Here is a 54,307-nt window from a genome sequence, read left to right as displayed (position 1 = left end):
AAATATTTTTCCAAGGAAAACATTTTACTTCCAACCAAACAGACCCTAAGATGAAGCACTTTATTGGTGGCTACCCCGCCGGAGTTGATTAATGATCTCCAATATTTAATAGGTTTATGGGGCAAGAGAAAAAAAACAGAAACAGTTCATTCTCTTTCTCTCTCTCTGGCTATTTCTTTCCTCTCTAGTCTCTATAAGCCGTGTATTATGTATTCCAATGTCAAGCAACGTGATGGTCAAAGTGATATTCTAATTAAATAATAAATTATGATATGACTTTACTAATTGATTTTATTTTTTTTTTTCCGAAACGGAATAAGACACACACACACACACAATAATACAAACAGACACGCATGAGTTAGCAGCTAACTGACCCGAAGGTAATCTAAGTGAGACCCACAAGACACATCCATCCAGCGAATTGGTGACAGGAGGAGGCGTCCATGGAACTTTACTAATTGATACTTTGGGTGTAATAATATTCTCAAAGATTGTGATGATGACATTGGAAAGTAAGGGCCAAACATAAATAATCAGAAATTAAGAAAGGTTGACTTTTCTTCAATGTCAAAGACTTTTTGTTTCTCTCTATTCTTCTCTTCTTCCTCTTATTTTTTTTCTTTTCAGTAAAGAATGTGAATATAGATTTTGAATTACCAATATAAAACACAAGGAAAAAGACTAAAAAATTCAGGGCCAGCTTTCACTGCCGAATAAGAGTCAAACTCTACGAACGCTCCCCAAATCGAATTTGAATTAGTCTCCCTAAATGTAGAGATACCAGGTGCTCAAAGCAAAAAAAGGAAAAAGACTAAAAAAATGATTAATTTGTAAAGAATGTGAAAGAGAGTTTGAATTACCAAAACAAAAACAAGGGGAAAAGACTGAAAAATGGATTAAGCTGCATGCAAAGTGGAATTAGACGAACCAAATCCCATTATATCTAGATTAACAGTAGCTAATTATGAAAGTCTAGCAAAGCAAATCGTTGAGCTATCATTTTATCTTGCTTCTTGCAGCAAAATCATATCAATCACAGGATTACCATCATTACCTGATTTCTCGTTTGACTGCAGCTTCTCTTTCTTGCAAGTATTTCCTTTTCCTATAATTTCCTCTTTTTCTTCCTATTTGTACCAAAGCCGCAATCAGTATATTATCACTCCCCAAGGAAAAGCATAATTCACCAGCATTCTATCAGCATCTTACATGGGATGGATTTAACACTTTTTTTTTCCACCTATTTGAAGGAGTGGCTTTCAAACCTTCTCATCTATGCCTAAAAACAATCTAGTGTTATATATAACCATCTTCATATTTGTACACATGATATATTAAGATCTATGCCATACTGCCCTGTACCATAGCAGATGGTACATAATAGCAAATTTGAAAATTCAACAACCTCCAGAGAGTTCGACATTGTTTCTAAACCTTCAACTATCTAAATTGACCTAAAATTTTCAATATTTTAACGTTCTCCTGAAAAGGGGAAGCTACTATACCACTGTAGCATAGCATAATACATCTGTGACGATTTCTTTGAAATAACACCAAGCTATTGCGAAAATACTAAGGGCAAAAAGTGGTCAAAAATCTAAATTGGGATTAAATTTTACTAACTTATTTTGCAAGCGAAGTAATATTTTCAAAAGTGAAAGATGGAAAATTTCGTTTGACGAAACATAATGGATGTTTTGAACGATTTTTCCTTTTTTTCATTAATTGTATTGCATTTTTTCTGTGTTTATGAAAAAAGTATTGACAATTCACTTTTTTCTTTGAATGACATTTCTTTTATGCAGTTTCGAGGAAAAGTGCAAAGGAAATTAGGTACCACTAACGAAAAATAAAGTGCCAATGACGACGCTCGTATTGGAACGAAATGTTTTGCCTTGTGAGATTCCTTCTGCTTGAATTATTGTGGTAACAAATTTGAATGGTTAAAATAAAGAAAAATAAATCATTTTCTCGTCCAAATCTCTTTAATTACTACTGCCTCGGACCCTATTTTACATCAATTCCTAAGTTTTTTTCCTAAAAATTTTTGTCAAAAACTTTTCAATTTACCTATTTAAGAAAACTACCCACTTCCCAGTTCCCTCTGCTTATACTTAAGCTAGTTTTCAGTAAAAAAAAAAAAAAAAAAAATTCAATATATAATTCTTAGATACTAGCTGTATTTGTCTTGAACATGTGAATCACAACAATTTCATTCACTACTCGACTAATTGTTATTCAGCAAAGCCAAATGAATGGCCATCCACATGAACCAAATAAGCATAGAAGAAACATTTTCTTGCAATATCAAGCCATTTACCATGTAATTTGGCCTAGGTGTCTAGAGCATATCTTACGTGATTCAGATGCTCATTTATTTTTAATCATATTTAGCCATGAATTAACAAAACGTCTATTCTCCACGTCGATGAGACCTTTATCTAATGTTTAACGTTGAAATTTCAAGACTTCTAACTGTCAATGCTCTTTTTCCCTTCCTGTTTCTTAAATCCCACCTCTCTATTGCTATGGGGAAAGGAAACAAAAAAATTGGTCTGTACTCCACTTCAAAGCTTGAGATAAAAACATCTATAGATTTAACTGACATTCACCATGTAACTTGGCTTAGGTGTGGCTGAATCTTCTCTTTACGTCATTTCGATCAGATGCTCAATTGAGCTGATCATAATGAGCCATGAGATTACTGACTTTGTCATCCAGCTAAGTTTCTCTCTTCATCCTCAAAGCTTGAGATAAAAACGTTTACAGATTCAAATTGTTTCGAAATTTTCTTTCTAACAGAAAATGCTTCCGCCTTTGAAGAAAATCGAAGCTGTTGCAGCAGCACATGAATTACATCCCCATCTTCCATTTCAAGCTGTGGAAAGTACAATGGAAACATAAAAATACATGGTCTGAACTGCATAAAACCTAAAAAGATGATTGAAAAATACGTTGATAATATAAACAAATAAATTTTGGTGAATAATGCACTATCCAAACAAGATCGAGAAGGATTTTATGCCATAGTAAACTATTCAACAAAGCAGACTCTTATTATGATCAAACTCCTGAAGAGGTTCCATTTCTCCCTTTGACATAATTTGTGTACACATATTCAATTACTAGTAATATACCACAATGGTCTTGTGCGTTCAGTAATGTACCATTAGACACACAAATTTCCCAGTGTTAAACCTAGTAATGACACTTGACTGAGGCAAGAACCGAGACTAGACCTTCTTTTCCTTGGCAAAATATCACAATTTGTGTTCACGGAAAACGTAAAAATTTTTTGGCAGAAAATCACAATCCAAACACGGTACTGTTCACAAATTGTAGTTGTTTCTTCAGTTTCTCTCGCAGAGCATACAAGTCCACATCTGAGTTAAACTTGGGGTTGATGCAGATGAGCACATATTTGATCCATGTAGGGGGGCCAATCCGCACGCAACACGTGTCAGCTCGGCTAAAACCGCCCCCGAGCTCGGACAGAGATATCCGACAGCTCGGAAACATCAGCTCGGGATTTGGAGAGGGCCAGCTCGGCCATAACCTCCGCCACTCCACAAAGTGGGCCTTGTGGGCCGCCGCCTCCGAACTATTAGGGGCCGTCATATGAAACCCTAGAACAACTCCGAACCCTAAGGGGTCTCTGACTCCTATATGGAAACTACTACTACCACCAAGCCTATAAATCTGGCACCCCGCGACGACATAAGGTACGCTATCTACAATGTTCTCTATACTGTTACCCCCATTCTAAGTTCTACTAACTTGATCGTCGGAGCTACACCGGGGACCTCAGCCCCACCGTTGTTCCTTCTCTGCAGGATCACCTCCTCGATTCCCCCCACTCAGCTCGGCTCACCCATGCAGCCTGGCTCGTAGCAGCTCAGCTCGGACCGTGTTTTTGGCCGTCGCATCAATCCCCATCATTCATTTGGAGCCGTAGAACATAAGATTCAAATATCAAAGATTTGCACAACCAGAAGAGATTGACAGAATTTTGTATGTAGGAGATATGGAACCTGATGAGGAGTTTTGATCCCCATCATACAAGAATGCATACCCCAGAGCTGCTGGATGAACACCAGAACATGCATTAAACCGATTTGAATCGCCAAATTGAAAATTTGGCGATTTTTTCGAAAGATTTCCAACCTTGCTGCCTAGTATAGGTTATCAAACCTATGACAATTGCTGAGGGACCCAATTCACTCAATGACAAAACATACAGAATGATTTTCCATGTATTCGAATCTATAATGGTCGAACAAAATAAAAAATGACCACATGAATGCTGTGGACTATATTGGGCTGATTTGATCATTTGAATCGTCAAATTCAAATTTTGATAACTTTTTTTGAAAGATTTTCAATCTTGCTGCCTAATTTAGGTCACCCAATTCACTCTATGATATATCACACAGAATCATTGACACGAACATAAGATCCGTAGTTCATGATCAAGTCATACAAGGGGTTGATTTATTAATGGTCATTGAAGATCTTATGTTCGCATCAATTATATTTTCCGTGTATGCAAATGTATAAAGGTCGAACACCATCTAAAACGACCCCAAAAATGCCTCGGTCTGTATTGGGGAACCACCAATATTATCTGCATGTCCATAGAAAATCACTCAGACTTCACTAATAAAATTACATGGAAGAGCCGACTAATTAGTAGCTGGCTTTAACACCAAAAAAGTATGATATATTAGTCACCGAATGGTAAGGAAAAAAAAAATCAATTCAGAGAACCAACCAAATGACCAATGCTAAGGAAGATGAATTATGATTAGCAGAGATATATATATAATACGAGAATACTTGCTACATTTACATGGATCTACAATACTTTATAAATACCATTTGGGGTTCAAATCAATTTTAACTCAGTCCTTAACCTAGAACATGTGTGTCAAAGGTTGTCAAGGACAAGAAAACGGATGTTCTAGCATAACAAATGAAAACACTTGTAGAATAAAGTCGGATAACATGGATTTTCTAGATATTAAAATCTAGTAATAAAAGAAAATGGAGTAAAACCATGAATTTGAAACAAATGTACAAGAAGATACTGAGCTGAAATGATAACCTTGTTTGGCAGACAAGTTTTTTGCCAAATTTGTCTGCTATAAGTTTTTTCAAAATTTTAGCTCCAGTAACCTCAAAAAAATTTTCAAAATTTTTAAACTATACACTTCAAAATATTTAAAAAAAAAACACATTTCAAAAAATTTTTTAAAAACTTCTATAGTAAGTTACAGTAAAATTTTAGACAAATACTTAAAAAACTCACTTGTCAAATGGGGCTGATGGTTGAAACCGAAACCAGCCCCTGACTTTAAGGAGGATGGTTTCATCTGAGGGGTTTCTGTCTTCTATATATATATATATATAAACCCAGAGCTAAAAAGTTGTTCTATCCCTTAAGTAACGTAGATTTATGTACATTGTTTACGAGAAAAAACCTAATTAGATTGAGATTTGGTCCAAGGAATGCTCAGAAACTGCGCGGTATATTCAATAGCAACAATAGACCTTTATAGTTTGTAATTATCTAAGAGTAGCAATGACTGAGATGAAAAAATTAACATGCCTAGAGTTTTGTTATTTTGCCAAATTTGGTAATGACAGAATCAATTTTATCACTTATCACATGAGTACTCATTATTAAAAGATATAGACTTACCTTTAAAGAATTCGTCTGATATTTGCACATTTGAGTATTCATTTCTTGACGTTTGACACTATAAATAGTATCATGCTTAATACTTGAGAATTTGCCTTGCATATATACCATATACAAGCTAAAAAGAAATTTGTAGGCTGCACTTAAGTGCTATTTGCCAAAAAAAAAAAATAGAAATTCTTCTTGTGAATGTTGTTGTACATATAAAATACTCACATTCACCTACTCTAGTTTATTTACTTTTAATTTTTAATATTGGAAAAATAATTTGTAAGAATATTTGTTCTAAACTAGGAATAATAGATGATGGTATCCTCAAAAATATTTCTTTCCAAATCCTAGTCTGCTTATTTAAATTTTTTTTATCAAACCCTATCAAATAACCCTACATGTTTTGATTCTCATTACTGAACCCTCTTACTTGCAAATTTAAATTACCTATCGAGTACCCTCTACCCTATATGAATAATTCAATAAAAGAAAATTAACTTTTATCAAATTAAAATCAACACATATATCATGTTAAATTAACACGTTACGTTGAGTCTTAAACTTGGATAGAGTCATAAAACTTGCATGAGAAAAATCTAACATTTTATGAAGGGTTAAATCAACATTTCTTATATTTTTAATCATAATTGTCTCCATTTTCGGCTTTTAGTTAATTATGTCTTTGGCCGTTAGCAATTTCAGCAAACATCCAAGAAAAGATTCAGATAAATACTCTCACACTTCCTTAAGAATATATATATATATCTATATGGATTAATATTTTATATACTTACATTGTATACACTATCAATTTTGGATGAATAATAATATATAAAATTTATATTTGAAATTTAACTTTTACACACACATAATATATATATATATGTATACATATACATATACATATATATATTTAGGACTTTTAAGATCCTCTTATCTAGTTGCCCATCGATAACACTCCATCAATACCAACCCTAACGGATAATCTATGAGTCGTCTAATCGGATTAATCATAGAATTGGATAATGAGAATATCGGATTTTACCCTATTTATTGTCATCCTCAATCTAAACACCTCTAGTAACTATTCAAATTGGTATTTGAATTATTTTTTTATACCACATCCCAGATATGGATCAGCGTTATTCTTCATATTTGGACGTTGCTTTTTATCTTCTTTATTGGACTATATATTTCGCAAGCCAATCAATGTTTTAGTTGATAGTGCAGGAAAGAGACAGAAAAATGTGAGGAATTGCTCTGCTCGTGTGAGTCTTGAATCCTCAAAAAAAAAAAAAAAAAGCCAAAGATAAATATGTAGCAATTTTTTAGTTTTTTACCCAGAACCATCACATTCAAAATGACTGCTGTTAGCGGTAATAAAAGAAATTACTGGGGTAAATTGATTTTGATGAATAGTAATTTCCTTTAAAATAAAAAATTTCTTCAAGAATGTATATCAAAATCTACGTGGCATATTCATATTGGGCAAGATAACGTAATTCCGACTCCAACTCTCGAAATCTACGTGTACATCAATTCCCTGAACACTCCTCTCTCTTCTTCTTCTTCTTCTTCTTCTTCTTCTCTTCTTTAAAACATCAACAAAACCTCTTCTAAACTCTCACTTCAGAATTTTTTTTTTTTCCATTTCCTCTTCTTTTTTCTTTTATTTTTCAATTTTATTCTTATTTTTTAATTTATAATCTCAAATATTTTTTCTGATTCAATTAAAATGCCGCTGAAATCCTCCCAACGGAAATTATCTTTCAGTACCCTGACCACCCTCGAAGCCCAATCCGACGACGTCACTTCCATTCCCCGCTTCATTTCCGATCCCTCCGCCTCCTCCTCTACCGTCGGAGACGGCGCCGTATTGGACCACAAGAAAAGGAAGAAGAGAAAGAAGATTAAAAAATCGGGAAATGATAAAGTAGCCGACCGGGATGGAGAAGCAATTGATCGGGGGCCTGGGTTTCTCCTTGATAAATATAGTTGCACCGTGGTTGAAACTTATCCGAAGGTGGTGCCGGCGGCGGAGGAGCCGGAGAGAAGAGGAAGGGATTGTTCGGTGCGGACGGTTCATCACAGTCCGCATTTGAGGCAGAGGAACGTGAGTTTTGTAGCGGAGGAGGTGACGTCCGGGGTGACGTCATTGGGGAGTGAGGTGGAGGGTAATTGTAATGGTGATAAACATAATGGAGGTGAGATTGAGAGCAAGAGTTTTAAGGAAGATGAAGCAGAATCGAAGCTGCAGGAACAGCAGCACCAGAAACCGACGGTTGAGATGAACGGAAGGAAGTTGGAGAAAGAGGAGTCATTGGATTGGAAGAAATTGATGGCTGAAGATCCCAATCGTAAGTCAAGTTTTGTTATTTTTTTTTAATGTTAATTTTAGGGGTATAAACATCTCTAAACAAATTCAAAGAGTGGAAATTTAATGAGGTTGAAATTATATTCTAGGTTTACTTGATTATTAAAATCAAGGCCGAACTTGAGCTCTACTCGAATGAGCTTTGGTTGTTGTTTCAATCAAACAAGCTCAGACTCAAGATCAGTTACATGCTAAACTGTGTCTGCTAGCATTATATTGTTTGTTTGTCGGTTCTGTACTGTGTTTCATAGCTACCATTGACTGTTAATGGCTAATCGGAAGTGAAATTTAATTGTAGAGAATGAGGGCGTGAAAAAAAGATTCAATTGTGAATTTATTCCTACTGGATAACAATTCAATTTATGTAATTGTGAATTTATACTTGCCTTTTATAGCCAAAAAATGTTTTTTTTTTAAAATTGTTTGTGGGAAGTTTACTTTGAAGAGATACATGCTGGCTCATTATTGAGACCAGAAAGTACAAAGTGACATGATCTTTCAGGTAGATTTCTGTGTTTTAAATAGTGACATGATCTTGTTCATTGATCATGACACATTTAGGAGGCTACCTTTAAGAAGCTATCATAGTTTTGTAACATAACAAAAGAAGCTCTTTTTGTTAGAACTCTGTACTACAAGGTCTGCTTGAGAGACATTAGGCGTTCAGAGATTCTTAAGAACTGGTGAATTGTAGATTAAGGACAGCTTGATATTTCAATGCCATGCTAGTATTTAGAAAGTTATATTAGGAATTTTCTGCTTCATGTTATCCTGCTTTTGAGGATTGGATGTTTGGGTTGAACTGGAATTATGGTGATCTGCTAGATCTCCAGTTAGGAATTTTAGTCTTAGGAGCTGATCACAAAGATCACAAAGTACATGTTTTTGGGAATTGTTCTAAATGTGGGAAAGTTGGATTTAAAAGATTGAAAGTCTTGGGATCTTGGGGAATATTCTTCTCTAGGAAAAGTTTGGATGAAGTTTCAATGTCATGGGTTAAGATTTAAACTTAATGAGGCGGGAAGTAAGTGCAGCAGGAAGGAATGAGAGTTCTTTTTCTATTAAGTTCGTCCAATTGACATTATATGCGCACTTGTAATTAGGAAAGAAGAAAAGTTACAGTGACAGCTAGTTTGTCAGTTGTGTAGAGCACTAAGTATGAATTGTATCATTAAGTTGGAAAATTGTTTTTGTTGTGAAAATCTTGTAAATCCTGTCTGACCTTGGTAGCAATGAAGATTTATTTCACACTCATGCAACTTGCCATTAAAATACATGCGAAAAAGGGGCTTCTTGAACTCACTATATACGAAGTCTGACCTTAATCTATATTGATGCTGGTTTTTGCATAGTAGTATTTGTAAACTGCACATCAGCATATGCAATAGAGAATATTATATACAGAAGAAAAAGCACTTACACTCACGCTATTAGGTGCATGTGAGTAATGTAGATATGTCTCCTATATTGTTTAAATTCACATAAGTTGATAGAACGTTTCTTCTTTCAGTACTTTGAGCTTCAGTTTTGGGCACTAAATAACAAAATTAGTATATAATTTCTGGTTAAAATTTATCCTTTCAGCAAAACTTTTTTTCTGTGGGTCAACTGAAATCATTTCAGTGTTTCAGATATTATCAGATTGCTCTCTGTAGCTTGGAAGTAACTTTTTGCAAGTCAAATTTTCATATTCTATGACAGCCAGCTTCTCCAAGGGCACTCAGTGTGATCTGATTGAGCAAGATCTTTGGAGTTGTAGCCTTCAACATCAGTACTGAGTCTTGGACTCTGATTATTATTTAAAAATCATAGTACAAGCTGATATTTCTGCTGGCTTTACATTGTTCGGTTGTCTAATAGTCCCTTTATGATGATAAAGAAGTTGAACTTTAGTGTTCATAGCCTGTTCTGACTCATGACAACATTTCATAATTAACATGATTAACAAGTGTCTACTTCATCATTAAGTATCGTGAAATATGATCCTAACTAAGGCCCTATTTGATAACTCAACTTAATGCTGAAAATAAATCCATTTAAGAGATTTTTTAAGTTCAGCATGTTTGATAACATGAATGCCTTACCACTTAATACATTAAGCGCGACTTAATTTGTGTTCAAAATTTTCAGTGCAAACTTTTCAGTGAATTTGCTGAATTGACAACGGGTAGAAGGACCAATTTTTTCATTCCTCTTTCACTCACTCTTTTTTTCTCTCTTTTCTAATCAAACATAAATACATATTCTCTCTCATACACTCTTTCTTTCACATACAAGCACACACCATTTTTCTTTTACCACACTCTCTCGTTTGTGCTCTCTCTCTCTCACACACACACACACTAGCACTGACATATTATCTCACATGCACAAAAAAATTGTTATCAAACAGATATAACTTTATTAAGTCAGCAACTTAACGTTTTCAGTCCTTAAATTTCAGAATTCAGACTTTGGACTTTAGTGTTTCAGAATTCGGACTTCGGACTTTAGTGTTGTCAAACAGGGCTAGTTAAACCAAAAAAATTGAGGGTTCCAAGGAAGATTGAATTCTGTATCTAAATGATGCATTTTATCAAAATTTTAGCATATATGCATGCTCATTTCTTGATAGCCTACTCATGTTGTTCTTAAACATCAGACTACAAGAATTTGAAATATCAGAAATTATCAGCTTGGGAGATCCAAGTAAAGTGACCCACAATGATTTTCCATTTACTCTATACATTTCCTCAGGATACAAGTTTATGTTCCCATGTACTAGTTCAGATGCTGCCTTTGAAAAATTCTAGGCATACATTAGGCACGCAGTTTATTTATGCTACTCCTGCATGCTCATAGTTGTTTTGTACCTATAAGAAGTGCAGTGTCGGTCTATAGGTTGTCAGTTATGTAATTGCTGAAAGTCCTACACAAAAAGAGAATTAATTAACACTTGTCCGAGTAGGCTTTTTTGTTCTGTAATTTTTAGTTGAATTGCCAAACTCAATAACTGATTTTCTAATTCACTGTGCTGAACATGTTTCCATTTTAGAGGCGTACCCTCTGGAGAAGTCACCTATGAAATACTTTTTGGAAGAAATGTATGCTGGAAATTCATTAAGGAGCACAATCACTCCTGGTAATGAGAAAGATCGAGAAAGAGTATATGATACCATATTCCGCTTGCCATGGAGATGTGAACTGGTGAAGTTTCTCATTTTTTCTACTCTTAAGCTAAGAGAGCAGTGAATGTCCATGATACTTTTATCTGATTTCATGCTTTCTACCAACAATTAATCAATAAGTACAGGCTCTTTGTGGATGCTATAATTTTATCCTTCTGAAGAGTCTGCTTTGGTACGGTAGCCATCTTAAGTTGCTAATTGCATATGGGATTTAATCTCTTTGTCTAGTTCTGTCTCCCTTACCCTTTTGCGTCAGACAACTGGAGAATTCCTCATGTGTAGAAAGTGGCATCTAGGTTATAAAGACTTGTTGTATAATATCAAATTCTTGTAATGCTATAGGATAGTATTAGGATAGTATTAAAAGTGTTCTATGCAAAATGAATTAGAAAGCATAACCTATGTGATGTGTTTATTTTCTACTTTGCACTGGATGCTTGAATTACATACCTATTAAATGCAATATTTGAAAATTTTTGGAGAAGAAATAAAACTACTATGAACAGAAAAAGCTATATTTCCTTGTAATAATGGTTAAGAGATCAACAAATGCAGCCTTTGGCATGTCCAGCTATTTTTTGACCTTGGGTTTGTAACTGATACTCTGTTCTCATACAGGACTTATATACTGATACCATAAAGGAAGAATTTAATGCCATAGAACAGTCATTCTGAATCAATTGCACTTCTTTCTTGGACATTATCTGGGATGGACTATAACGATGTCAATGTGTTGCAGCTCATCGATGTTGGCTTCTTTGTCTGCTTTGATTCATTTCTATCACTGTTAACTATCATGCCAGCACGGATAACTATGATGTTATATAGACTTCTGAAAACAAGGTTAGTTGTTTCACGTTCTTAGATATGCTCTTGATTTATCAGTAGGTTGAGGAATTATATTTGTTTCTCTTTAAAGAGCCATTGGGTTTTCCAGAGTTAAGATGAGTATTCTAAATGCACAAGATTCATGTCAGTTTACAACACCATGCTAACAAGTGATGAGATGATATCAGTAATCCAGCAAATGAAAAAAGCTCAAACATTTCCATTTTAGATTGTACGAACTATATTCTAGACATGCATTTTAGTTTCCATTTTTGAAAGTAAAAACTATTATCCTTGACTTCTCTGGATGGATAGATTTTTTTTTGACAATTCTTAAATTAGGGCCAGCCTCATAATATGGGATCTCTTCTATATATATATATATATATATATATATATATTGGCCATGAGGGGAGGGAGGGCAGCTGGGGTTGATGTGGTTGTGGGGGTGGGGAAGGGGGTGGCGAGAATGAGAATGTTACATTTAACTTAAAGGTATCTGGAAAGTTAGACATCTGATATTCTTGTGTTTCTCTAAAGCTTTTTGTAGAGTCTAAAATTTAGGTCCAGAGTGTCTGCATTCTAAAGTTAGGACACCATATTGCAGGATTATGAATTCCTTACGCAATACAGAAAGGGGAAAAAAATCGCTACAGGAACGTCAAAGGAATGAGAAGACACAACATTGTATCTTCCATTTCCGTAGCTTTAATTTGCATTCTTGACCCATATATTAATTTTTCACCTTGGAATGGATAAGGGACTGTAATCTTGTTTTCCTCATACCCTTTTACTGCTTTTTCTTATGTGTTGTCCTTGTCCTATCGATGTGTTAGTTGACTGCTAGTTATTGTTTGACAGAAGCTCTGTAGGTTGTGAAGGAACTAGCTTGAGGCATTATCTTTCACGGTTGATTGACATTTGAATGATTTTTTTAACACTTCGTAGGAATGGAAGCTACAGATTTCTTTTAAGTTGGGTTTGTTTATCAAATGTATCAAGCTAGTCATTAGTTAATGTTGCCATGTTTTTGTGGAGTTTGTGCAAGTGCAGATTGATTTAAGTTATGATGTTCAAATTTAAAATTCCTCACTGAAGTCAAATTTCGTAAATTCTGATTTCTTGTAAATTCATATTCCTTCTCAAAATCTTGCCTTTTACCGCTGTCAGGATAATAAAGTAATGAATTGTTTAAGGGGAGGATATTTGTCTCCAAATTCAAGGAACTTGACTGTTGTGTCCTTCGTCATTTTGATATTGCTTTCTGATTGTTTGGTTGTAGCTCAATGGTATGTAGGTTTTTTAATTATTACTTAACCATATCAATGGCAGGCAGTTCAAGAGACTCTCAGCAGCTGAACTATCTGATATTGGCTGTTTTATTGTCTTGGCTATTGGAGTCTCCCTATTACAACTAGCAGGTTCACCCTTTATAACCTCTATAACCTTTAGTTCTTTCTTCCACCTTTTTTCTGCTCATGCACATTTAATTGGTTATTTTTGCCTGCTATGTTTATTGTTTTACTAGAACCTTCTCCCTCATAGGTGATACTGACCTTTTTTTTTGCTATCCTTGATTTGCTATTTCAGATATTAGCTGGATATATCACATGATTCGTGGTCAAGGGACAATTAAACTTTATGTTGTCTACAATGTTTTGGAGGTAAGTAATTGCAGTTGGGTTTATATTAAGATGTCTATTTGCTTGCAAAGCTACATTTCAATGATTGTACATTTGGTATTGTTCATTAAAACTTGACTCCTAAGGAAATATAGGATTCAAAATGTTGGTGATATCTTTGATATCAATGCACCCCGGAATCATTCATGATGCTGCTCCATAAATTTCGTTAGGAATTATTTTGAAAGAGATAGAAAAATGTCCTTGAACTTTCCTTCTTTTGTATTTTTCCAACTGTTGCAAATTTTACTTTCTGGACCAGAAGACCTAGTTTGGTTTTACGCTTGGTGTATGTGTATAAATGCACTTAGTTTTAGTGCATGCATAATGATACACATGTGTATGTGTTACATAAATTCATATTTATGGTTATTTACATGTAAATTTATTTATGTACTTGTATATGTATGCCGAAAGACCAATATATGGATTGAGTTTTACGTTGAGTTATTTTGCCTTTTATCTTGGTATTTCTGATTATATACCATATCTAAAAAATCTGTTTTGAGCTAAGTGACATCTTTGGTAGTATTTAGTGCTTGCTTTGCTACTATTGTGGCTAATCATGGCTGACTAACTTAATTCCAGCATTATACTTTCATCTTATTCAAGTGCTATTATGTAATGTAGACCCAATTTTTTCTCCTCATTTTGGTGGTTGACTAATATTGTTGTCCATCCTACATATATTGCTGTGATTACTCTTGTGATTAATCAAATGTCCAGACTATCCTTTTTAGTACATCTCTCATATTTTTTGAGGGTGGTGATTCTAAAGGTCATAATCTTCGTTTTATGACTTGGCTGTTGGCTGAGTGCAGAAAGGCAATGCTATAATCTATTCTTTGATCTTTTATTGTACTTATTGTTCGAAATGTATGTTTCTTAATCTACTGTTACTTTCAATTATCTATTTCAATTTATTGTAGAGGCTGAAAGGTCTATAACAACTGGTGCTTGCCCAGATATTTGATAGACTATGCCAAAGTTTTGGGGGAGATGTCATGCAGACGTTGTTTAATACAGCAGATGGACTTGCAAATTGTTCAGTGGAAAGCATGCAAGAATGGCAGTGGAGATTCATTAAGGATGAGGCATTGGCTGTCAGTGCATCCAATATCCTTGTCTCTAGAGCAGCTTATGAAAATTTTTTTGTTGTTTTGCCATGTGACCTTTTACTCTCTAATTATGTTTTTCCTTAACTCTTAATACTTGTGCACTCATTTATTCTGTTAGCTCAGGGTATTACTCTGTCTACTTGCATAGTTGCTCATAATAATGCATTATTCGCTCTGCTAGTCTCCAACAATTTTGCTGAGATAAAGAGCAATGTCTTCAAACGTTTTAGCAAGGATAATATTCACAATCTCACATATTTTGGTGAGTAATTTTCTTTTCTTATACAAAGCATTCAACTTTTTGATAGCAATTTGGTTTCAACGTCTATCGCGAAGCATATTATATACCTTTCATTGGTATCTCCAAACAGATAACTAGTTCTTATTTCATCTGTTTTTATTTTGTTCCTGAAATTCTCAATCTCATAATGTTTCCTCATCTCCTCTAATACGTGCATTGGGGTATTGAAATGTTGGACTTAGTGCCTCTACAATGCTCTTGATTTTCTTTTACCCAACTTATGCCTTTTTTCTCTTGCAACCTTTGTGTCTTACCAGATGCAGTGGAGCGGTTCCATATTTCAGCTTTTCTTTTGTTTGTGTTAGCTCAAAATATCCTGGAAGCCGAGGGTCATTGGTTTAAAAGCTTCCTTTATGTGAGTATCTCACACTATATGTTCTGGTGTGATGGAACAATTGAGTGTGAATGGAATTTGTGTATGTACTTGGCATCTTGATGCTTATGATTGTTGACCATACCTTGCAGAATGCTTTTGTTGTTTTTATATGTGAAGTGATGATCGATGTAATTAAGCATTCATTCATTGCAAAATTCAATGACATAAAGCCTGAATCTTTCTCGGAATTCTTGGAAGATCTTTGCAGACAGGTGTTTTTTTTTCCCATTTTATGTTCTAGAGTCTGTTAGCATCCCATTTTTGCAATCTTTTTTCCTTTTGCATCATGAATATCTACTGCCATGGTTTAGTCCTAATGTGTTTATGCATTTGTCAGACTCTAAAGATACAAACAGAGAGTGGGAAGAGAAGTCTTGTTTTCGTTCCATTGGCACCAGCTTGTTTGGTAAGCATTTATTGCTTGTTTTAGTTGCTACTCAACCTGTGATTTCCTATTTTGCCGACTTTCAAAAGTCCTTTGTTGTCTTCAGTATTCAAGCTCACCCCCCTTTCATACTTACTAATGCCAACTTAGTAAAAGCTCAGTTCGGTTCTTAGTCCCGGAGCTGAGAAAGTTTTGACGAGATTCTTTCCCTTCGTCTTTTGTGTTCAACAGGTGATCCGAGTTCTGCGCCCAGTTTATGCAGCTCATCTACCTTTTAGTCCTTTTCTTTGGAGACTCTTCTGGATTTTGCTCCTGGCTGCTATGACCTTTGTGATGCTTTCTAGCCTCAAGCTGTTGGTCGGCATGGGCCTTCAAAAGCATGCCTGGTGGTATATTAGGAGGTGCGACAGCAGAAGAAAACTTCACAAAGACTGATTTTGAGAGAATAATTATTGGACAAACATGGAGTTTAACTCTCGAAATGCCTGGAAATTCTCGTACCCCATATCGTAACAGAGACGGTGAGGATCTCCATTGAACAGCAAATCAAGAATACTGATATGCTTAGATATTTGACCCGGAACAGATGTTAATCTGGGCAATTTTGCTGAATAATGCCCATCAAGGTCATATAACTTCATGTGATACCCCAATTTTGTCTTCTCTTCTTAGAAAGAACATTAAGCAAGCATTTTGAAAGTAGTAGTGTTGTACACAAACTTCAACGGCTACATATGGGATGAATGCATTGTACAGTGTTCATGAAAGTTGTGAAAATAGCAACTTTGTTGGAGAAATTTTTCTACTTCGTCGAAATCTCTTCTGGTACCATTAGAAGGCTTTTGACTTTTGATTGCCTCTCATGGCACTGGGAACATTGAGGCTTCCCAATAAATCATGCCTGCATCAACAATGCTTAGATTGAGGCTCGAGTGTTGGACACTTTTCTCCCCAAGTATTAGCATTTCGATTAATTGGCCACACATGCCAACCTTGTATATGACATCTTGTGGTAGGCATTGATGCAAAAGAATTCACAGACTAAATCAGCAAATAAATGAAGTTGTGTAAAGGACTGTTAACAGATTTGGTAGAGATGAAATCAAAATCCCATCAATACAAATATTAAAGAATGATGAAAAAAATTAAGTTCCGGATAATGAGATTTTCACACAATCATTCACATAACCTAACTACTAGCAAAAGAACAAATAATGAAAATAGTTAAATGCAGAAATCCCCTAATTGAAAATAAGGTGTCACTTCGAATAACTATTGAGCTTTTAATGGGGATTAAAATATCTTAAAGAGTGTAAAGTGCAACTGATTATATTAGTTCCTGAGATTTTACTCTAATAAAAAAAAAAAGAAAAAAGAAATGGCCTATCATGATTTGCAAAAATAATAAATAAAAATTGGTCATAACTCATAAAAACTAGGTATTAATAATAGAAGAATTCTACAATACTAGTAAATGCATTTGCCCCAAACCAATTAAAAAGCAAACTCAAGTGTAATTTACCACTAAATAATAATACAAATTCTCCTCTTTTAAATACTCATTCCTCAACTCTCATTGACTTTTGGTACTGCCAAGTTCGAACTCTTCCACACTTGACAAACTTGCAATCATAGAAAAGGGAGGTATATATATTAAACAGAACAAACACGTAAAACATTCTAGCCATGCAAGTTTTCACATTATGGTGCAAGTATTGAAGCTCTCATCATCATATGGATTGTTGTATCCTGGCTGATAAGGATATGAGGGCACATATCCTACGTTTGTTCTGTCGTATGAATTGGGATAATAGCACTGCTCGTGCCCATAATAAGCACCATCAGGCAACGAACTCCCTGCAACATGCTCGTTGCCACAGTAGTTCTCCAGCGTATCAGAACTGTAGCCGAGCCGGCGACTATGTGAAGCGTTTGCTTTGATTTGTGGATGCTTTACGTCAAGATGAACTAGCTCTGCATGTTTCCCGGCTCTTGCTATTGCCCTCATAAGCATGTTTGGATCAACCTCACCGTAAATCTTTGCAAGCCCTTTTTCTGCATCTATGGAGACAGAATATACCCCTACAACAGAGTTCATAGAAACAGCACTTGCGTGTTTGATTTTGAGGATATCAATATTTACTTGAAAAAAAATGATAAACCATGGGATGATGGATAATTAACTTTGAAAAATGTTTGTCGCACTTCACTTTTTGTTAATCACACTCTTATCATTTATTTTATCTCATAGTCTAATAAATGAAGTCGATATGATAAAAATAATATAGGAAGTGCGATTAACAAAAAGTGGAGTGCAGTTAATATTTCCTGTAGATTAATACAAAAACAAAATGGCCCAAGCAATGATAACTAAAAGATTTTTTTGTGAATAAAATTAACCCCCTTTTGGGCAAAATCAACTCTCTTGTTTTCCCTTTTTTTGCTTTCTATTCTTTTTTTTTCCTATCCTTTTTTCATACTGCACTAGAGAAACTGGAAAAAGAAAAAAAAAAAACAATCTGAGTCAAGCATAGGTGCCTACACACCAATCTTAAATTAATTAATGATTCATGAAGTGAGTGACCAATTAAGTGGGGGGATGGGGAGTGAGTTAGGTGGTCTCGAGGGAAGGAGTGTAACTAAAAGATTTCGAATTTGAATCCTTCTACTGATATTAAAAAAAGAGAGTGATCAACTAAGTGATCAATACCAAAAAAACATAATAATAATAAGTAATAAACACCAATGATCAACTATTCGATAGATCTCACATATCTAATTTGTTGTAAGATACCTTGCAATATTCTCATTTATTCCTATGTATCAAGAGAGAGAGAGAGAGAGCGAAGAAGTGAGTAATTAAGTAATTACCAATGATGGAGCTAAGGATTTCCATTGTCTTCATCTTGCATGCATCGCAGTGAACGTTCACTTTCAAAACACAAGCCTACAAAATAGTATGTAGGAAAATCAAAATAACATTGATTTTAGGATTGCTACAGACAAGTAACATTATGAAAAAGACAAAGATCAGAATCACAAGCTATATTTTTTAGGTTGATTTCAGGAGATGAACTTGAAAAATCAAATTGCATTCGATTTGATCTGTTTCTTTTATTTTGAGTTTCATAGGACCGAATCTTCAAATCAGTGTCAAAGACAGAAAACTTGATGATGTTTGATTAGATGTTCACCTTACCACAAAGTTGAAGTTGTACCCATTGAAAGTATTAGCAGAATAAAGGGTTTTCATTAGTTTATCCAAAAAATAAAAAATAATCACACTATTGAGCAATATTACTCTAGATTTTGTAAAAGTTGATTATGACAAGTGAATATAGAAATAATAATTTTACATTTAATCTTTTTTTTCACTCTTAAAAAGATCTAAAATTTAGATAGAAAAGAAAACATGAATATAAAAAAAAAATTAATTATCCAAAATTAAAATCTAAAATCACCCGAAATAATCAAACGTGAACAATACGACGGAGCTATGGAAATACAAGCTTCACTCTTAACTACAAAAATTGGATTTCTTGCTTTTTAAGCTATTGATGTGAACCAAGCATCAAGTATAATTGTTATCTCAATTGTCGATTCTGGATTTCGAACTCAAATCCATGAATCTATTGAAACTGCTTCTTCATAGACAGGTTATGAGACCAGTACAAGACTGAGCATATGAAGCCAAAAGAACAGAAAATAGTTCAACTTTTTTTTTGATAAAACAAATATCGATCCTTCCATTCCATAAAATCTGCACTAATTGCAGAAAATAGTCCAAACTTTTATACTGTAATAACTAATAACTAATCACCAACAGAGCCTCAATCAGACATAATCACAAATTTATTCCTCAAAAAGACAAAAATTGCATAGAAGGCAACTAAGCATCTAAAGGCTCCTTCTGGGAAAGTGTAAACGTAGCATACAAGTCCAGTCTTTGAACTTTCCCATGGCTGCCTAGGGCTAGTCAACAAAACCCTCGTGTTATTATTGCAACTGATTAAAAATTCTCCCACAATGGCAATTAATTAATCATAAATACAATTTAAGGTGCAAGATTCATTATTAAAATCTACAATAATTTCAAGATCTAGACAATTACTGCTTTATCTATGGGGACTTTTTATATGGTAGATCATTAATTAGAGAATAACAGAAACATAAAAGGTAAATCTAGGATTACCGCATCAGCGTAATGCGCCATCGAAATCAAGAGGATGAACTTCTTCCTTTTCGTTCTCCAAATCCTCAATCAGATTTGTCAAAGATGAAGGATACTCTAATTGTTGTTATTACTTTTGTGAACAAATACATGGGGGGGCAGTACTTATAGAATTAGGTTTAGGCTTCCTTTAATTTTAATCGCCGTTAAATTATATTTAGGAAGAAACATAGTATAATTTTACATTCAATATCTTAGAAAGCTTTCCTTCGTAGAAAACGTTCCAAGTAAACATTCTTTTACTTACTTCAAAGTTCAAACCCCATTATATAAAAATAAGAAAATAGCAATAATTCTTTGGAAATAATAATGTAGGGAAACTGTATACTGGGAAATTGATTAATTCTGGTTTCCATATTTTAGCATATTCTAGTTTTATTATGTTTGAAATCCCAACAATTTCCTTCCATGTCGAAGATCTTGCCAATCATCAAAGATTAGTGGCCATGGTTACTGTCTGAATTTTTATGGAAGCTAGTCACTTCTTGATTAACATGTCGACTCTTGACAAATAATGAGAAGCCAGGTCGAGTTAAATTGATAATCAAGAATTTCCAACAATAATTTCAGAGGCTGGAAAAGGTTCAACAATCATAAACTGGAAAATTCATCGACCATCAGAATTGGCCTTTTCGGCATAAGTCATCTAAGATTCTGTGTTCATTAAAAGTGAAAATTGCGTGACGGATGAACTTCAAACAATCTACTTGGTAAACTAAGTTTGAACACGCTCCTACCAAGTCAAACTTGATTTGAGTATTTGAACAATTTGGTTTATCTTTCAATCCTTATACTTAGCATTCGAGTATTTAAACATGAGAATAATTAATTGCACTCCCCTTTTGTCACCGGTGCTCCACTTAAGCCCATTAACAAATAATTAAGTACAAAAATTTTCCATTATTAACAATTCCCCTTTTTTTTCAAAAAAAAATCCGATTGTGTAATTTAGCTCGAGAGTCCAAATGCTGAAATTACTCAAACAAAATATTTTCCATACAGTACATTACACCACAAACAACCAAGGTTGGAATCACCTTATTGACCCCTAGACCTAGACAGCTAGCTACTGGAGAAATCTTGTTTGAACAATCTTCTCTAGAATGTCATCATACAGAACTATGCTTTTATTTCTTCATGTTCAAAAGCTATAGCGTAGAAATCTGGGAATGAGTACAAATCAGCATGGACCAGTGACGATTTACATTTGCAGCATTATTCCTGGTACATTAATGGATTTCTTTTTCCCCTCAAAAAGAGACTCCAAATTATTGACAGAGAAAGGAGAAGACAGAGATTTAACAGTCAATTGCTTAACGTGTCAATCGGTTGAGTTTGAGTCATGGAAACTGCCACATTGATGGACTAGTCATCCTCATCTCTAATGAAGAAAATTGTGGGTCTTTTCGGCTCAATGATCTCCACGGTCCCTTCCAACATCTTGGCTACCTTTCCCATTGTTGGCCTATTTTCCGCCCGGTCTTGAAGGCACCACATAGCTGTCTTGACCATCCTATTGACCATATCAAAATGTGCAGTGCTGTCATAAGAATGCTTGATTATTGGGTCCAAAATGTCATCAACGTTCATTTCTTTGAACACCTTGTCAAATGCCCAACTTGGAAAGTACCATTCATGACTGTCCACCTCTGAGTTCTGCTGATCAAAATTCCTCTTACCAGCTACCATTTCCAGTAACACCAATCCAAAGCTGTAGACGTCGGATTTCGACGTAATGGGCTCCGGTCGGAGCCATTCGGGAGCCAAATATCCAGGTGTGCCCCGGAACCTTGACTTGGTCACGATGTCCTCCTTTTTCTTCAATTTAGCCAACCCAAAGTCTGATACTTTTGGGCAAAAATCATCTCCCAGGAGGATGTTCTCAGGCTTAATGTCACAATGCAGCACCCATTCTAAACATTCCTCATGCAGGTAAGCAATTGCCCGTGCCACGCCGAGGGCGATCCGGTACCGGATATTCCAATCAAGGACGGGTTTCCGGTCAGCCAATTCCTGTGGAGATTCGTCAAGATCCAAATTGACCAAATCTCTTTGGAAAATGAACTTGTCCAGTGAGCCATTAGGCACATGCTCATAAACCAACAACCTCCTATTCTTCTCAGTACAAAACCCCCATAGCCTGACCAAATTCAGATGATGCATCCGGGCTATAATATTTACCTCAGCCCAAAAATCAGCATCCCCTCCTGCAACATTTTTCAGGGCCTTAACAGCGACTACCCTGCCATCACCTAAAACTCCTTTGTAAACAGTACCAAAACCACCTCTTCCAATAACATCAGAGAAATTTTTTGTAGCATCTTTCAGCTCAGCATAACTGAACTTTTTAAGACCACCTGCAGGCATGACTTCAAGACCAAATGTCCTAGCCATGTCCCTATACTTAGTGTACTTCTTGACAAAGGTCCAGAAGAAGAAAATACCACTAATCAGTTCAGCAGCAAAAATAGTTGTGATGATCACAATATTCCTAGTTGTAGCCCTGGATTCTTCAGGTGGTAAGGGGAGCTTGATTGTAACAGGACAAGCTGTTTCCATTAAGGTTGTCATACCAGTGAACTCTGGATTTTCATCTGTTTCAGAGCTATCAACCCTCAAAAACATGACAGTTTCAGTACCTGGAGACCAGAACCCATAATCTAGTCTTTCCATCAGAAGTATGCAGTCATTTTTGCCATCATATTTGAACTGAAAGCCTTGACAATTATCTCCAGCCAAGCATTTAGCTTGACAATCAGATAAAGCCAAATTCTGAATACTTGAAGAGTTCGCTGCTCCGGTAAAATTCACATAATCCAGACGGAAGAAGTTGCTGTTTTTCAAATCAGTCAATGGAATTTTCCTTTCACAGGAATCATGGGAGCTTTTCTTGAACCCTGGTGGACATACACAAGAAGTAGAGGAATCTGAAGTTTCATACATACATATAGCATTTGCGCCGCACGTACCTTTAATTTGACACAAGTTGAACACGGCTTGCCATACAGTTGCCCATTGATCCAAGCTTGAGTCATAGCTGTAAAGCCTGAGATTTCCATCTTCATCAAGAGTCAACCTTCTCAACTTCTGATCTCCCAGGTCTGATGAAATGAATGATTGGAAGTTTCCTTTTGAAATCCTCCCCTGATCATCCACGTTCAAGAAGGCATTGTCAGCAGTCCAGTAATAATCTGGATCTCCGTTGTACACAAGTTCTTTAGACTCATAAAACTTGAACTTCCCATTCATACTGGAAAGAACTCTCTTTGCATTTGTAATATTCTGATTGGGAAGCATTGTAGTAGTGGGATAAACAAAACTTGCCCAATCACCAAAAACCAAATTCCCACTTTCTTGAAGAATGAGAGCTGTTGTGTTTCTTCTGCTAACAGGTCTTGAAGGCCAGAGATTTTTACCAGAAGGGGTGCTTAAGCTCAGCTCCCCAGTCGGTTTGATGATCAATGAAGCTGAACTATTAACAGGGGAGTCATAATTGGCGGTCCATACTATGCTAGCATTGTTTTCGGTTATTCCATAGTACCAAACTGAGAATGTGTAAAGATTTGGAGAAGAAGGCAAAGGGAGAAAGCCTGCAGCAAAAGTAGAGTTAGGAGAAAGAAGGATTTGGTTCTTGGTTGGAGTCCATGATGAGTTAGAAATGGAAAAGGATGACAAAACTTTTGGTTTTTGGAGTTGGGATTTTGAGAAATGAAGATTTGAGATGCTTAAGATGATGAAGAAGATCAAAGGATACATAATCGGAGGAGGGAGGGAAGGAATGTGAATGGGAAGTGTAGAATTGAGAGCCGAGGAATTGGATTACATAATTGTGAGAACTGGGAGAAAAAGAGGACGTTTCTCGGTCGATTGAGTTGACGTTGAAAGTCCATAAGGTTGGCTATTTTCAAATGACGAGTCTTTTTTAGCGCACGTGCTGGGTCGGCTTGGCTTCTGGCCTATCGTCCCTTTTGGGGAACGTGACCTGTTGGAGAGCGTGACGCGGTATTTAGACCAATCGTTTTTGATTAGTGTAATATTTTTTTAAATATTTTATAATTTTATATAAATATTTTATATATTTTTATAACAGAAGTATAATATTTTATTATTATTCATGTGAATCATATATATAATAATTGATATCTCTATTATTAAATTATACAAATAATTCACGTAAAATTATATTTTATTTAAAAAATATTAAATCATTCAAAGTAATTGTCATTAACAACCGTCTTGCCCTTCATTCTTGGTAGCTGGTAATTGACTAGTTGCAATGCCTTTATGGCAAGTGGGGCTAAGATAAGATCTCGTGAGCCTAATGAAAAAGACTATAATATTAAAGTATTGGATTATTCTTTTCAATATTATAAGTAAATAATTTTTCTACCTGAAATGCTTGAGTGCACGTCACATGTTAAAAAAATTAGAATTTAAATAGAGTATATGTGTCACATATCTATTCGTATTAGAGTAAAAAGAAGAAAATTATATTGAGAAATCATGAAGGATTAATCTTAAAGTTTTTCGTTGAATTAACCATTTCGATGCTTGTTTTGAGCATTCTTTTATCAAAATTTTGCTATAGAAAGTCTTTTAACAAATTATTTATAAGATCAAAAGATGTTTGAATTTTTAAAAAATTGTACTTTGAAAAGATCCATTGTATTCTTTAGTTTGTCTTTCACGTAGGGGATGGGAGTAAATTAATGATAAAAGACTCTTGTGAGTGGTACAATATTCTTTTTCTTGGTCATTCAGACGTGAACATGCATTGTCAACTTTTTTTAAAATAACTATTCTAAGAGATTTTTTTTTAGTGTAAATGAGTGGTCTCGAGACTGGAATCTTTCATTTACACCCACTTCTTCCGTGCCATTCATTTATCCCTCCCTAACTCCCTCCCCTGCCCCCACCCCTTAAACTTGCATTGTCACTTGACTTGTATCAAGCTAAAATCAAGAGGATAACATCCATCAGTTTTCTATTGTACTATTTAAAAGAGTAAAAAGAGCAAAAATTCCTTTATCCTTCAAAATAATTCTCTTATAAGTTTTCCAGTTGTAAAAATGTTATTAAAAATCATTCATCTAAATTTTTTTTTGTTTTTTTAACCTTTCCCACCCTTGGCAATAGGGAAAACCTTAAGAGCAGTATTGTTAGATCCGAATCGGATCGGACGTGAACCAGCATTCTTTTCGAGTTAGTTTGTAGTACAAAACTGCTTTGATCAAAATCAATCAAAACCATCAAAAATTGGCTAAACCAATGGCTTGATTCAACTGGTTGATCTGGTTCTCAATTTTTTCTTTCTTATTTTCCCCATGCATAATTTGAGTTACCTAAATTGTAACACTTTCATTTATTTATAAGAATAAGAAAATGCTACCCACTTAGTGGAAATACCAAAATCACTCGCTTTCCTGAATGATCACTAAACCAAGTTGTTTTCATCCCTATCATCTTATCAATTTAGCATCAATGATTCCAACTTGCATTAATTTGTTTTAATTTAGTTTTTCAAGTAATTTTGGAGAATAGACATATTTTAGCCATAAATTTACATTTTATATATAATTTTTAGGTGTATATTTGATTGCAAGTCTAATATTTTTGAAACATTTTGTATGATTGGCCGAATATAACTAAGAACTTAATTTTAATACTTCTGAAACTTATAAAATATAAAATAATTATGATATCATGCTAACGTCAGTGGATTTTTTAGAATGGTCCGATCGATCCGATCAATTGACCCTCGACCTAATATTTTAATTGAGTCGCAATCCGATGAGTTTAACAATATTACTTAAGAGCCCTCCCCTGGTCTTTGGTTGTTCCTAGTGGTTCTCTAAGTTAACTATTAGGAGGGACCTTCAAACTCCAATTTATCCCAGAATTTATGTGGTTAAAATTTCGAGTCTTTTTCCAACTCCTACCTTGCCCTATTGGATCCTTCCATGATATTTATTAGTGTAGAAATTAATAGATGTTGCTCTTTTAAAAAAAAAAGGATAGAAATCAAAATTACTTTTTCCTTAAGCCAAAAAAAAAAATGAAACTTTTTCCCTGCTATCCATTTTCGTATCACATTGCAAAAGTGTACTGACTTTAGATCACAAGGGAACTAAATTTGTCACCCTACTAATTTTCTAGAGTTAGTGCTAAAGCTGTAATATAGTAACTTCTATCACAACACTGTAGCAATTGACAAAACTGATTTTTACATGGTAGAAAGATAGGCGTCTGTAGAGAATCATCAATCTAAAAGCTCTGCAATCTACATTTCATAGGACTAATGTTGGGTAGGGTTGTTCAAAGTCCCAGTATGTTCATCCGTCCCCAGGTAGAATATTACAGGCCTTTTAGGTTCTGTGATCTCCACTGTCCCTTCCAACATCTTGGCCACTTTTCCCATTGATGGCCTATCATCTGGTCTATCCTGAAGGCACCACATTGCTGTCTTCACCATCCTATTGACTATATCTAAATGGGATCTGTTTTCATGAGACTGCCTGATTTTTGGGTCCAAGACCTCATCAACATTCATTTCCTTGAACACCTTATCAAATGCCCACATTGGAAGATACCACTGATCACTCTCCATCTTTGAATTTTGTTGCTCAAAATTTCTCACACCAGTCACTATTTCCAACAGAACCATGCCAAAACTGTAGACATCGGATTTTGACGTAATTTGTCGATCACCTCGAACCCACTCCGGCGCCAAGTATCCGCGGGTGCCCCGGATTCCGGACATGCTCATTCTGTCCTCCTTTGTCTTCAACTTGGCTAGCCCGAAATCGGATACCTTTGGGCAAAAATCTTCCCCCAAAAGGATGTTTTCAGGTTTTATGTCACAATGTAGCACCCATTCTAAACATTCTTCATGCAAGTATGCAATTGCTCTTGCCACACCAACTGCAATCCGATATCGGATATTCAATTCAAGCACAGGTCTTTGACCTAAACTCGAATTCGAAATATTTTCTCGTTGCAGATTTGATGTATCAACGTTTTTCTGAAAAATGAACTTGTCTAACGAGCCATTGGCCACATACTCGTACACTAGCATCCTCCTACCCTTCTCAGTACAAAAACCCCATAATGTGACCAAATTGAGATGGTGCATCCGGGCAATAATTGTTACCTCAGCCCAAAAATCAGAATCCCCGCCTGTAACATTTTTCAAAACCTTAACAGCAACAACCCTACCATCCCTTAAATTTCCTTTGTAAACAATACCAAAACCACCTTTTCCAACAACTTGAGAAAAATTTTTGGTTGCCTCTCTAATTTCAGAATAGCTAAACCTTTTAGGTCCACCTGCTGGTACACTCTCAAGCCCAAATGTCCTAGCCATGTCCCTATACTTAGTGTACTTCTTGAGAAAAGCCCAAAAAAAGAAAACCCCACTAATCAATTCAGCTGCCAAAAATATAGATATAATCACAATATTCCTAGTGGTGGCAGAGGACTCTTCCGGTGGAAATGGAAGCCTAATTGTGACAGGACAAGAAGTTTCCAAGACAGAGGTCAGGCCAGTGAATTTTGGTTCAGTGGCTGTCTCAGATTTATCAACCCTCAAGAAAAAGGCACCCTTAACACCTGAGGACCAATATGCATAAAAAAGTCTGTCCAATTGAAGTATGCAAGTAGTAGTACCATCATACCTGTACAGAAATCCCAGGCAATTTTGCCTCCTTAGGCATTCAGCTTGGCAAGTGGTGAAATTTGACACCATAAAAAATGTCAGGTTTGTTCCTCCAGTAAAATTGACATAATCCAATTGTAAAAACTTGGTACTTTTCAGGTCTGTAATTGGATTTATCCTATCACAAGAATTGGGATCAAGAGAATTTTTCTTGAATCCTGGAGGGCATGTGCAAGAAACAAAAGTAACCAAAGGATCATATACACAGATAGCATTAAGACCACAAGTACCTTGAATTCGACACAAATTGTACATGGCCCTCCAAACATCTGTCCACACACCAGAAATTGGATTAAAGCTGTAATGTCTGAGATTACCATCTTCATCAAGAGTCAGTCTTCTCAACTTCTTATCCCCATAGTCTGACGAAATGTAAGAAAAGCCGTTCGCCATGGAAATCTTCCCCAGATTATCCAAGCTGAGAAAAGCATTACCAATGCTCCAGTAGTTGGAGGGATTGTCATTGTAAACTAGTTGATTAGACTTGATAAACTTGAACTTCCCATTCTTGGAAGTTAAAATTGTACCATTAATATTCTGACTGGGAAGAATTGTATTAGTTGGATTAGCAAAACTTTGCCATGTCCCAAAGACCAAGTTGCCACTTTCCTGGAGGATGAGTTGTGTGGAGTTTGAGTTGCTAACAGGCCTTGAAGGCCACAAATTTTGACCATAAGAGCTGTTAATCAAGGTTAATACCCCTGACGGCGAAATGACTAAAGAAGCAGAGTTGCTAACAGGGGAGTTATCATTTGCAGACCAGACTATTGTCTTGTTTGGGATGCTATAATACCAAACTGAGAATGTAAAGAGGCTTGGTGAAGAGGGCAGTGGGAAAAAGCCTGCAGCAAAGGTGGAGTTGGGAGAAAGAAGGATTTTGTTCTGATCTGGAGTCCATGGTGAATCTAAATTGGAGAAAGATGAGATGTTTTGCTGTTGTTGGGAGGTTGAAAATTGAAGATTTGAGAGGCTAAAGCTGATGAAGAAGAAGAGCAACAGAGACATGGTATGGACAAAGAAAAACTTGAATGGAACATGGAATCTGTTTAATGTGTATAATCTGAATGGATATATAATACATGAGGTGAAGATTCTGAGCTTAGTACTGTTTTGGTCATTTGGTTATTCTATCTATGGCGGCTTTTGAAGTTTGATGATAAGGTTCAATTCTGGTTCATCTGAATCATGACCATAGACCAAATTTCTTTTACTTTCTTTTCTTCTTCATTTGCTAACTGTTTTTCAAGTTGCTTACTGGTGTAGTAAATACTTCCTCTGCAAGAACCCAAAAAAAAAAACTCAAGGATCTGCTCATAGCACATATTTTTTTCTTAAATTTTAAAACAATGTTAGGTATAATGACAAATTTTCTTTCTCTTTTTGAAGATATATTGCAGTATTGACTATTGTGTAGATTATAGAAGAAAAAAGATGAAAATGGTAATAACACTTGCAAATAGACAATTGTATGACAAATTGATATTTAGTATTAAGAGTCTTGGAAAACACAAGATAAATGATTAATCTTTTATATAATGATAGTGCTTAAAAAAACAAATTCCACCAACAAAAAAGACAAATCTGTGAGCTTTTAATGGCTCACTCATTGATCTTTTTAGTGGTTCACACGAGTGTGTTTGGATAGAGTATTATTTGAAATAATTACTGTAACATTTTTTATGATATGATGTATGTGAGATAAAAATTAGTTGGGAATATAAAAAAGTGGATTGAAAAATGTGTTTGAGGTGTAAGCAAAATATTATTTGGGATAATTTTGCAATTCAAAGACACTAATTAATGTTATTTGCATGAGTATTTATGTTATAGTAAAAGAAATTGATGTTGTTACAAAATCTGATTAATTCTCTTTTATAGTCCAAGGCAAGGAAAAGGGTTAAAGTAATTTATCCCAATTCAAGCAAATTTGAAGTCAACTTATCAAAAGTCAAAATCATATGCGCAGCCACAGAGTCACTGTCCGACGCAATAATTGTAGTTCAATAAATACCCCACTTGCATTCATGATAGTACCATGAAAACTTTAGCTGAATAATTTGTTCTTTTTTAAGCAATACTATATACTATGATTTTCCACGGCAAATTACATCTAATATCGAAGGTTAAACAAGAATATTTCCACACAATCACACAACAAATTGATTGCAAAACACAATCACACAAGCCACCCATTCCGTTTGTTGAATGGGGCCATGACAGCAGCGATGATAGTCATTGGTATTTATAGTCAAACAGGGTAAGGGAAGGAAATTTTTATTGCAAATTGCATGCTTTTGCTAGATTCATCGGATCTCACTTGTCTACCTAAACAATGTTTTTAGGTAGGTGGGTTTTTTGGGTGTTTATTTAAAACTTTACCGTAACATGCTGTAGAAGTTTTTTAAAAAATTTTTGAAATATGTAAATTTTTGAATATTTTGAAGTGTATAGTTTAAAAACTTTGAGAAATTTTTTGAGTTTACTGTAGTTAAAGTTTTTAAAAAATTTGTAACAGACAAACTTGGTAAAAAACTCAAATGCCAAACAGGGCCGTTATTATTGACAATGAAGGTAAAACTTATATGTTGCCACCTGAGAGAGTTCAGAATCAAGTTTCATTCTTTGAGAAAGAACCTTTTGTTAGTAAAATACTTTGATTTGGGATTGGGAAATGAACAAATTTTTTAACAAGCTCAAATATTTTACAGCAACGAAACTACCTGTAAAGTTGCTCTATGGCCCCATTTGGCAAGTGAATTTTTTGGATATTTATCTAAAACTTTACTGTAACTTACTGTAGAAGTTTTTTAAAAATTTTTTGAAGTGTATGTATGTTTTTTTGAATATTTTGAAATATATAGTTTAAAAATTTTGAGAAATTTTTTGAGGTTACTGTAGTTAAAGCTTTTAAAAAACTTGTAACAGACAAACTTGGCAAAAAACTTGGCTGCCAAACAAGACGAACATGTTAGCATTCATCTAAAGTTGATTTGCATTATCCTGTCATGCAGTATGGCCGTTTCAGCTATCTGGATTTTCAAGATGAAATGTACATTGAAATAAGCATAAGTGAGGACACGTGAAAATAAAATGAAATAAAACAAAAAACTGGACAAGTAACTCCAATAGCCATGTGTTGGCACAAAAAAATCAGGCAGCATAAGGTATTAAATTTTCAAACAAAGAAACAAATTCACAACTCACAATTGAGTAGATAAATTCAACACCACCCTACAAATATTTTTATAAAGTAGTATGTATCCGAAATTTCACATCTAAGTCAAGACAACTTGACAAAAGCAAACCAAGCCCAAACGCAAATATCTGCGGGCCGAACATTACAAGAGCAAAAGACATCGTTCTTCAGTCCAGAAGCAAATGCTGACCTCCCAAAAGTTTGAATGAACAATGTACGCCTACGTTAAAATAGTTACAACAATTAGTAGGTGACAAGCAAAACTTTAAGGGCAAAAAAAAAAAAAAACACAAAGGATTTGCCAGAAAATATCTCATGCATTATTTTAAGGTACCTAACAAGTTGTTAGCCAATTAAAATAATTACCTATTCCACAATATATATATAGTCATCAGAGCACAGTGGTAAATAGAATCGTCTTCACATGAATTGACTGATTTATTTCTTTCTAAAGCAAGAGTTAAAATGGAATCTTTTCTCTAACATTCCATCTCCTGAATTTCTGTTCCAAATTCTTGCTTGCTTCCTTCACGTTCTTTTCTTCTTTTTTTTTCTTTCTTTTTCAATCTTTACGGGAGAATTTGCGTGGTTTGTCGGGTGCCTTCACAAGTAGATCGATGTCAATGTTTTCTAACCAACAAGCTCCTGGGTTAGCTCTATGGTTTTTTTTTTTTAATTTATTTCTTTGAAGCTTTTAGTTAGGTTTTGGGGTCTCCAGTGCATCCAGCTGCTCCAAGGTGGTGCAGTTACAGTCAATCCAGATGAAGAATGGTAGGATTAATTGGAAGGGGCAAAAAAAACCCCAGCTCAACCAAAAAATGGACAACAGAGGAACAAGATCTTGTTCTTAATGATTCCAGATTGAGAGTTTCTCCACTTCCTCGTGGTTTCCTAAGTTTGAGCATGTAACTCATAATCTGTGTCTTGTCTGAGAGCTGGCCTCATGCATCATCATCAGTTGGAGAAATCAAAGCATGTAAGATGTTACCATTAGCATTTCATCTTTCCATGTGCTTTTTTCACCCCTTCTCTTTATCATGCCCTCCGGCTCCACCCTTCTCTCTCTCTCTCTCACATCTGACTGTTTCTTCTAAGAGGGGATAAAGAAGAGTAGAAAACCATCATTTATTCATCTTGACCATTTGCATTGCAGATTAAATCTTTAGAACTTCATTTGCAACTAGTCTGTAACTAAACTCAATGTCCTTTAGTTTTTTTTTTATGTCATGATTGGAGATGGTAACGTGTTCACCTACTCAGGACTGCCCCCCAACCGCCCACAAAAAGAATTAACGCTACAAAAAAAGTCCCAAAAGAAGTTTAGGAATTAGGCTGATATTTTTGGTTGCTGTACTGGAAAAAAAAATGATGAGATGTGGACCATCAGTAATGAAGTTGCCCCAAGAATTTGGTAAACGAGCCTTTGTTGTTTAGCATTGTAGTGTGTGGATGTGTTTAAAAGAAGAAGTTGATAAGGCCTGCTTTTCCCAAGCTTCATGCAAAATTTTTTTGTGGTTCATTGAGAAGCACTTGACCAATTGTTTGTCATTTTTCACTATTAAAAGGTTTGTAATTCAGTTTTGTTAAGAAGGTAAAAATTAATTCATTAAACCCATGGTTTGGGTCTTTAAGCGTCCTTTATATCTGGGGTTCAATCATAAATCTTTTTTGATGAAAGTTCTTGACATTCTAGACCATTTTTTTTTAAAATAGGAATGTCATCCCTTAATTTATTGATAACCGAAAAGAGTATAGCGAATTAGAGGAGGGCCAAACCTGACATCTGTTAAGTAAAAATGGACAACTAAGGATGAATCGAACGAAATCATCCACACGAGGGTGCCCCACATTTGTGGGATTATGAGTGAGCATGGAAATTTGGTTTAACATCTTGACGTGTTTGCATTGTTTTACCTGTTTTTGAGAGCTGCTTCCTCGCTTTCTTTGAAATAACTTGGGTAAATTGCTCGTCAACTAGGTTCTGATTTTGATCTCTGTCTTTATCTCGTTGTGAATCATCTTCTTTTTCTTCATTTTTGTCATCCTTGCATATTGTTCTTAAGTGACGAAAAGGCTTTTGATACATTCTAGACCATTGATTGGGCTGGCTGATTTTAAACCAAAACCCTTATGGCGTAGGCAATTGGTTGCTATTGAGTACACACAAAATACTGGTTCTCTACCATCTTCCGAGTACATGTAACTATTTCTTCCGCTTTCATTCTTCACTTAGTAGATATTCTTATTAGCATTCATCTTATGTTCAAAATATCAGTAACCTACATAATCATCATATACATTTCAGTTGATACATGTAACAAGTGCTTATGGGTTTCACATTGAGATGCTAAGTACAGTATAAACATTGCAGATGGAGGTTCTTTATTTTTTCCATGTCTCTTGTAAATCCTTCATAATTTTTTCAGACATTTAGTTATTTTACCAAGTTTTAGACTTGATTCAAAAACTTGTTAACACATGACCCCCAAAACGCATGTAAGGAATGGATGCATTGGTCTTAGCATAGCAAATGTAAGATTAATGGTTTATCTTATGACTACTTAAAAGTAATAGCAGTGATGAACAAAAAGAAACTTGTAAGAAAGACCTTTAGAATATAGGCGTAATTGAGTTACTCTGCAAAAGAAAATAATAATAACATTAAAACAGCTTTTAGACAACTTTGTCAAGACATGTCATGAGAACATAACTTGTGTCCTGCTATAAAATTGGTTGTTACTTTACATAATAAAGCCAAATCAAAAACTGAAACATCCTATGCATCTACATTTTTGTTATGCCTGTTCTATTTTTTTATAACCCTTACTTTTATTGCTCCTCTAGTTTACTTTAGTTCTTTCTTGAAAATATTTGCTTAATAAATTAAGTATAGACCAATTCCTTATAAATGTATGTACTTAATGGAATAGACTTAGATAAAAATCAGAAACACAAAGACACAAAAAAAAGTAAAATAATAACCAGTATGTTCAACTTCTCCATAAAATAAATCATTAAAAAGGGAACAAAGATAACTTGAAATGCTACTGTATTGAAATACTAAAGTACTAAAATAGACTACTGTATTCCACTGAGACTATGGAAATACTTGTGCCAGTTCCATTTATTATTTGTTATGCTAGTTCTATTTATTTTCTTTTTACCCCTACAGATCTATTCCTCTTCTAATTTACTTTAGTTCGTCTTGAAAATATTTGCTTAATAAATCAAATATACACCTATTCCTCATAAATGTACTTAATGGAATAGACTAAGATAAAAAATCAGAAACACAAAAAAGAATTAACAAACAAGAATCATTGCAATGCATCTTTTGTACCACTAGCAAAACTTTTCTCTCCTACTCTGTTGTGTGATAGTCCAGAAACAAAAAAGTAAAACAATAACCGGTATGTTCTCACTTCTCCATATAATAAATCATTAAAAAGGAACAATTACAAAAGATAAAATAGTGATACCTTTCCACTATTATTTTTCAACACACTACTATTGGTCTTATATGTCCAACCTCTTCAACACATTAGTATTGTTGGTCTTCTATGTCCAACCTATTGGTGGCGAACAAATCCATTTAACTAAATTTATCCATACTCGCCCATGAATAGATGGATATGAGTATCTTAAATTTATACATATGGGTATAAATGGGTTACTCAATAATACCCATTTATGAATATTATTGGGTAACCCACCAAATCCAATTGATCCATTTAGAATTGTTTTCCCCCAAACCTCCTCTCTTTCCCCACCCATTTAGAAGAAATTTGAGGCATGTGTTTGATTATTGAACTCATTGTTGGAGACTTTCATGCACTAATATTGCTGAAGCCTTGTATATAGTGGAATGTTTTATTTTTCAGCCTTAACAAACATTTGATGCATTTTTTACGCAAATAAATATCCCTCTTAATTTTTTTGTTCAGATTCTTCATTTTTTCATGATGTTAACTATTTTTGTTTTATTATTATTATTATCATTTATTGGTTTTATTTTATAATTTTATTTTCTCGTAGTTTATCAACTTGTTTATTTTTTAGCATTACCAATTTATGACAAGTTTTAGCCTCCTTTCTTATCTTTCCAAAATAAAACTTTAATTTTTCATATAAAAAAAATGATAAGGGTTCAAATTTTTTGGATTAAGTTTTTATGTTAAGTTTCATAGTACTTATTTCAAATTTTTATATTATTATTATTGAATTATTAAATAGCATGTAATTTTGCAACGTAAAGCACGGATGGAAAAAAATTAGTAATTAGGCACATGGAGCATTACAGGTAGACATGTCAATGGGTCGGGTCTTACCCAAATCCAATCCAGACATAATATATTTGGGTAGGGTTTGGATTTAATTTCTCAAATTCAGATCCTACCCAGACCCAGACCTTGACCCTATGAAAGAGTTATGGGTCTGGGTAGGGTCTAATTTTCGAGAATCCATATCCAAATCTAAACCCTTACCAGATCTTACCCAAACCCATATATATTCAATTAAATAATATATATTAGAAAATTTATAAAATAATATAATATTTTATGGCTATTGGATTGAATACAGTAAGATTTTATGGCATCAGAATCTGCATTTAGTGTTGGTGGTTGGGTGATTGATGAGACTCGTGCCAAATTGCTTCTAAATGTGGTTGAAACATTAGTGACTACTGATGATTGGATTGAATCAAAGAAAACATGAGTAAGTGTTTATAAATCTTCTTATTCTATTATTTATTTGGCATTGGTTCTTAATCAAATGATTTTTATCTCATTCACTATTTTAGTGTTGGATTGCGAGACATCTGCCAAAATTGAGGTTTAAATAAGAAAATGAGGTACAAAATTACGGGCCTGTTTAGCACCCTAGTTTTTTACCAAGTTTTTTAGCTACTAGTTTTTTAACAACTTTGGCTACAGGAATCCCAAAAAACTTCTCAAAGTTTTTTATCTACATACTTCAAAAATCTATACACAAAAAATTTTCCAAAAACTTTTCTTCCTCCCTCACCCAACCTACCACACTAGCCACCACCTCCACCACCTCTCCCGGCGCCGGTCACCTATTCTTGCGCCGGTAACCTCAAAAAAATTTTTGAGTCGCTCACCCTCACCACCTCTCCTCCCCCGCCACCCTCCCCCTCCTACTAGGTTCGATCTGCTCGCGCGACCAAATCACAAAGGGGGAGGGGGAGGGGGCTGCAATCTGGTCGCGGTCTGGTCCTAGATCGTAGAGCAGAGAGGGGGAGGGTGATGGAGGAGGGAGAGGGGAAGAGGGGAGGGGAGGGAGGGAGAGAAAAAGCAAAAAAAAATAATGCACAGCTGCCGGCCTTCCTCGGGCGTCGGAGTGCGAGGGAGAGGAGAGAGGAAAGGGAGAGGGAGAGGAAAGGGGGAGAGTGGGCAGAGGGATGGTGGGGAAGGGAGAGAGAGGGGTGGCGGGCAGAGGGGAGAGGAAAGGAATGGTGGAAAAGTTTGGGGGTGGCGGGGGAGAGGGGAGGAAAGGGGTGGCGTGGGAGGGAGAGGGAGAGGGGGAGAGGAGAAAAGTAAAAAAAAAAAATAAGAAGAAGAACAGAGGTGGTGCTGGAGGTGGGAGACAGAGAAGAGGTAACGGGGAAGGGGGAGGGGGAAGGAAGAAGAAGAAGAAGAGGAGAGGAAAGAAAAGAAAAAGCAAAGAAAGAAAAAGAAAAAGAAAGAGAAAGAGAAAAATAAAGAAAAAAAAAAGTTTTTCACCTTACAAAAATTTCTACAAAATTTTTTCAAAAACTTTTACAATGCACTACAGTAAAGTTTTAGACAAACTCCCAAAAAACTCAGGTTTCAAACAGGCCCTACATTTTTTTAAGAAGACTAAATATTTATATATGTTACGGTTGTTTTCTTTTTTAAAAACTAATCTTAGTTGTCAGTGTAATTGGCACAAACTTTTCTCCCCTATTCTTGAGTGAGCTGGATCCCATGTTTAACTACAAAAGAGCAGGAACTAATATTTCAGTAGATGATCAGTTCAAAATATTGCATTCAATTTGTTGAATGTTAATTTTATTATTTGAAAACAAAAATCGGATGGTATTTCTATTATTTATGAACTCTATATATTTTTAATACATTTTTACTTTAGTATTTTTAGAAAATATTCATGGGTGCCCATTGGTTACCCTGTTTCATAAGAGTTTGGGTATGGACTTAATTTTTTAGACCCAAATAACTCATTCTGACACCTCTTTAGTCTAACCATCGCTAACCCCTCTTGGTGCTTTGGAAATGTCTCTCTCTAGATCAACTTCTTTAATGCTCAACCATTTGCATTTGCAGAGCAGGTTCTCTCTCTACTTTTTTCTTGCATTGGGGTTAGGGTGGTTTAGGGATTTATTTATGATATGATTACAATAAAGATTAAACCTTTTTTGGGTCCATATTTTTTTAATGTAGTTGTAGATCCATTACCAGAAATGATGAAGGTTTTTCTTCGTGGGTCTGTGGGTAATAGGTTGGACATGGGTGTTAAGTGGGTTGTAAAACCTTTTGTTTCTGCTATTTGTTAGTGGGGCCTTACTGATTTGTGAACATGTTTAGTGGGCTAAACTTAATTATGGGCTGCGTTAATTAGTGGTGAAAATTGTTACTATGTGCAATTTGAACCTTTTTTGATGTATCAGTCATTGGGCTAGAATTTAATCAGCTAGTTTTAATTATCATCATTTTAAAGGGTCTTATGTTAATCTGCAGAATTCTATAAACAAAATGTACGTTTGTCTTTATTTCAGAATTGGGTGTATAATAATTTTTGGGGAAGGAGTTAGTCTCCTAGTAGCATTTAAATGCAGATGTTGTATTGTGGTGTCATTTGAATTGAAATTTTCTTTGCTTCTAAAAAAGTAATAGTATTTTTGACAGGTGCCGAGCCTGTGCAATAATAATAATATAACTTAACTATCACCTAAAGCAGTCAATAATCAATTCTAGTACTGGAGCAGGGACCCTAGGTATACAATGGGTTACTTGATTCACCATATTTTCGAAAAATTTGTTTAATCCGATATACCAGAATTAATTATCTGACTAAATTCACTAACTAGTAGACAGTGGCAGACAGGGTCATCTCCTCAGGAATTGGAGAGAAATTTGTTTCCTTTAGAGTCAAGATAAATGGGGGGTTTTAGGATGAAATGCTAATGAACTAAATAAATCAAATGCGAAAAATTAATTAATTAACAGAAATAATTGGGGAAACTCTAGTCAAGGGTACACTTCAAAAATGTTTCATGCAACTGATCATCAATGCAAATACAATTCCAACAGTCATTAATAGATTGGTTATAGTTGTCATACACGCGATAAACAACCAGCCTTTCCTTAATTTTTCGATAGTTAAGGTACGACCGTTAACTATTTATCTAATCCGGAAACAATTTTAGGTACGACCATAGGATTTAATTTCTAAATTGCATTCAGATTTAGAAAAATCCAATCCTAACTGACAAACACGCTACGAGGATTTGTTTAAATTAGATCGGATGTTTCTCTGACATAAACCTAATTATGCTAGTTGCTACCGGGACAGAGGTAATCGAACAATTACGGATTCAACTACCCCTAATTAGCAAAATAGCCTACTTGAATAATTAAATATTGCACACTATTCAATCACACACAAAAGCTATAACAATTAAAGACAAAAAACATATAAATACTAATAAATGGAGGAAACAGTTAAAATAATTTAGATCTCATAGTAATTGCCGAACCAAATCTTCATTTGTCCCCTTGACTAGAATTAGAGAGTTAGTTCTCCATTAATAGAGAACAAGCCATGCGTAGGGAATTTGGGAAAAGTTGTCAATTTTTGCCCTTTCAATTTCGGTCAACCGAGGAAGAAAAGAATAAGGAATTTTTGTTGCTTTCAATTGTCTCCAACCCAAAGCATACGAAAGAGTCTGATGCTCTCTTCAATTTGGTCAAATCAAAGTAAAAAGCAAAAATCACGAGTCCACAATTGCGGCTTGCCTTGTTGGTTTCTTCCTAATTGTTTATAAAGCAAAAACAAAGTCAAAGACCAGGTTCAGGAAAAGTACAATCCTCTTCTCACGTTGGTAGCCATCAAAAGATGAAGGAATTGATTTTTCTTTTCATCGGCCAGTCCCCAAAGAGAAAAAAACGTATATCTGATCCTAGTTTTTTTCCTCTAAACTTGGTATCCGAATACCAAACTTCCTAAATAATAGGAATCCTATTACAAATTTCTTTCTTCAGCTCTGTAGTGGCTGCACCAATCTCCAAATTTGTAGCCACCCACTTTACTCCCTTGTTTGAGCTCCCCACGTGCGTAGAATCACGAGAATCCGGTTTTGAAGGTTGGAGTTAGGCGTGGGCACGCCTAACTGTCAGGAAGTCATCTAAAATTTGATTTTCAGCACTTTTTCTTCACCACTTCCTGCAAGTAACACCAACACAAAATCTGAGTAGAATCCACCCAACTAGTGCAATATTTAGTCAAGCAATAATGCAATTTTATCAAAATATCCCACTAAAATGCACCATATCAATTTCCCCCACACCTAAACTATGTTTGCCCTTAAGTATAATTAACTCAGAAGTGCAATTAAGACACCAAGCAATTCATAGCAGTTCATACCAAAAACGGCATTCCAAATTCCCCAATAATCTAATCGAAATCAAAATATACCAAATTGACAATTGTCACATTTAATATCCACTCATTCACTCCAAAGTGTATAAAATATAGGATGGCTCTCAAATCAACACAATGAAATGACATTACCATAAGTTTGCTCATATATCATATCTCCACCACTTAACTATGAATTAAATGCACCAATCAAGGGGACTTCACATGGTTGTAATGCGGCTCGGATGAAGGGGTAGGATAAAAAAAATTTTAAGGGTGTAAAATCGTCAAAGAAAATGCCAACAAATTCATTGCACAGGTTCTTGCAAATTTGTACCTCCAAGGCGTATCAATGGCCCAACAAGTGAAGTGATAGTCAGCACTTATCAAAAATACCTTGATTTCAATTTCTTCTCTCTTTTTTTCATATATTTTTTTTCTTTTTCTCCCTTTTTTTTTCTTGAATACCGACCCATAGAAGTCAATTTCACTTGTCACACTTACATTTATAATTCACTGCCTTTCAAATAATATCCCAACTCTCATGCGATCGAATCATAGCATTTCTTCAACTCAAGGCACAAAGAGAAAGTCTAAAAATAAGGTTTTTCGGCTAAAAATCAGGGTATCAAACGAAGAAAAAAGGTTAAAGGCTCAACTTGACTCACTAAAGGTAGATGAGACAAAGGTAAGTTTGAGCAAGTCAAAAATGGTTCAATCCTAAGTGTCCTATCATTTTAATGCATCATTTCAATTAAATGTGGTCTTGAAATGCATAACCGAGCAAGTTCTAGAATGACAAACCATGTGCATTAACCACTCAACAAACTCAAAAAAATTTTAATCCCAAAAATCACACAAGTGGTCAAAATTATGTCAAGTTCAGCATATTCATTAATCAATTCATCATTGAGAAAATAGAACACCCATGGCATGAACTTACTACTTATACTCATATTTCAATTGCATTTATCACTGTTTAAAGAAAAGAACTACTAAGGCAAAGAAAATGGAAATCAAACAACTAAAAGCATAGCTAACCCTCCCCCACACCTAAACCTTACATTGCTCTCAATGTAAGCAAATAAAGAACAAAAATAGAGGTAATGAGGCAACGACACTTCCCTGAATACAGAAGAGGGTAGATAGAGACTAAGGTTCGGGAGAAAATGGTGGACAGAAGCCCACATGATAGAAGTACTGAGCTAAGTTCTGCGCCATTCCGGCCACCTGGCGCTCTATCCGCTTCAATCTAGAATCAATATGATGCAACTGGAAGAGGAGAGCGGAAAACTGGCTGTCAGTAGAGGACGTCGGCGGAAGTGCAGAAGAGGAAGGTCCGGGGGCGTCCGTAGAAGGACCGCCAGCCTCCGAGATGGCATGTTTGGAAACTGTGCGCCTAGGAGGAACATGGATCGGCTCCGGGGGAGCAAATTGGAAGGCACCATTTACCTGTTGCACAAGACCCCTCTTTTCCAAACAAACTAAATTAAGAGATTCCATAGTACATGCTAAATGGAGATTATGATTAGTTAAGTCCAGAACCCCAAGATTTATAGCCAATTGAGTGATAAAAGACCCCAAGATTAACGGCTTATTTTTCTTACTCGAGACAGTTTGGAGGTGAGAGGCAAACCAATAACCCAAGTTGACTTTCATCTCAACCACCATATACCAAATAAAAAAGAACCCGGGTTTTATCAAAATACCCGAACTGTCTTTCCTACCAGAAAAACTGTAAGCCATAAACCGGTGCAAATACTGAAAGATGGGGCTCTTAAGAAAGGATGACTAAGACTGGCTAGGATCATAGGATTGTCGGTCAACCGATAATTCTCTCCAATAGCCGGTGTTATGGGAGAAGAAAGGCTCAATGTATTCGTATGCACTCGTCATATATTCCTCACTTTGAGAATAAGGAATGTCAATAAAATCAAGAGTCAAATTAAACTTGGTGATAAACTGTGTGAACTTCCTACCCATCAACCTAAAACGCACCACCACAGGAGTAGTAACGGAGAATTCATTAGAGACATTAAACTCAAAATTAGTATAGAATTTTCATATTAACTCAGTAAAAGCAGGTAAAATGATAGCAGTATAACGAGTCCAACCTATGATTGCTAACTTTCTAGTGACCTCATCCGTGATATTCAAAAGATCAAATGTAGGGTCGTGGATGTATTTACAAGGAATTATTTTCCTTGTGCAAGCAGCGGCATACCGTTCCCTATCGGCAGCCCTGGTAAAGGTCAAATGGCCGCCGTAGTAGGTCGGAGATAAGATGTGAACTTTCCTATTCCGTCCAAGACGGGTCCGGGAGTTTCTCGGAACAGTCGCTTGGGAATGCCCACTCAAAGGCACAGTACGCTGTAGGGTGGAGGTGGAAGGTCTAATCTTACTTTTATTTTTTGGTTTGGCCATTTGATATCAGTGAACAGAGCAAGGTATAAATACTCAAAATGAGTCAATCTGGCAGTCAATTAAGCAAAGGGTCCCCAATTACAGCTCCAAACACCAATAATTAAGAGATAGACAATAAACGCACCAAAAACTAATTAACTAGGTAAACACAGTAAAAACTTTCCCAAATACCACATTTTTAACACAAAATTGAGCGGATAGGCAACAGCAGCCACAGACAAAATCATAGCACCCAAATTAAGTACAAAATATCTGTCATCAACTAGAAAATCAAAATATCTAGTTTTAGTCACAAATTTAAAATCTGTCCTCAGCTATCTAAAAACTAAAAATCTGGCCTCAGGTAAAAGTGATAGAAAATTAAAAAAAGAAAGGACCTGAAATTAGAGTCGGCAGTGGGTATGCCGGCGGTGCAACAGAGGTGGCAACGGCAGCACTGGAGGCGACGCACGTGGCTAGCACGCGCTTGGGCAGAAGCGCAGGCTGGCATGGCGAAAAGGCCCGTTGGACTGCGCTCTGTTGCAGGTGGAGCGTTTGTGCGCTGCTGGGCCCGCGACTGCTGCTCTGGTGGGTCACGCGTTGGTCTGGAGGGCGCTGAGGTCACATGCTGGTCGCGCGCGCTGGGCAGAAACGTGCTAGTGCGCGCACAGGGGATGGGCCGCGTCGTGTCTGGCGCGCTGGCAGGATAGATGGCGCAGCTACGCTCTTGATTTCGCACGAGCTGTGGGTCGCTCGCACGAGCTGGTATCGCGCACTTACCGAGCTCGCTGGTCTGCGCATGATGGGAAGGAAAAAGGCGTGGCAGCGGAGGGAGGCGATGGCGGACGAAGCGACGATGGGCGACGGCAGTGGGTTAGGGTGCAGCGATGTCCAAGGAGAAAAGAAAGAAGAAGAAGAGAAATAGGGCAACGGTTGACCCTTTGTTTTTCTTTTCTAAAAATTGGGGGCAATTTCATTTTTTTACCCTTTTTTTTACCAAAAAATAAAGTAAAAATAGACCTTCCACCTCCACCCCATAACCTACTGTACCTTTGAGTGGGTCTTCCCAAGCGACTACTCCGGGAGGCCCTCGGACCCGCCTTGGGCGGAATAGGGAGATTCACATCTCCTCTCCGACCCACTTCGACGGCCATTTGACATTTACCTGGGCTACCGATAGGGAACGTTATGCCGCTGCTTGCATAAGGAAAATAATCCCTTGTAAATACATCCACGGCCCTACACTTGATCTTTTTAAATATCAGGGATGAGGTCACTAGAAAATTAACAGTCATAGGCTGGATCCATTATGCTACTATCATTTTACCTGTTTTTACTGAGTTAACGTGAAAATTTTATTCTACTTTTGATTTTAATATCCGTGATGAATTTTTCGTTACTACTCCTGCGGTGGTGCGTTTTAGGTTGATGGTAGAGAGTTCACACAATCTATCACCGAGTGTAATTTGGCTCTTGATTTTATTGACATTCCTTATTCTCAAAGTGAGGAATATATGGCGAGTGCGTGCAAATACATTGAGTCTTTCTTCTCCCATAACACTGACTATTGGAAAGAATTGTCGGTTGACCAACAATCCTATTTTTCTAGCCAGTCTAAGCGGTGGAGATATGATCATTATATTACAACCTTGTGAAGTCCCTTTGGTTGGTACATTTAATTCATGGTTAAGTGGTGCAGATATTATATATGAGCAAACTTATAGTAATGTCATTTCATTGTGTTGATTTGAGAGCCATCCTATATTTTATACACTTTGGAGTGAATGAGTGCATGTTAAATGTGAGAATTGTCAATTTGGTATATTCTGATTTCGATGAGATTATTAGGGAATTTGGAATGCCATATTTGGTATGAACTGCTGTGAATTGCTTGGTGTATTAATTGCACTTCTGAGTTAATTATACTTGAGCGCAAGTATAGTTTAGGTGTGAGAAAAATTGATAAGGTGCATTTTAGTGGGATATTTTGATAAAATTGCATTATTGCTTGACTAAATATTGCACTAGTTGGGTGGATTCTATTCAGATTTTGTGTTGATGTTACTTGCAGGATGTGGTGAAAAAAAAGTGCTGAAAATCAAATTCTAGATGACTTCCTGATAGTTAGGCGTGCTCACGCCCAACTCCAACCTTCAAAGCCGGATTCTCGTGATTCTATGCACGTGGGGAGCTCAAACAAGGAAGTAAAATGGCTGGCTACAATTTTGGAGATTGGTGCAGCCACTCCAGAGCTGAAGAAAGAAATTTGTAATAGGATTCCTATTATTTAGAAAGTTTGGTATTCGGATACCAAGTTTAGAGGAGAAAAACTAGGACCAGATATATGTTTTTTCTCTGTGGGGCCTAGTCGATGAAAAGAAAAATCAATTCCTTCATCTTTTGGTGGCTACCAACGTGAGAAGAGGATTGTACTTTTGTTGAACCTGGTCTTTGACTTTGTTTTTGCTTTATAAACAATTAGGAAGAAACCAACAAGGCAAGTTGCAATTGTGGAAAGGTTGCTGGGGTATTGCAGAGGCCGAAAGGTATCCTCCGGTAGGCAAACGTACCAAATGGGTAGGTGAATGTGATTTTCTCTTGGTCCTCCGGTGTTATCGCGATCTGAAAATCATTAAGAAAGCAGTAATAAACACGACCAGCCAACCTCTCTATCATCTGATCAATAAAAGGGGAGAGGGAAGTGGTCATTTTTTGTCACGACATTCAGTCAGCGGTAGTCGATGCACTGGCATCATCCTATTGGTTTTCTGACCGGAACCATCTCGCCTTTCTGGTTCTTTTCTACAGTCACTCCCGCCTTTTTCAGGACTACTTGAACTGGATTTACCCACGGGCTGTTTGAGATGGTGAAGATGATTCCCACCTCCAGGAGTTTGAGTATCTCCTTCTTGACTACTTTCATCGTCAGCGGGTTCAATTTTCGTTGCACCTGTCTCATCGATTTCACATCATTTTCGAGCAGTATTCGGTGCATACATAAGGATAGGTTGATTCATTTGATGTCTGCGATAATCCACCCAATCGCCTCCTTATGATCTTGAAGAAGACGAACCAGGTTGTCTTCTTGATTCGGTAACAGGTGTTCAAAAATGATGACCGACAGTATTTCCTTGTCCCCGAGAAATGCATACTTCAAGTGTTTTGGGAGAGATTTAAACTCCAGCTCGGGTGCCTGCACAACAGAAGGCAGCAATGTCGTCTGAGTTTCTGGTACCAAGAGAAAAGTAAGCTCATACCTTGGAGAAATTGGCGGGAGCGAGTGTAGTGCTTCAACCGCATGGTACGACTCATCACTTATTTCTACATCAAGAGTTGCTCCCAACTCAAGATGTTTGGCCAAAATCACTCCTAGTGCATTCTCTCCGTCCAATTCAAACGTTTCCTGTACAAGAGATTCAATAACACTTAAAGCAAAAATAGTGTTAGATTTCTCCGGGTAGTTCATTGCATCAAAAATATTAAAATTTACCACTTCTCCATCAAATTTCATTAACAAAGTACCCTTATTCACATATATTTTTGTTCTAACAGTGTTTAAAAATGGTCTATCTAATAAAATAGGTGGCGAATTTAATAACCTTCCATCCCCCATATCTAGGGCATAAAAATCTGTTCGAAAAACTAACTCATTAATCTGTACCAAAACATTTTCAACTAACCGCTCTGGATAAACATTGATACAGTTTGCTAGTTGAATTATGATACTTGTGCCTTTTAATGGTACAAGATTTGGAGACGCATAAATAGTTTTAAACATTAAATTAATCGACGCCCCTAAATCCAATATTGCTTTCCTAATTGGGGTATCTCCTATTTTACATGAAATTGTGAATATACCTGGATCTCCACACTTTGGAGGGAGTTCCCTTTGGAGTATAGCCGATACATTTTCTTCCACCGCCACTCTTTCGTCACCCCTTAACTTCCTCTTATGGGTGCACAGATCCTTAAAAAATTTGACATATTTCGGTATCTGTTTAATGGCATCCAATAGGGGGATATTGATCCTCACCTTCCGGAACGCATCCAGAATTTTTTTTTCCTTCTCTGCCTTCTTTGTCTTTTCCAACCTGCAAAGGAAAGGAGGTATGTTAGATTTAATAGGAATTGACCGAGTAAGTGTTACCTTAGGGTCTTCGTGAATGCGCTATTCTTTTTCAATCTCCTTTTCTATCTCTTCTTCACTTTTGCTTTTCGGATTCGCCAACTTAGGTCCTTTCACTTTCTTGCCACTTCTCAGTGTCATGGCACTTATATTTTTGGGATTTGCCTCGGGTTGTGATAGAAATTTCTCAAAAATGTGAGACTCCAGGCGATTAATGGCAGTTGCCATTTGGCTCATTCGAGTCTCCATGTCTTTCATGCCCGATCTAGTTTCCTTTTGAAACTGAGTAGTACTTATAGTCAGGCTCTTGACAATGTCTGCCAAAGATTCTCCCGAATCTACAGACGAAAGTTGAGGTTTTGGTTGCCATGGTTGTTGAAATCTTGGAGGGCGATTTCCAAATGAATTCTGTGGCTTGTTCTCGTAGCTAAAGTTGGGATGATCTCTCCAACCTGGGTTGTACGTGTTGGAGTACGGATCACACTGCATACAGGTCACGGGCACGCCTCCTGGCATGTTTACATGTTCAGCTCCATTTCCTTGCAAAATGGGACATGCATCTGTGGGATGGTCCATACTTGTACAAACTCCACAGACACTCGCTCGTTGCTCATTCTCTACGGCTAATTGCCGAACAAAAGACGTCAGCCCCGACAGCTGCTGCTAAATGAATGATGTCTCTACCTCGTTGACCCTACGGGTGGGGTTACTCTCACGGAAGCCAAATTACTGAAAATTTTCTGCCATTGCTTCAATAAGCTCCCATGCTTCTCTCGGTGTCTTATTTGCCAATGTTTCTCCACTCGCAGCGTCAATAATACTTCTGTCAGATGACTGGAGCCCTTCATCTAAGTAATATATCAAAATAGTTGTTCACTAATTTGATGTTGCGGGTATCTAGTGCACAACTTATTGAACTTTTTCCAATAATCATACAAGGACTCCCCAGGGTACTGCTTGATGCTACATATCTCTTTCCTCAAACTTGCAACCCGGGATGCAGGGAAGAATTTTTCTAAGAATTTTTTTTTAATTGTGCCCATGTGGTAATACTACCTGCAGGTATGTATTATAGTCAATCTTTCACTGCATCCTTGAGAGAGAAAGGGAATGCTCTAAGTCTAATTTACTCTTTAGTGACCCCAGAAGGTTTCATGCTAGAACATACCATTTCGAACTTCTGGACGTGTTTGTGGGGTTTTTCACCAAAGAAACCATGGAACAAGGGTAGGAGGTGAATTAACCCCGATTTTAGTTCTAAGGAAGTGTTCTCAACCAGAGTTAGGAATGTGATGCACAAAGACTGGTGGGTCAACTCCGGGGCAGCCAACTCTCTTAGTGTTCGATTGTTGGTCATGGTAATTTCGTCTTCTACTGACTCGTTTGCAGTTAATAATTGCCCTTCTTTTCGTCTCTTGTTCTCTTACCTACGCCTACGCGTTGCCTTTTCAATCTCAAGGTCGTATATCAGTTCACCTGTGCGAGAAAAATTGGGCATAAACTAGCAAAAATACCAAGAAGAAACTAAACTAAAAAAGAAATAAATAATTCAAGCGCCAGTCCCAAACAATGGCGCCAAAAATTGACAGATTTCGAGCCTGTACAATAATAATAATAAAACCTAACTACCACCTAAATCAGTCAATAAGCAATTCTAGTACTGGAGTAAGAACCCTAGGTGTGTAATGAGTTACTTGATTCACCCTGTTCCCGAAGAGTTTGCTTAATCTGATATACTAGAATTAATTATCTGACTAAATTCACTAACTAGTAGACAGTGGCAAGCAGGATCGTCTCCTCAGGGACTTGGGAGAAATTTGTTTCCTTTAGAGTCAAGATAAATAGGGGGTTTTAGAATTAAATGCTAATAATCTAAATAAATCAAATGCGAAAAATTAATTAATTAACATAAATAATTAGGGAAACTCTAGGCAAGAGTACACTTCAAAAATGGTTCATGCAACTGATCATCGATGCAAATACAATTCTAACAGTCATTAATAGTTTGGTTATAGTTGTCATACACGCGATAAACAACCAGTCTTTCCTTAATTTCTCAATAGTTAAGGTACGACCGTTAACTATTTCTCTAACTCGGAAACAATCTTAGGTACGACCGTCGGATTTAATTTCTACATTGCATTAAGATTTAGAAAAGTTCAATCCTAACTAACAAACACGCTACGAGAGTTTATTTAAACTAGATCGGATGTTTCCCTAACATAAACCCAATTATGTTAGTTGCTACTGGAACAGAGGTAATCGAACAATTACGGATCCAACTACCCCTAATTAACAAAATAGCCTACTTGAATAATTAAATATTGCACACTATTCAATCACACACAAAAGCTATAACAATTAAAGACAGAAAACATATAAATACTAATAAATGGAGGAAGCAGTTAAAATAATTTAGATCTCACAATAATTACCGAACCAAATCTTCATTTGTCCCTTGACTAGAATTAGAAAGTTAGTTCTCCATTAATAGAAAACAAGCCATGCGTAGGGAATTTGGGAAAAGTTGTCAATTTTTGCCCTTTCAATTTCGGTCAACCGAGGAAGAAAAGAATAAGGAATTTTTGTTGCTTTCAATTGTCTCCAACCCAAAGCGTACGAGAGAGTCTGATGCTCTCTTCAATTTGGTCAAACCAAAGTAAAAAGCAAAAATCACGAGTCCACAATTGCGGCTTGCCTTGTTGGTTTCTTCCTAATTGTTTATAAAGCAAAAACAAAGTCAAAGACCAGGTTTAGGAAAAGTACAATCCTCTCCTCACGTTGGTAGCCATCAAAAGACGAAGGAATTGATTTTTCTTTTCATCGACCAGTCCCCAAAGAGAAAAAAACGTATATCTGGTCCTAGTTTTTTTCCTCTAAACTTGGTATCCGAATACCAAATTTTCTAAATAATAGGAATCCTATTACAAATTTATTTCTTCAGCTCTGGAGAGGCTGCACCAATCTCCAAATTTGTACCCAGCCACTTTACTCCCTTGTTTGAGCTCCCCACGTGTGTAGAATCACGAGAATCCGGTTTTGAAGGTTGGAGTTAGGCGTGGACACGCCTAACTGTTAGGAAGTCATCTAGAATTTGATTTTCAGCATTTTTTCTTCACCATTTCCTGCAAGTAACACCAACACAAAATCTGAGTAGAATCCATCCAACTAGTGTAATATTTAGTCAAGCAATAATGCAATTTTATCAAAATATCCTACTAAAATGCACCCTATCAATCTTGGATATTTTAAGGAAATTTTGCTGGTATTCCCCGGTGTTTTGCACCTTTGTTTTGACGAATATTTATAACCTTTTGAGACGTCATGTGGCTTCGAAAACCTTCTCTTTTTACGCCCAGAACTTCCAATGCTTGGCCCATCTTTGGCCTGTGGTATCATGTTATTATGCTTCACTGTCTGAAGCTTTCTCTTCGAGTTTCACAAAGATGTTATGCTGTACTATTTTTCTTGGAAGTAATCAGTTGCATGATATCTGATCCTGCATATTCATGTTTTCAAAAGATACCAGTGGTTGAAAATTAGAGCTACTTTAATTTTTGTTACAGAGTCTTGTATTCATAACTTTCTTGCTTTTATTGAAATAGTGTTCTACCATTGGCAAGCTATTACAACTTTTTGAAGCTCTATGAAGTGAAGCTGGTTTTGTCTTAATTGGTGAGGGTTAAGATCGGTTTAGTAACCTCATGAGTAAAACAGATAACTGGTCCAGGCATTGGGTGAAAAATTAAGCATTGAGTTGGGCTAGAATCCTCTTAAGTCATGGGTTTCAGTGATTAAAGTTTGTGAGGATTAAGTTTTCCCTCGTGTTCATGCAGGAATCATACTCAAGTGTACAGTTTGTGAAACTTCAGTGATTGATTGTGGGTGTTCTAGCCACATTGTATGCTGTCTTTCGATGTAGTTTAGATTAATTACATTGTACCATGACTATTGTATTGTGTTTGAAACATTCTAACATTAAATTTGATTGTGTTTTGGTACTCCTAATCATATATATATATATAATAAAGTCGTATTCTCATTCTTATCACTTTATATTTTCTCTTTCCTACGTGACTTAACGACAGGGCAAGTGGTTTCAACACGCTCTATAAAATAATCTACGCTCTTCCATCTCTCTCTTCTTTTGCCTTTGTTCATTTATTCCATGATTTCCACATTTAAAAAAAGTAACCTATGCTCTATATGGAGCTTGTCTCTCTCTTTTCATAAGCACGAAATCAATTATCAATATCTATCTAAATTAAATTTTAAATATAAAATCGTCCTTATCATCCATGTATGACTTATAAAAATCGTCTTTAGCATTCTATCCTATATTCGTGGCCAATTATCATAATCATATATTTGCGGCCGCTTGCTCCTCTTTTGGTTTGTGAACTTCTAGGTATAACAAGAAGATTTGACCCGTATAATTTCTTTAGCATGCACACCTTTAGTAAAACTATTTTTTATTATCATCTTTTTATATTCTTATCAATATCTCTTTATATCCTTATCAATTCTTATTTCCTACCCAAAGTTATGTACTTTAAGGAATTTAAATTAAGCTAAAACTACTTTTAATATTCTTATCAATATCTTTTTATATTCTTATCAATTCTTATTTCCTACCCAAAGTTACGTACTTTCAACAACTTAAATTAAGATGAAACTACTTTTAATATTCTTATCAATATCTCTTTATATGCTTATCAATTCTTATGCCTACATATAACCTCTTTATATGGTTAGGTATTTCCAGTGCAAGTGGTTGGCACATTAAAGCATCGATTTTGGGTATCCACTCCTCTTGATTATCAGGTAAATCTTCCTTCGATACACATTTTTCTTTTTTAAAAAGACTTGTTCATCTTCAATTGTAAGAATTTAGTAACATATCTCGAATTTTGTGTGTTTTGGTTTTATTTTCTATTTGTTTTGTATGAAGAGATAGAATTTAAAATAGTATTTTCATTGTAAGTTTTCATATAGAAACATGTTAGATGTTTCCACCGAATTGGACAACATTTATATGCTATAGGATGCATGTTAGATGTTTGTTAATTTGCCTTTGTTTCGTTTGTCCAAGGTACTGGGCTTATAGCTGGTGCTGTGGATCCTTGCTCAACGCATAATCCAAGAGTTGAATTTGTTATTTTCTCCAGCCTTTTTTTCCCAACCATATGTAAATCTGTTAGTTACTTTAGTTGAACTATCTATTCTATGTTTTTCATAACTGTTAAACATTCATATTATAAGCATTTGGTCCATGCCTCTTGAGTGATCATGAACTGAGAGGGGCAAATTTATTTTCGTTCCTTTTGCAAAAACAAAATGTCTACTAAATTTTCATCTTAAATTGTGAGTGATCATGGGTTTTGTTGTCCAGAATTGTAAATACAATTTGTAACTACAATCTGGAACAGTTTCATCTTGAATTGTTCAATTTTATGGAAGTAAATGCTATTGTTGATTACGTCCCATGTTGTTCTTAAATTTTTAATAATCAATTGACGAAGATATTTCTTTAGAAATTTTGTATCTTTAGCTATTATTGCTGTTAGTTACTTTAGTTGAACTATATTTTCTATGTCTTCCACCGTTGTTTGGCTAATTAAATGTACAAAATTTTATTTTAGCACGAGGAGATAGATTTAATATACTATTTTACTTTCTTAATCTATAATCTTTATGTATTGTCTTACACAACTTTGAATGTGATAAATCATTTATTTTTTATACTTAGTTGTCCTGCTTTGCTATCATGCAGTGATAATGAAAAATCAATAAATGCTGATTTGCACGGATAAATGGAGGAGAATGTTCAAATAGAAGAAAAACGAAAAAAAGTTTATGAAGAATAGAATATCATTTGATACTATTTACTGCACTTTTTATTTCTTTTCAAGTTTTTGAATGTTATGGTATTGCCGAATGTTATTTTTTTCATTTTTGAATTATTATTGACTGAATTAGATTTTCACATTTATATTATAAGAATACTTTATATAATGATGCGCGCATAGTAATATGCTTAAGAAAGGTTATAATAGAATATACATTAATTTTATATTTCATATCGACATTTTTATAAAATTGACTAAATAGTTTATTATTTTTTGAAGATTTCCGTTCAACGAACGGGTACAAAACTAGTTATTCAGATATTTCCAACCTGCAGGTATAAGCGTATTTGTTAGATATAGTTGATCTTTTGTTTACTTGGAATACAACTGTCTTTAGTCACTGTTTCTTACTCCCTAAGTTCCCTTCATCTTGATAATTGTCTTGAAAGTTCTTGTGTCCTGTCTTGAAAGTCCTAATCCCTAAGTTCCTACATCTTGATAATTGTCTCGAAAGTCCTTGTGTCCTGCAGGTTTGCAGTGGTATGTTGCATGGTGGAGCATCATGTCACCTTCTTAGGCTTGAGCAAGTATTCAGTGTACTTGTGCATGAAAAGTGCTGCCCAACTTTCAATTGGCACTTGTTCTAAACTGCAGGTCCATTGTTTGGCTAACTAGTTGCATGTATCCCGGCCACTTCTCACACGTACTTTCTTTAGGCATGTAACCTCACTTTGGGTGACCAATCCTAATTATCATTGATGCTATTCCTAGATTTCCTCCCTCTGTAGATTGAAAATCTGCTATCTAATTATCATTAGCTGTCAAGCCCTTTGGTCTATTAATCTAGCAAAGCTTTCCGTAAGTTGCTATCTCATGGCATCGCAACTTTGCTTGCTTGTTAACGTGTCACGCATCTCGTGGGGCTAGGCACATTCTTTTGATTTTTTGAGTTGTCAAGGAACCCGGTAAGTGTTGAAAGGTGATTCCTTTTCAAAGAAAAAATGAAGAAAAAGAAAACTGGGCAGTAAATGGGAGGTATTTTAAAAAATTTAAATTGTTGTCTACAAGTCAATCAAGATAGCAGAATAAGTTCCATAACGGTGTATCCTGAACTAGAAATTAAGGATTCATGATTTTATGTTTTCTGATTATTCTCCAGTCAAGATATATTAATTGAAAAAGAAGACTGAAAGTAGGCAGGCTCATCCTCCCACTTAGTTATTTCCTTACTAGCATGTACCGTACATCCCTCACTCTTCAGCATTTTGCTGTGTTGTACTTTTGGATATTCTGACTCAATTTAAAGTGTTTTTGTGAAATTCATATGATTTAAATGCATGTCAATTACCAGTTGAGCACTGACAATAAAGTTATGTTGTGGGGCACCTGTCTGTTGTATTTTAAATGTCTGTTCAGCTCAGCTGTATAGACATAGATGAAGGCTTTTAGAATTTTACTTTCACACATCTTGAGATACTATCCAATTAGATGTTGTACTTCCGACTTGTTGTGCAGTGGTAACTAATAATGGACGCGGGGCTGGAGCGGTTGTCAGAACAACCGCTCCGGAAGGTGTAACACCATTTGTACATGGTGTAACATCATCTGTACAATGTGTAACAATTGAACAACAGCGAGTAAAATACAACAACATTTTTGTGGGCCCCACACGGCGTGAAAATCGAGTTACAAGACGTGATCTGAGCCGCACAAATTTTTTTAGCTTCATCCGGGCTGTGAACCGCCTGGGACGGTTGTCTCTGACAATCGTCCAGGCCCCTCGTCCACTAATAATGAACATAAATGGAGGTGAAGGTTAAAATTTATTACTTAAAAATAGATATTGGTCATGAGCAATAATGCGTGTAGAAGATCACAGAAATGTAGGTTAAGATGTTTTGCATTAATTCTTGGTTGAGCATAAATACAGTAGAGGCCATAATTTTGCCACAGTTTCCCTGTAGCTTTTAAAAACTTTTGCCATTACCTTAACCTATTCGAAAGATACCCTTTCATTCGCTTCTGAAACTTTGCATTAATTGGACATTTAACTGTGCCAATTGTGTTTATAGCATCAAGAAGCAAGTCTGGATATATTTGGATTTCTGAATTCTCGGTAACTTTAAATGAGTCTGACAATAGAAGAGGGCAGTATTAGGAATTAGATGTTGAGAGAAAGGAAACAAGAGGAAGAGGAATATAATAACTAGAAATTCTAAGAA

At 35.8% G+C, this 54,307-nt stretch overlaps 3 protein-coding genes across 4 annotated transcripts; 1 reads left to right on the top strand and 2 right to left on the bottom strand.

Annotated features, from left to right (window-relative positions):
* The first annotated feature begins 7,375 nt into the window (after nt 1–7,375).
* On the top strand, nt 7,376–16,735 carry LOC113748427 (protein POLLEN DEFECTIVE IN GUIDANCE 1). Of its 2 annotated transcripts, XM_027291978.1 has the most exons (11): nt 7,377–8,052; nt 11,104–11,255; nt 11,976–12,079; nt 13,397–13,485; nt 13,655–13,728; nt 14,712–14,862; nt 14,959–15,126; nt 15,423–15,520; nt 15,631–15,753; nt 15,879–15,947; nt 16,158–16,735. In XM_027291978.1, exons 1-11 carry the CDS (start codon nt 7,431–7,433, stop codon nt 16,359–16,361), a joined length of 1,854 nt encoding a protein of 617 aa, XP_027147779.1. In that variant the 5' UTR covers nt 7,377–7,430; the 3' UTR covers nt 16,362–16,735. The 2 variants fall into 2 exon arrangements, with proteins under 2 accessions (XP_027147780.1, XP_027147779.1); XM_027291979.1 differs by lacking the exon at nt 15,631–15,753 and having other exon boundaries at nt 7,376–8,052.
* Nucleotides 16,736–21,117: 4,382 nt separating this feature from the next.
* On the bottom strand, nt 21,118–23,963 carry LOC113783857 (G-type lectin S-receptor-like serine/threonine-protein kinase At1g34300). The gene has a single exon (XM_027330099.1). It carries the CDS (start codon nt 23,911–23,913, stop codon nt 21,523–21,525), a length of 2,391 nt encoding a protein of 796 aa, XP_027185900.1. The 5' UTR covers nt 23,914–23,963; the 3' UTR covers nt 21,118–21,522.
* A 2,246-nt stretch (nt 23,964–26,209) lies between these two features.
* LOC113782737 (G-type lectin S-receptor-like serine/threonine-protein kinase At1g34300) lies at nt 26,210–28,999 on the bottom strand. The gene has a single exon (XM_027328641.1). It carries the CDS (start codon nt 28,874–28,876, stop codon nt 26,453–26,455), a length of 2,424 nt encoding a protein of 807 aa, XP_027184442.1. The 5' UTR covers nt 28,877–28,999; the 3' UTR covers nt 26,210–26,452.
* Nucleotides 29,000–54,307: the final 25,308 nt, after the last annotated feature.

This window comes from Coffea eugenioides, chromosome 9 (genome assembly GCF_003713205.1).
Source record: "Coffea eugenioides isolate CCC68of chromosome 9, Ceug_1.0, whole genome shotgun sequence".
Lineage (NCBI taxonomy): Eukaryota > Viridiplantae > Streptophyta > Magnoliopsida > Gentianales > Rubiaceae > Coffea > Coffea eugenioides.
The sequence above is the reverse complement of the archived record's forward strand: the minus strand, read 5'-3'. Positions and strand labels throughout refer to the sequence as shown.

What these genes read in the sequence shown, in the direction of transcription:
- LOC113748427 (XM_027291978.1), top strand. Translation starts at nt 7,431, where the DNA reads ATGCCGCTGAAATCCTCCCAACGGAAATTATCTTTCAGTACCCTGACC. An exon ending in TCACAATCTCACATATTTTG is followed by an intron (nt 15,127 to 15,422) that starts GTGAGTAATTTT and finishes GTGTCTTACCAG; the next exon opens with ATGCAGTGGAGCGGTTCCAT. An exon ending in GGTTTAAAAGCTTCCTTTAT is followed by an intron (nt 15,521 to 15,630) that starts GTGAGTATCTCA and finishes CATACCTTGCAG; the next exon opens with AATGCTTTTGTTGTTTTTAT.
- LOC113783857 (XM_027330099.1), bottom strand. Translation starts at nt 23,913, where the DNA reads ATGTATCCTTTGATCTTCTTCATCATCTTAAGCATCTCAAATCTTCAT.
- LOC113782737 (XM_027328641.1), bottom strand. Translation starts at nt 28,876, where the DNA reads ATGTCTCTGTTGCTCTTCTTCTTCATCAGCTTTAGCCTCTCAAATCTT.